The sequence below is a fragment of the Onychostoma macrolepis genome, chromosome 18, assembly GCF_012432095.1.
Source record: "Onychostoma macrolepis isolate SWU-2019 chromosome 18, ASM1243209v1, whole genome shotgun sequence".
Classification (NCBI taxonomy): Eukaryota; Metazoa; Chordata; class Actinopteri; order Cypriniformes; family Cyprinidae; genus Onychostoma; species Onychostoma macrolepis.
In genome coordinates, this window is record NC_081172.1 from 19,043,355 (window position 1) to 19,115,443 (window position 72,089).

A 72,089-nucleotide genomic window follows, 5' to 3' on the forward strand; every position below is an offset into this window, starting at 1 on the left:
AGCCAGTTGGCTGTGGCGATGCGACCGGGGGAGTGATGGATTCGTCTCCCGACGAGGAATTTTCACTGTTGGACATTGTGAACAACAACAGACGAGTGAACCAGATGCTGATTAGCCTTCAAATGAATGGAGGTATGTCAGCTGTATTTATACCCGTGTGTTGATTAGCTTGATGGCGTACCACTTGTGTCTAATTAAACTAAGTATCTGACGTGCTCCTCCCAAACTTTGTTAATGAAACATAATTTATTCAGTTATGGGCAGAGATGGGAAGTAACGAAGTACAAATACTTCGTTACTGTACTTAAGTAGATTTTTCTGATATCTGTACTTTACTTCACTATTTATTTTTCTGACTACTTTTTACTTTTACTCCTTACATTTTTACACAAATGTACTTTCTACTTCTTACATTTTCAAACCAGGCTCGTTACATTAGTTTTGGTGGATCACCATTCGATAACAAATCTATAATAAATCATGAATCGGTTAGTGACTGCAATGCGATTCGGCTCGCGCGCGCTCCGCGTCTCCACCAAAAGGTTTCTAACGGTTTCTATCAGAGTAATCAATGCAAGAGACTCGAGAATGGAGTGGATCAGAGAGGCAAAACTACTGACCTGTTCATGACTTCAAGTGCAGGTCAGTTTCATCTGTAAATAGGCTTTAGTTTTGTGTTTGTTTACTTAGTTAAGAATTAAACTGCTAGCAACTCTCAGTAGTAGCAGCCAGATGATTAATAGTCTACTGTAAACTAAACTAAACTAAATTACTATCATCACCCAAAATACTGTATGATAAAGAACATCATTATTATATACTGTAAAGTTACAGTAGTAATTTAGCAGACAAATGTTATAAAACATTGTTTTATTATAAAGCGTTTAGAGGGAGCTCGGACAGATAACAACACAACCCTTACAAAAATTCAAACCAAAAACCATGGTTATAGTTAAACCATGGTAACCACAAATTAACCATGGTTTTGCTACACTAACCATAGCCTAACCATGAAATGTGTAGTAAAACTATGGTTGTAAATTAAAACTGTAAATTACAGTACACTTTTACTGTAATAAACCATGGTTAATTTTGGTAAGAGAAAAATATGACTCATGATAATGCAATAACATGTAAAGTATTAGGATTTTTCTTTAAAGATATTGTCATGATGCAATTATTATTGTACAAATTTTGACATTTAGGCAATTTAGAAAGTATAGTTACGTTAAATCTATAGTATTTAAGTCATTTTAAGATATAACAACAACATATGGCCATAATGTGATACATTAAATTAAACTAAAATAAAGTTATGTTATTGCAAACAGAATACAATGAGGTGGTTGTTTTGCAACAAGGTGGAGACAGTTCTGTTCATAACAGTAGATGGCTGATGGGAAAAGTGACAGGTATAAGAAAATTTGTGAAAAAAGTAAAAACACAAAGTGAGATGTAGAGAGATATAATGGGAAATTAAGAGACTGAAAAGGACAATGGAAGTGAAGGTGCAGTTCAGTAGAGAACCTTTAATTATTTTGCATGGCACCAGCCTAAGGTTTTAAACCTTTTTTTTTTTTTTTATGTGATGGCTATACAAAAAAAAAAAAAAAAAAAATGGGATGACCTGGATGAGTGTGACATTTCCTTGCCTGAAATTTTGTTCCAGTCCTGCCCTGTTCTACATGGTGGTTGTTCAGTCATGATACATTTATTAGCTAACAATATTCAATTTGATATTAAATATGTCAATATGATGAGAGGTCCAGTTACCAGCATGACACTAAAACAGGTAATGGGTACTTTTTACTTAAGTACATGTCAGAGCCCATTCTTTTTTACTTTAACTTGAGCAAAGAAGTGTAGTCAGTACTTCTACTTTTACCAGAGTATTTTTAAATACGAGTATCTATACTTCTACTTGAGTAAATGATGTGTGTACTTTTGCCATCTCTGGTTATGGGGGAATTGTACAAACATAATCTCGAAGCATAATGTCTGACGACCACATGGAGCAAGTCCTTTGGTAGAAAAGAAGATTTTGCCCAAAGCTGTAGGTTTTTACAGAATTAACAATCTGAATACACATTTAGTCTTTCATTAGGTATGCCAAATGCTGTTAACAGACTAGGGTTGTGCCGATAGATGATAGTATCGTGTATCGACGATAGGCAGAGATATCGCCGAAAGCTGAGGCCTTTGGTGATTTCAAGACGATATTTGGCTTGTTTCCCATGAATGTATTAAATACATAATTTTTATTACTAAATAGAACATATTATCATCATCATTATTATTATTATTATTAATAATAATGAATTAATTACAATTAATGTGCCCAGCTATAGCTTAAATTGCTCACTTTAACAGCACCACATAGCCTAACCGACACTTGCAACACGCGCATTTGAGTTTTAAAATGAGAATTCGGCTAGTCCGTGAACATGATCATAAACATGCGAACAGGGATGTTGAACATGATACTAATAGAAAATAATAGGCTACAATAACAAATTGCTACTACTGTTATTATATAATTAAAATTATAAACTATAATAACAGTCTAATAGGTCCAAACACACAACAATCAGTCAACAATTAAAATTAAAAGCAGCTTTATTTCAAACAACTTAACTTCTTAAGAACAACACATTAACACGAAATATTTCGTTTAGATTTCTTGTTAAAGTGCAATTAAATGTTTTTATTTCAGTAGCCTATAGGCTAGTTATCGCATACTATCTTAGCCCCAGCCCGATGTAGGGCTACAAAAATAATGTCCATTATAGACAGGTTGTGATGCAGGTGGACGGTAACCTAAAAATAATAAATAACAAAATAGGCTTTAATAAATAAAAAAATGACAATGAAAGAACTCGAACTAAATGAATGATCAAAATAGTTACATTATCACCTCAAATGTTTGCCACCATTCCAGTGGTTTGTCATCTCCATCATTAACTTCCTCTTGCAAGTAGGATGTGATCGCCATTTTTGTTTGCTGGTCTGCGTGGGATTGTGGACATAGACTGCTTCACTCTGCCCAGAAGACGTCCCAGTGTTTTGGTCATCAGTGGCTTTGCGCATCAGTTTCTCTAAGTTCCCCTTTTTAATTTCTGATGTACTATGTGCTATGTCTCAATCATGCACGACCTCTGTCAACACCTCAGCCAGTACCTCTGCAGTGTGGTTCTCCAGGACGAATGTTGTTTCAAGACATTTAGCGTTCAGTTTCCAATCCTCTGAAATATAATGGACTGTAACAGACATGTAGGGGGTCATATTTATGCTTGACCACATGTCTGTGTTCAAAGCGACAAAGTCAACCGCTTTCAAATCTTTCGCAATGATCTCCATCGTTTTATTGTACAGATCAGGGATAGCAGTTTTGGTGAAGTACTTGCGCCCCGGCAGCTCGTACTGTTTGTCAAATGTCTGAAGTAGTTCTTTGAAACTTTCCTTTTCAATAGTATGATAGGAAACCATCTCCTTCGCAATATACTTAGAAACAGCTGCCGTGCACCGGGCCCACCTTTCACTGTGTTGTTTGTACTTGGTGCTTTTTGCAAAAGCTCCGACGATGGATGGCTGACTTGGATCTTTGTTGACTGTGACTGAAGCTTTTGGTGCTAGTCTAGCAGCCTCAGCAGGGTGGTGAGTACGCAAATGTATGAACAGGTTTGTCTCTTACAGACACAACTTTTGTGCAAATTTTGCAGATTGCTTGAGTTATGTCCTCGGGCTCGCCTTTCGCATCTGGTTTAAAACCAAAAAATTGCCAAATAGGTGACTTGACGTTTTTCTTGTTAACCAACTCCATCTTTATGATTATGGACAATGATTGAAATTTCTGCTGCGTCATTTCCAGAGATAATAAGTAGCCTAATATAAATTAAAGTAGATAAGTAAATAAGTAAAATACGTAGAAAAGTAAATAAGTTGATAAATTGTTAAATAAGTTTAGAAATGATTAAATATGAGCAAATTAGTGAACTATTACAGCCAATGAGAGAGCAAGATACAGGGCAGCGGGAAGTTCAGGGAGGAGTTATAGACCACAATATCAGAAAGCACGGCTTCGGTTCTGAGAAAGGCTCCTTCTCTGTCTATTTGAACCCAAGAAATGGAGGAAAGTCAAAAATTTGTGTCACAAACTTCTTGTGGGCTACCATTTTTATATAATGTTTAGTCTCGCAAGAGAATTCTGCTCTCACGCGTGATCTTGCGTTATTACCTTATCACTTCTCATGCGCGTTTGGTTGTGAAACATAGTTTGCGGACTATACAGTGGTGCCACCCTAAAATTGCCACCCTATTAGTGCTGTCCATGAATTGGCCAGACTCGTAGTAGAATGAGACACCAGGTTTGCTGGAATTCGTAAGCTCTGGGTAGAATATGCTTGTGCAATAGTGTTCACTATTCAGTGTGAGAGACACTGTTTCAAGACTGGTCATCCAATGATTTTTTTTAATCAAAACACAAACAACTGAGTGTGTGACTGTCACTACACCTGTATGCGCTCAATGTATGTGCAAAGTGCTCTTACTGGGCACACTTTAGAAAGATCAAGTCCTGTAGTTAAGGAATCTGGGTCAGGTTGAAAGGCTTGATAACCTTGGGAAGAAATCCAGATTCAGCCAAAGAGTGGCCCCTAAGTAATCTGCTTCCCATTACTTTCTATTGATCCACATTTGTAAAACTGCATTTTTCCATCTCAAAAATATTGCGACCTATGCTCTCAATGTCAAATGCAGAAATGTTAATTCATGCGTTCATGACCTCAAGGTTAGATTATTTTAATGCTTTATTGGGTGGTTGTCCTGCAAGCTTAAAAAACAAACTTCAGCTGGTCCAAAACGCAGCAGCTAGAGTTCTTACTAGAACCAAGAAGTATGACCATATTAGCCCGGCTCTTTCCACACTGCACTACCTCCCTATTAAACATTGAATAGATTTTAAAATCTTTGCTAATTACTTATAAAGCCCTGAATGGTTTAGCACTTCAGTACTTGAGCAAGCTCTTATTGCATTATAGTCCTTCACGTACATTGTGTTCTCAAACCTCTGGCAATTTCATAATACCTAGAATATAAAAAACAACTGCGGGCGGCAGATCCTTTTCATATATAGCACCCAAACTCTGGAATAATCTACCTAACATTGTTCGGGAGGCAGACACACTTTGTCATTTTAAATCTAGATTAAAGACCTATCTCTTTAACCTGACTTACACATAACATACTAACACACTCTATTATTCAAATTCGTTAAAGGATTGTTAGGCTGCATTAATTAGGTCAACCGGAACCGGGAACACTTCTCATAACACCTGATGTACTTGTTACATTATAAAAAGAATGGAATCTATGCTAATATTAGACTGTTTCTTTCTTATTCTGAGGTCACTGTAGCCACCAGATCCAGTCTGTATCCAGATCAGATGGTCACTGCAGTCACCCGGATCCAGTCCGTATCAAGCCCAGATGGTGGATCAGGACCTAGAGATGACCTCTACAGCCCTGAATGTCAGCAGAGATCAGCACAACTAGATGAGCCCCAGAGATAGATCCCCAGTGTTCAAAAAGTTTTAGATTTAAAAATCAACAAACAGCAAATAAAATGACTTTTTGTATGCGTAATCACTAAAACAATAACATTACCAATGATGTTCGGATTTTAAATTACAACTTTACTGACAACAATTTAATATCATGTTCAAATATCTAATGTAAATGTTCAAATAAAGCTTTGAAAAAGTTTCATATAAAGGTAAACCTCACATTTCAGCCTTTAAATTAAGAAAAGGGTTAAGTCAAAATGATAATTGATTAATAAATGATTATATGTATTTTATCTGCTCCATAAATAATTCTACATAACTTATCTGAATTGTTTAAATGTGTAGAATCCACATAAGCTTGTTTTTCCTCAACCGTTCAAAATTTACAGCAGAGCATACAAATTGGGTCCGTTTTTGGCCAGACAGAAACTGCACACAGGCTGAATGTAAATATAAGTCTCTGTAATTCCACTCACTGACAGAAGGTGGTGCTTATAGGAAAGCTGAATTACAGCTGTTTCCCGTAAACTCCGTGGACAAAGCAGAATTGCGATTAACACTTCCTTCAGGTATTACATGGAGCGAAGATGAAAACAAAATGCCATCGAATCGTTTCTGAAGACAGTCAGAACCTTCAGAGGTACATTCATAAAATTAATTAATTCATATATGCATTTGTATTATTCCCTCAGCACTTTTTTAAAACCTCCCAGCTTTTCCGCCGTGTTTTCACTCAAAACGAAACTAAGTTACTCTGCTGCTGTGCGCACGTGAGACTGTTACTGAAAACTGTGCTTTATGCTGGACAGTATTTATTTATCGTAAGATGTTCAAATCGCGGTAATCAAATATGGTTTTAATGATAATTAAAAAATGAAACGGTAATACTAACCGTGGGGAATTTTATCATGATTTATCGTCAAACCGGTAATCGTTACATCCCTTTTGGGGACACTTAATTTCCAGCGATATCGTCGACTTGATTGCACAGATACTATTTAAACTGAACTGAGCTGGATGATAACATCACTGAATTCAATGATGAACTGCCTTTAACTAAAAATGTAGTGTTTACTATTGGCACACTATTTTCCTATTTAATACTGCAAAGCTGTATTGTTTAGAGTACTATATAAATAAAGGTGACTTGACTTGACAAAGTCATCAGATTTTGAGGTTTTGGCTGTCTGAACTTACTGGAATTTTTTTTTTAAATAAAATAAATATTAAATATAACATAAAAATAAGCATATTTTAAATAAAATAGGGTACTTTTAGAGGTAAAAAAATTAAAATTAAAAATTAAATAAAAAAACACCCAAAATCACAAAAATGCATGAATTATCAATTATAGTGATATGCCCACGAAGGACCAATTAAAGGCTACTATATGAAGGGTGCTTGAGGGTTCAACATGCTTTTGAGGTTTGAGCAAACAAACTTGCAATAATGTGTTTACGGGTATTTTATTTAATTTTATTTAATTAATTAATTCTTTCATTTTCTCACAGTGCTGAAAGTCATAAGCTATTAAATTAGAGTAGACATCACTTGTATTCTTTTATGGCAAATTTGTTAATTTTTCACGTCAACGTGTATTTTGACCAAAAATTATGCATTGTCGCTTTAATTTTTGCCACTGCTGCTTCTGCGTCTAGTCTGAATGCTTTAATTTGCTGACATAGGTACCATAAAATATACGCGGTACTTAAGCTCTGCTTATCCAGTGTGAAACCGGTTTAAGAGAAATTGAAGCGTTCTGTTGTTATGAGTGAAGATGTCCACGCTGGAATTAATAGTTTTGTTTTAACTTCCTTTTATGTGGTTAGGCTACAGTGGCAGTGCTCTTTCTGCATCTCTCACCCACAGTTGTGATTTCACAGGAACAACAACAGTAATTATAAAAAGGTCTAGTTTGTTGTGATCATTATTTCTTCTCTCGTGATCACTACATAATTAAACATTGTAAAAATCATTTGTGAATGGAAAAACTACCAAGGAAGATAAATGGTACAAATAGTTTACATGACTTTGTAAAACATCACAAATATTAGACTATTATAAAGAAATGTTATATATAAAATCTTATTTTATTCGTATATCTAAAACTCGAAACATGCTAAATTAAAGATTATATATCTATAATTACATGTGTAATTATAAAACTATATTAATGCAAATTTATTTTGAATTTCTTTTTTAAGTTTTCTGTTTAAACTATTGTTGAAACAGTTTTACAATATACAGTATATGTTTATTAGCACATGTTAACACAAACATGTAAAACAGCTATATCAAGTGATGTAAAAGTTGACATTACAATAACAATGTCTTATCAATTAAACAGTTGGCACACACACAGCTGTGTGTGTGCACCTCAGAGGGCTTTTGATGGTAATTTACTCATTAAATGTTTTTTGGTATTCTGCTCTGGTCTAAAAACTATAATGAAACACTTAGGAGCGAAAATACAGAGAATCAGGCCAAAGCTTGAAGCTAAAATAGCAAATATCTCCACAGCTACTGTAAATTTCCCAGGAGAGCTGACATACGCTGGAACAAATGTGATCCATACAGCACAGAATATGAGCATACTGAATGTGATGAATTTAGCCTCATTGAAGTTATCAGGCAGCTTTCGGGCAAGAAAAGCTAAAACAAAGCAAAGGAAAGCTAAGAGGCCAATATAACCCAGTACAGCCCAGAAACCAGTAGCTGATCCTAGACCACATTCTAGAATAATCTTTTCTTTGTAGTGTTGCATATTGTTGTAAGGAAAAGGGGGGGATATTGTTAACCAAAGCACACATATAAGTACCTGTACAAGAGTGAAACCCAAAACACTGAGTCTCTGTTGAGGAGGCCCAAACCATTTCATGATATTACTTCCTGGAAGTGTAGCCCTGAAAGCCATTAACACCACTATTGTTTTGCCCAGAACACAGGAGATACAGAGGACAAAAGTGATCCCAAATGCTGTGTGACGCAACATACAGGACCACTCAGTGGGCCGACCAATAAAAGTAAGTGAACAGAGAAAGCACAGAGCCAGTGAGAAAAGCAGTAGGAAGCTCAGCTCTGAGTTGTTGGCTTTTACTATCGGAGAGGCCCTGTTTTTGTAGAACACTAAAGCCATGCTCAAAGCTACTAAAGCTCCAGCTACAGAGAAAACAGTAAGGATGATACCGAGGATCTCATCCCAGGAGAGAAACTCCACTGGTTTTGGAAGACATTTGTCCTTCTCTTTGTTGGGCCAGTACTCAGGATGGCATGGATAACAATCTACAGAATCTGAAAAATTGAATTAATAGTTAAATTGCACACAGACATTTTAGCCCTGTGATGGATTGTGAAAATGCAAAATTGATTGACGGATGGCTTGGTGGAGCAAGCTTGCTTTAAGCCTAAAAAAAAAAGAGAACAAAAAGAAAGAAAAAACAGTACCTGTCTCATTGCTGATCTCTCCTTCAGCACAGTTAATGCAGTCATAACAGCATATAGGTCTTCCTTTCTGTGCAGCCTTCCTAGTACCTGGAGGACAGCTCTCACTGCACACAGACACAGGCACCTGCAGGTGACAAGTACACACAGCACTCACAGACATTCACATTTACATAGACACATAACAAAACATTGTATACCGTTTCTTTGCCATCATTCCAAATGATAGCTCTACTCAGACGGAATTCATGGCCTTTAGGTTGGGATGCATCATAATGGCCCACTGTCACAAAATCAACTGAACCGTCTCCCTGAATCTGCCAATTCACAAGTTCATAGGTTGCCACAGGGTCTCCGTTGGTGTCAAACGAAATATGATAATTATTTTGAGTGAAGTTTACTTGCTTAAGCTTATCAAAAACCTGCAGGAGGGACAAACAAAATCCAGATGTATTTTGTGTGTATATAAACACAAACTCATACACATACATTTAAACACACACACACACACACACACATATATATATATATATAAAGGCACATGAAGACACGTTTAATTAGAATAAACTTTTATCTCTCTTTGTTGATCGTAATTTAAAAGTCAGTTTGCTGCACAACAGGAAAAAATAAATGAATCAATAAATAAAATACCTGCCGGGCTTCAACTTTCACGTTTTTGTCACAGTGTTTTTTGTTACAGACAATAGCATCGAGGGCATGAGCTATAGCATATGTGGCTTTGTACACCATGTTAGTGATCCGCAACTGGGACGTGTCTGTGTACGGGTTCTGTAAAGCGCGCAGATCCTCTGTGCCATCACATGCTGGCATACCAGTAGAAGAACCTGTCTGCCGTTTTAGACTACAGCTGAATGAACTTTCCCAGAATTCTGTCAGCAGGGGAAATTTTAGCGCTTGTTGTGGAGACAGGTCAAGTAGAAAGTTACGAAAACCCGGGATAACAGACCGCGGGATTCCGAAGCCTACAGCACCAATACACAAATTAAAACGCAGCATTTCGGGGTCTGTAACCCACGCCTCGCTGCCAATCCACTGCATCGGGGGAGGAGGCTGCTGGCTCAGCTCTTCTAAAAGGATTCTCATATCACCTGAGGCCAGGAAGGCAACAATTACACGAGCCATTGATCTGCGAATGACTTCAGCCACTCTTTTCAGTTTGCTGCGCGGCTGGGTCCTGTAATAGGCCTCAGAATATTCCACACAAATTCCCTCCTGCTCCGCAGCTTTCAGGAATGATGCCATGCCATTGTTCCCATAGTCTGAATCACTGCGCACAGCTCCGATCCACGTCCATCCGAAGTGCTTGACCATCCGTGCCAGTGCTGCCGCTTGATGGTGATCGCTGGGGATGGTCCTGAAGAAAGTAGGATACTGCCGCTTGTCACTGAGACACGCGCATGTTGCGTAATGGCTCACCTATTATGCACCGTGGAAGGAAAGGGGAAAAAACACCAAAGTTAATTGCATACGCTACATTCTAAGGGGCAATCCACATAGGATTATATGCATATTTAAGTTCCCTCTGCGTTATTCTTAAACGTTATTTGTACAGGTGCGCTAAACAAACTATTTCGGATCTGGCGCAGAGTTCAGAGCGCTCATTTGTGTACTGGCATGGTCGACAGCTGTTAATGCACAATCTACCTATCTATTTATCTATCTATCTATCTATCTAAAAAAAAAAACGCACCTGTGGAATTCCAAATGGACCGAGAAGTCTTGAAATGCTTATAGACGGTGTGGAGCCAGATTCTGCGACTACTGCTGTGACAGCTGCAGATTTTGCACAGGAATCAGTGTCGTTAAATATGAGATCTAGTCCGTTGGCAAGCTGAAAGGCTACTTTGACTGCCATTGGCACAGAGGCACAAGAGTCATATATATGATACCCTAAAGTGACGCCCGGTAAAAGATCGGAGCTGTTGTTGATCTCCTCGATGGCGAATTCAAAGGCACGAACAAAGCGCATCTCTCTGAAACCCACGCTGTTGAAACAGACGAAAAATAAATAAATAAAATATAGAATATATAAAACAAACAAACAAAAAAACATCAACATGAAAAAAAATAAAAAAATTGCACATCTCATTTTTCATAATAATTTCATAAGATTACAAATAACAGATCATTGTAAATTCTCACAAACTTTGAACAGGTTATATGTGCAATATCATGCTAAAAATATGATATCCCTTCCTACATGTATATGCTAACCTCCCACTGCACTCTAGTGGTTGTGGCTGTCTAGTGTAAGTGTGCTTCTCTGTCCTCAGATAGTCATGAATGGAGAAAACCCCCCCAATAACCAAGTCTCCACTCTTGAAAAGTGCAGGGGCCTGAGCATTGCCTTGCATTATGCAGGTGCCAAAATTAACTCCACACACAGCAGGACAAAGCCTGGCAATGCAAAGTACTGTAATGATTGAAACATGCATGTCTCCTGCTAGAACAGCGAGCTCCCCAAATATCAAGTGAGCATTACGCCATGCTTAAATAGCCACTATTGTTTTCTGTGACAATGAATTTGCAAGGGAAAAAAATGGAAGAGGGCATGGTTAATATATTTTAATACTCAGTTACAATTACAATATATCGTAAGGTTAATCATAAAAAAAAAAAAAAAAGATTTCATCAAAGTCACTCCACCCCCTGTCAATCCCAGGAGAAATGTGTTACTTTTAAAATGCATTAATATATTTCTTTCTGCCGCTGTACTACTTATTTTAAAAGTTTACAATCTTATTCAACTCTTATTCAAAATAGGTCATATTCTGCACTCTGCATTCTTTGTCCTCGTCATTATTATTATTATTATTACTTATAAAGAGCATGGATTTACTGTCCCAGTAGAGGCGTATAATTGAGTTTGGCCTGTGTTGTACCTTAGGGTCTCTCCAAAACATTCTGCAGGAAAAGAAGATCATAATTTTAGTGTCCAGTAAATTAATACACTAGCACACACTGCTGAACCATCGTGTGATAGCTACTTGTATAATGTCTCATTGTGTGTGAATGGTAACAATAAGAAATTAACCCTGCTATGGTGTTTGGGTTCCCTGTTTGATGTTTCCTTCATTGAAATGCATGGTTCCCTTAACTTAATTTCTTCTAATTTTAGTGATTAAAATATAAATATGATAAAGTTAATTTCGTAAAGTTAACCAATTAAATAATTTACATTTGGTTCATTGAAATAAATGATTTGTGAATACACTCTGACATTTTATTTATATTTTTTGCAAATTATGTGGAACTATTTCAAAAACAATGTCAAAGAACAAAATAAATAAATAAATCTTTGACAAAAATACTGATTTTAATGAATTTTATAATGTTTAATGTTAAATGTTTAATGTTAAATGTGTAACGCTTTTATCCAAAGCAACTTACAAATGAGGACAATGGAAGCAATCAAAATCAACAAAAGAGCAATGATACACAAGTGCTATAACAAGTCTCAGTTAGCTTATCGCAGTACACGTAGCAAGGTTTTTTTATTTTTATTTTTTTAAATAATATAATAAATAAAAAAGAAAACAGATAGAATAGAAACAATAGTAAAGCAAGCTAGTGTTAGGTTTTTTATTTATTATTATTATTATTATTTTGTTTTTAAGAAAACAAGCAGTTAGTAAATTAATAGAGTGCAAGTCTAAAAGGGGCAAGTTTTTTTTTTTTTAAGAATAGAATTAGAATAGAGAGTGCTAGAGTTAGAGGGTCAAATAAAGTTGGACGAGATGTGTTTTTAGCCAATTCTTGAAGATGGCTAAGGATTCAGCTGCTTGGATTGAGTAGGGCATGTCATTCCACCTATCATTATATATATATACAGTGGTGGCCTAAATTATTAGGACACTAGTATTTTCACCAGCTAAAAAAATGGTTTTAAATCAATAGGAAATATCAGTTTACATTTTCAAACATTAATTTTGCCATTAATTGTAATAATCCAGTGAGATCTTTGTTTGCACAAGGAGTCTGACAACAGCCAGTGCTCCACACAGAGATCTGATCTAATCATCATCCAGTCTGTCTGGAATGACATGAAGAAACAGAACAAACTGAGACAGACTAAATCCAGAAGAACTGTGGCAACGTCTCCAAGATGCTTCAACAGACCTATGTCATGAATATATATACAGTATATGTATATATATATATATATATATACTCTTTCAGAAATAAAGGTACAAAAGCTGTCGCTGGGGCGGTACCTTTACATGTTTGTACCTTAAGGGTCAATTTTGGTACCTTAAAGGTACATATTAGTACTTAAAGTATGCATATTTGAACCTAATAGGTACAAAAGAGTACCTTTTGAAAAGGTACCACCCCAGTGACAGCTTTTGTAGCTTTATTTCTGAGAGTGTATATATATGAAGAGTTCAGATGCAAAAGCCTCTAAGTGCCATCTGAATTTTCTTCTAAAATGAGCATTTTTGTCAGGCTCCTATATTTCTGTTCAGTTATTTCACTTTAATTGCATAGAAAAGGACCTATACCATTAGAATACATTTCCTGAACCTAAACATAGGAGCCTGATAAAATGCTAATTTTAGATGAAAATTTCAGATGGCACTTAGAGGCTTTTGCATCTGAACTCTTCATATATATATATATATATATATATATATATATATATATATATATATTTGTTGGGACTGAATCTAACTAATCTAACTCCAAACATCATAAATGTTAAATTAAAATGAGGAGATTATGGCATTTGACTCCTACTCATAATAATACCAATACTAATACTACTACTACTAATAATAATAATCTGTGTTTATTTAATGACTGTTTCTATTTTGGTAATTTAGATATATAGTTTATTTTGCATTTTAAGGATTATTTCTATTTCATTTCATTTGTACTGGGCTCACAATATGGTGAATTTTATTATTTGTCTTTTCCCATTAGATGCTGTTTGGTGTTTTTCTGCGGCTTTAGCAAAATTATATAAACCTTGGGGGTGAACAAGCAGAAGAGGAGACCAAAACTAGAAGCTAAAATGGCAAAAATTTCCACAGCAGTTGTAAATTTACCAGGTGAACTGACATATGCAGGTACAAATGCCAGCCACACTGCACAAAATATAAGCATGCTGAAGGTGATGTATTTGGCCTCATTAAAATTGCCTGGCAACTTCCGGGCCAGAAAAGCCAGAAAAAAGCAGACACAAGCCAAGAGGCCAATATATCCCAACACACACCAGAAGGCCAGATCAGAGCCCACACCGCAATCCAGTATGATCTTGGACTGTTGATATTTAGTGTTTCTATAGGGGAAAGGAGGGGATGCTACAAGCCAGGCGGTACATATGACCACCTGGACCAGAGTGCAGCAGAAGATGATTATTCTCTGTTGTGTGGGGCCCAACCATTTCATTATATTGTTTCCAGGTCGGGTAGCTGTGAAAGCCGCCAGCACCACTAAAGTCTTGCCAAGGATGCAGGAGATGCAGAGAGAGAAAGTAATGCTGAAGGCAGTGTGTCGCAGCATGCAGGACCAGGGTGTGGGTTCCCCAATAAACACCAAAGCACAGAGAAAGCATAGAGTCAGCGATAACAAAATGAAAAAACTGAGTTCTGAGTTATTTATGCGTACTACAGGAGTGTTTCTGTAATAGAGAAATACAGCAAACACAGCTAAAGTTAGGCACGCCCCAACTAAAGCTATTACTGTTAGGGTCAATCCCATTGCATCATGGGACAGAAATTCGACCACTTTTGGAATACACACTGTTCCATCAGCATTTGACCAGTAATCTTCAGAACAGGCCATACACTCTACTGAATCTAAAGAGAGAGAAAGACTATAAAAATGAGGATGAAGATCACTTTTCATAAGATTTATTGCTGAATTATTGAATTTGTTCTCAACCTGTCTTATTACTGATTTTGCCACTGTCACATGGTACACAGTCAAAGCAGCACAAAGGCTGGCCACGACGGACAGCTTTCCTGAATCCTGGAGCACAGCTGTTGCTGCACACAGACACCAGCACCTGCTTACCCAACATATCCACATAAATTAGAAGTGTATATTAGTGTATATTTCAGGTCAAAAGCAGAAATAATTATTGACAAGAAACAAACTAGATAGTATGAAACTAACCAAAATGAATTAATGAGCATGTGACATACTTTGGCATAGACTGAAAAAGGATTACAATCGCCTTTTGTGTTTCCTTTCCATAGATAGAACTGCTATCTTCAGATGAACAATTCTTTATTTAAGACACTTACCTCCATTTGACCCTACAGAACTTCAGAACATGGAATCTCATGTACTGAAATACACTGTGAGAACAGCTTGCCTCAGTCTGATGGCCGGGCCACATGATAGCCTTCTCCTGGATGACCAGTTCTTGGCCAGATTCTTGTGCACCGTCAAACATGCCCACATTAACAAACTCAATATTTCCAGCTGAGCCCCTCTGCCAGTTTATGAGGTCATAAGATGGAATAGAATCGCCTTTCATGTCAAACTTCACTGTCTCTCCTGAAATAGTGAATGACACCTCTTGGAGATACTGCTGTAACTGTGAAATATTGCGTTGAAGAGATAAAAACAAGATGGTTTGTTTACAATGGTTCAAGTCATAACCTTGTACACAGTTACTTTAACATTAAACATTTAAGCACTCCTTATTTTGAGTACCTGCCATGGGTAGACATTAAGCAAGTTTGCACATGTGGAGTTACTAAATGGCCCTTTTCCAGGTGTACAGTGAATAAGATTATGCAGGGAATAAGCTATGGCATACACTCCTTTATAAACATTGTAGGAAATGCGGGGGCTGGAAGTGTTAAAATAGGCAGAGTGCTGCACCCTTAGAGTCTCCTTCCCTGTGCAGGAGGGCAGATGACTATTCAAGCTGGAACTGGAGGGGGAGCAGCCATATAAAGCCCCCCATAGCTCATGAGCCAGAGGATTTGAGGGGTACCTTTCTGGGTTGACTGTTGTGAGATATTCTCTTAACCCAGGGATTTGGCCCTGTCGTATACCAAATCCTATGGTCCCTCCCAAGAAAGGGTAATATTCACTTCCTGTGAACACTGAGGCTGTAACCCATGCCTCACTAGCAATCCACTGTATCCCAGTCACATTCTGTTCCATGTAGTCTCTCAAGAAGGGTGTGAGCTCCCCTTCAGCTGAGAACACCACTACCACCCGAGCAGTGGAATGGTTCATGACACGAATGATTTCAAGTGCTCTTTGACGCTCGTATAAGAGAGGAATCATCTCCTGATAAGCAACACATATTCCTGTACCCTCCAGCTCCTTCAGTAAACCCTGAAGAGCAAAGCGACCATACTCGTGATCTCCTCGTATCACTCCTACCCAGGTCCACTTAAAATGCAGCAGGAGTTTTGCAATGGCCTTTACTTGATAGGCATCACTAGGGATGACTCTGAAGAATGTGGGGAATTCTCGCCTGTCACTCAAACAGGCACAGGATGAAAAATAACTGATCTGTCAAGAAAAAAGGAAAATAATTCAGTAACAAGAATATTATTTAATCTTAGGTTTTAGTGCACAGGTTTTACTGTCAGTCGATAAGGCTGTTAGACTGAGAAGACTGTCCATTACTGGAAAAATAAAAAATACACACACGCACACACACAGACACAGACACACACACACGTTTGTTTTGCTATCTTATTGAGGACTTTGCATAGACTTCCAATGATTTTCTATCAGGTTATTTTCTATCCCCTAACCCAACCCCTACCCCTAAATTTACACAGAAACATGTGCAGAACACTAGACCTACATAAAAAAATAAAATAAAAAATAATATATATATATATATATATATATATTAGCTGATTTATAAGACTTTTTAACTAATGAAGACCAGTCAAATATCCTCACTAGTGGGTTATCATGATCTTTCACTATATAAGTGAGGACATTTTGTCCTCAAAAGTATAGTTAAACCAGTACACAGCATAATGCACTTAAATTAAAAAAAAAAAAAGGTTTCACTTTAGACTCACCATTGGTATCCCGAAAGGCCTCAAAATTCTTGAAACTACAATAGACTGAGCTGACCCAGATTCTCCGATGATAGCAAGCAGTGGACCAGCACCTTCACACATAGGACCATTTTCCTCATTTGGCCCATTTAGAACAGCTACTGCTGATCTCTGCCCTGTCAGAGGGTATGCACATGAGTCAAATATTTTGTAACCCAGACTGTAGTTGGGCAGGAGATCGGCTCGCTTGTTTATTTCCTCTACAGCAAGTTTCATAGTAAGAGCCCAGCGGAAAGCTCTCGGATCAAATCTACAGATGAAGAAAACAGAGGTAAGGACATAAAGGGCATTCAAACTTAAACAAGTTGTACACAGGTTTACATATTTCTAGCAAGACTTTCAAGATGTTTATATTCAAGATGTTCTCTATGCAGCTGAAAAAATAAATAAGTAAATACAAAAAATAAATTCAATGAATTAATTAAACTGTGTTACTCACCCATTGCATTTGACTGGCCCCGGTTTGTAAGTACAGTTAAGGTCTGGCATTTCTTGATTGTAGTGCAATGGAAAAATACCACCTATTATATAATCTCCATTTGCCATGAGGCCTGGCTCAAAGTTATTTTGCAGGACGCATTTTGAAGCATGTCCAGGAGTGAGTGTACTGAGATGATGAATCAGAAGCCATGGGAGCAGGATAGTCATGCTCTCTAATACCTGCATCCCTTAGCATGACTACAGTGGGTAAGACACCCTGTTATATATACCAGACACAGGTCTCAATGCATCTCATTATGCGTCGCACCCATATGTCATCAGTCGGATTCAAAATACTCATATGTATAAACATGCTTTATTAATATGCTTCCTTTTTACAACATTAGCAAGACCCATGGCCATACATATTGTATTCATTAGAAAGACAAAAAATTGTTTTAGTGTAATGCAGTGTATGTTAGTTTTAGCATAAGAATTTATACAGGCTGATTGTTTGCTCTATATCTCTATATGAACATATCACATTAGAGTAAACATAGCATGTTATATTAGATGAGCTTTGTTAATTTAAACTATATTCTTGTATTTTTTTTTTTTTTTAATTCAATATCCCAAACACCTTATATATCATTTAATAACTTTTCCCATGAGATGTTGCTTGGTGTTCTTCTCAGGCTTCAGTAAAATAATGTAACATTTGGGGGCAAATAAGCAGAGAAGGAGGCCAAAACTTGAAGCTAAAATAGCAAAAATCTCCACAGCAGTTGTAAATTTACCAGGTTGGCTGACATATGCAGGTACAAATGCCAGCCACACTGCACAAAATATAAGCATGCTAAAGGTGATGTATTTGGCCTCATTAAAATTGCCTGGCAACTTCCGGGCCAGAAAAGCCAGAAAAAAGCAGACACAGGCCAAAAGTCCTATATATCCCAACACACACCAGAAGGCCAGATCAGAGCCCACGCTGCAATCCAGGATGATCTTGGACTGTTGATATTTAGTGTTTCTATAGGGGAAAGGAGGGGATATTGTAAGCCAAGCAGTACATATGACCACCTGGACCAGAGTGCAGCAGAAGATGATTATTCTCTGCTGCGTGGGGCCCAACCATTTCATTATATTGTTTCCAGGTCGGGTAGCTGTGAAAGCCGCCAACACCACTAAAGTCTTGCCCAGGATGCAGGAGATGCAGAGAGAGAAAGTGACGCTGAAGGCAGTGTGTCGCAGCATGCAGGACCAGGATGTGGGTTCCCCAATAAACACCAAAGCGCATAGAAAACACAGAGTCAAGGACAGCAGGATGAAGAAACTGAGTTCTGAGTTATTCACACGGACTATAGGGGTTCCTCTGTTGTACAAAAATATCAACAAAACTGTGATAGTCAGAAAGGCTCCGACAACAGCTATCACAGTCAGGGTGATACCCATTGCATCATGGGAGAGAAACTCAACAACTTTTGGGACACACGCTGTTCCGTTTGCATTGGACCAGTAGTCTTCAGGGCAAGGCATACAATCTATTGAATCTATGAAAACAAACAACAAAAAAACAAACAAATAATAATAATAATAATAATAATGACAACACATGTCAATGCATTTAAAGTTACATTAATGAGAGTATAAACAAACCTGTCTGATTACTGATCTTGCCACTCTCACATGGAACACAGTCAAAGCAGCACAGAGGTTGCCCACGACGGGCAGCAGTCCTGAATCCTGGGGCACAGCTATTACTGCACACAGAGACAGGTACCTATGAAAATAAAGTGTACAGCAAAAGATAGAAATAACTGACTTAAAACCATTTTTAGCTGGTGAAAATACTAGTGTTCTGATCATTTTGGACACGGTGTCCAAAATGATCAGAACACTAGTATTTTCACCAGCTAAAAATGGTTTTAAGTCAGTTATTTCTATCTTTTGCTGTAGTGTGTCAGTAGGAAATATCAGTTTACATTTCCAAACATTCATTTTGCCATTAATTGTAATAATCCAGTGAGATATTTGTTTGCACAAGGAGTCTGACGACAGCCAGTGCTCCACACAGAGATCTGATCTGATCATCATCCAGTCTGTCTGGAATGACATGAAGAAACAGAACAAACTGAGACAGACTGAATCCAGAAGAAACCTACCTGCAAAGCTACAGTACTATTAAAAGTTTTAGGCACTTGAGTAATAAAAATCTGTAAAATGAGGATGCTGTCAAAAATAATGTCATCCTTTGTCAACATTTCATCCTTTGCGTTTAAAGCAGCTTTTGCCCTAGGGGCTCTTGCGCATAGTTTTTCAGGTAGCTTTGGAAATGTAAACTGATATTTCCTACTGACACACTACAGCAAAAGCTAGAAATAACTGACTTAAAACCTTTTTTTTAGCTGGTGAAAATACTAGTGTTCTACAAATGTTGGCCACCACTGTGTGTCTGTATATATATATATATATATATATATATGTGTGTGTGTGTGTGTGTGTGTGTGTGTGTGTGTGTGTGTGTTTGTATTTATATTAACAGGGGCACAAGGACTATATACTATGGTGTCAGTTGTATTATTAGAACAACAGATGGCACTGCAGTGCACAGTCAACACCTTGCCTTGTTATGTTGGTTAGACCACATAATGGCCTGCTCCTCAATCACCAGTTCTCTCCCGGAATGCTGAGCACCATCATAGAGGCCTACTTTAACAAATTGAATATCTCCACTTGTGTGTCTTTGCCAGTTTATCAAATCATAATATGGAACTGAGTCACCATTATTATCAAATTTAACATTTTCTCCAGCTATTGAGAAGGAAACATCCTCAAGGTAATTTTGAAGCTTTGGAATATGTTTTAAAAAATAGAGAAACAGAGACACAGTTACATTTGCAATTAAAAAAGGTAACTTCATTTGAAAATTTTTCAAGACGAATATTTGAACATTTAATATAATTAGGCAGTTTCAATAAGACCATAAAACAATTTTACCTGCCATGGAAAGACATTGTTGAGGTTTGCACATGAGAAATTATCAAATGGTCCATTTTCAGGTTTACAGTGAATGAGATTATGTAGAGAATGAGCAAAGGCATACACTGCTTTATATACATTGTAGGCCACACGAGGGCTGGATGTGTTCATGTAGGCAGAGTGTTCTTGTCTGAGAGTTTCCTTTCCTGTGCAGGAGGGCAAATGACTGTTCAAGCTGGATGTGGAGGGGGAACAACCATAGAGAGCCTCCCACAACTCCTGAACTTGAGGGTTAGAAGGGTACCTTTCTGGGGTCACCGTTTTGAGGTAATTCTGAAGACCTGGGATGTGGCCTTGACGTATTGCAAACCCAATTGTGCCATCTAAGAATGGATATGTTTCTGCTAATATTGAAGCTGTAACCCAAGCCTCACTTGCAATCCATTGAATTCCTGTGATATTTTGAGTCACAAATTCTCTTAAGAAAGGATAAAATTCCCCTTCTACTGAAAAAACAACAACCACCTTAGCTGTGGATTCCTTCATTACTTTAAGAATCTTTAAGACACGTTCCTGAGTATAGTCTTTAGGGATCATTTCATGATAGGCCAAACAAATGTTAGTATTTTCAATTTCCCGCTTTAAGCCTTGTAAAGCAAACCTGCCATAGTCATGATCTTCAGTCACCACACCAATCCATGTCCAGTCAAACCGCTTTAAGAGTTGTGCAATAGCTTTGACCTGGTAATCATCATTGGGAACCACTCTGAAAAATGTTGGGAATTGCTTCCGATCACTTAAACAAGAGCAGGTTGAGAAGTAACTTATCTATAAAACAGAAAATAAAACTCCTCCATAAAATTGCATCAAAATAATGTATATACATTTTAATTTTCTATGTTTCTAAGATACAGAACAATAACATGCTATCAGAATGGTTAAGGTAAAGAAGAAGAAGAAGAAAAAGAGAATGAAAAACAGTCACCATGGGTATTTGGAAGGGTTGCACAGTTCTGGAGAGAACAATGGACTGTGAGGATCCAGATTCCCCAATTAATCCTAATAAGGGGCCAGCCCCAGAGCACATAGAACTTTGAACAACATCCTCTCCATTCAGTACTGCCAGGATTGCTTTCTGAGCAGTCACAGGAGTAGAGCAAGAGTCAAAAATTCTGTAAGACAGTGTATGATTTGACAGGATGTCTTTTCTGTTGTTTATCTCCTCCACTGCAAGTTTCATAGAGAGAGCCCAGCGGAAAGCTCTTGGATCAAACCTGCATTTAAATTCACAAAAATAGCTTTGTAAAATTGCTTAGAACATTGGTTGGACATCTTATAATATAGCAAATGGAACAACAATTAAAAAGTCTATAAAATATTAAACTGCACATAAATTATTTGAAAATAACAAATGTCCTTACCCTCGACACTGTGCTGCTAAAGGTCTCTTTATGTAGTCTGTTGGAGGAAGCTCTACTCTATAATGTAAAGGAAAAATTCCTCCTATTGTGAAGTCTCCACTAGTCATGAACACTGGCAGATCAAAGTCATCCTGTGGCGAGCAGTTAAAAGTAACAGCTGCACTGGAAAGGTGAAATAAAGAGACAAAAATATAAATCATTGTTCTGTCAAGCTCTACAAAAAAAGAGCTAAGAGGTGTTTCTATCTCCCAAGGTTTTATATAGTTACTCATCTTGCATATCATTATGTATGACTTCCTCTTGGGTCATGTGAAGTGTAATAGCACCCAAGATGCAGCAAAGAAATGAATATGTAAAATCTAATTTAAATACTATCCCTCATCAACCATTAAACCTACTCTATGTAACTTTTTTCTTCAAAATTAAACAAATTTAAATAATAAGCAAACACATGAAAATTTTGTGTAAATTTTCATTTGTTTAACCCCATATTACAGTGTCAAGCCTAAAATTATTTTTGTTTTTGTCGGGAGAAATTTCCCAGGAAATTGAGTACTTTCATGATTTTTTCTGTGAGTGTTTATGTCAAATCCGTAAATAAAAAAATATCAAGTCTTCTATATGCAGTTCAAGTATCCTACCCACAACAACTGAATCTGAAACCGAAAATAATTTGCAAGCATAAAGGGGCAAGCATCAGTACCTGTAATTAAACATGAATTCACATTTGCAAAGCGTCACATTTGCTGTGCATTGACTAGGTTAAGAACAAAAAGGGTTTATGTTGGTAACAATGCAAATGTCTAAACCAATTGTTGTGTTCTACACTATTTGCCTATAAATATCCTTGCCAAGTTTTAGTTTCCATCGTTATCTGATATGAATATCAATTGTTATGAATCTAATATAATTGCCATTTTTAATGCTATTTTAAAACACTGGATTTCAAAAATTCAAAAGAACAATGGCATTGCCATAAGTCCGGTCCCTGGTGTTCCTCCCACATGCCATTAGAAGGCTCCATCACCTTTTCCTCCTTTTTTTGATTGTTTTCTTCCTGCCCTGACATTCACCTGTTTTTTGGATTGCTCTTTTGCCTTACCTCTGCCATTTTGTTTTGCTGGTGTTTGACCCTGCTTGTTTTTGACTATGCTCTTTATTAAAGCTGCATTTGGATCCCATTTCTTTTGTCTCATTCACTGTTAATAAAATAAAAATAAATTTTTAGAAAGCGCTAGGTCAGAAATGTTTTATACCTGTTACTGTGACCAAGTTTACACCTGTGTGTGTATGTATGATTGGATGAGTCATCACTAAATACAGTGCAAATAGGGTCATTTTTTTTTTATCAGATCACTGACACCACAAAAGGTGATGCATGTAGAAATGCATGCAGAAATCCATGTTACCACTTTGCATGTGTAATGTAAATGCTTATGCATTCTAAATATGTCCCGGACCACAGTAAAGAAACATCTACTCACCATCCATTCACCTAACACATGATAGTACTATGATGCGTTATAAAAGAGTACCAAAACAAGCATTTCAAACTTTGTTGTGTTGTACAAAAAAATTAAAATAAAAAATACAAATATATAGTGGACATTGCGGCTGCCATCCATCATCCATTTTATTTGCTTTCTTTTCTGCTCAGTTATAATCTGCATATTTGGTTAGTTCATTTTATTTGTGAAAATCATCACTCCTCGAAAATGATGTTGGGTTTGATGAAATAAGTGGGTAGGGTCATGACAAAACAAAATCCAGTGACAGGAGCAGATTTGTAAAAAGTACTCAAAAATTTTACTCAAGTGAAAGTAAAGATACTCAGGGAAAATTTTATTCAATTAAAGTATCTGGGCAAAAACATACTTGAGTAAAAGTAAAAAAGTACAACTTTAAATTGTACTCAAATATTAAAAAAGAAGACATACAGAAGTTTGGTTAAAGGGAGAAAATTAAACAAAATTCAATGGCACAGGTCAAACACATATATCGAAACACACACACACACACACAAAATTGCAGGGAAAGGGATTAAAAGGAAACTCCATCCTTGCCACCCTCATGCCATCCCGTGTATATATATACAGGTTTTTCAATTCAAATTTATTTGTATAGCACTTTTCACGATACAAATCGTTGCAAAGGAGCTTTGCAGAAAATTTAAGTTTCTACATCATGCAGTTAGTTAAATTATATATATATATATATATATATGACTTTCATTTATCAGATGAACACAAACTAAGATATAAATTATCTAAACTAAATCATCTTTCTTCGTATAACAAGGGACGTCCAAAAATGACACTTCAAAAACTACACAAAGTGAATATGACAGTAAACTCATACAACCCCTGTTAATGAATCGGTGTCTTAAGTGAAACGATAGGCATATGTAAGGAAATTACAAATACTAATATTTTAAACTTGACCGTCGAGTTCACTTTGTGTGGTTTCTGAAGTGATTCTGTCCCCTTGCATTATACAGACTAAAAATATTTGCTTGTGTTCATCTTAAGAAAGAAAGTAATAACATCTGGGACGACATGAGAATCTTAATTTTTTTGGTGAACTATCACTTATAATAACAATGTGATGCATAGGTTAGAAACATATTCCAGACAGAATGCAAGAATGAGTCAGAGAATTAAAACATACAACATTAACGTTTTGAAAGGCCACTTTTTTTTGTTGTCTATGTCACTGTCTAAAAGGATAATTAATCTTGTAATTGTTTATTTGGGGCAGGAAATGGTGCTACATAATTATTTGCGACTAATTATATGAATTAATGACCAAATCATGTAATTATTAAGAAAAATATATATATTAATTGAGAGTCCAAATTCCTACTCAATGCGTCATATAATTACATATTATTAATACAACTTATCCACTACCTGGTAAGAACATCACTAAACATGAATTATAAATAAGTAAACTTAAAATGTTCATTTAAACACTTTTTTTGAGATTTGATTTTATCACTGATTTTATTTGCACTCAATCTTGTGCAGTCAGCCAATAAATTACATGACTAATGGCTCTATCAAAACAAAGAATAATGAATAAACTTTTTTGGGGGAAAACGCAACTTTGCTACCTCAACATGCTTCCTCAGATTTGCTGGTGAACTTTTGAACCCAGACATTGACCTGATGAAAGTCATAACTTAAGTATAACTGTGTGTGTGCTTGATGGGTGAAAACAATGATCATTGGTTCTCACGTCAAGCACGCACGTTTGAGCTTCCGTTTCCCATATAACCCACCGGCAACTATAGTTGCCGCAGGTTATAGTTGTCATTTTCCTTTTGTAAGTATTTTTCTAGATGTTATCCATATTTTATGTCTCAGTGACATGCAAGCAAATAACCAAATAAAGGTATTCACTTCCTTCCTGTCACATGAGGCTGTCAACTTCCTACCCCTACTTCAGGGAACCATGGCAAAGGCAAACCCTCCCAAAGAAAGATAATTTTCATGTTACTAATAAATATTTTTTGTTGACGTATATATCTACATAATCATGAAGGTCTCTAGAACCATCCAAACAAAACAAATCTTACAAGAAATCTATAGTTTTTTTGTATACTGCCGGTGGGCAAATGACTTGTAAGTACATATAACATATATCATGGGGAAATGGGGGTATACTGTTGCTAGCATCATGCTACTCATGTTACCTTCTTGTTAAAAACATGTTAGCATCATGCTAGCAACATGCTAACTTCATGTTAACAACATGTTAATCATATTAGTATGTTGTTAGCATCATGCTAATCACATTAACAGCTTGTTTAAAACATGTTAACATCATGCTAGCAACATGCTAATCATGCTAATTTTGTTTTAACATCTTACTTGTGTTAACATGTTGTTAGCATAATGCTAACATGATTGGGGTTACTATTAGTGCCTATATAGTTAGCATTATAGGTAGGGTAGAGTGGAGGGCCCTTAAGGACTGTATTTTTGTTCTGTGAAACAAAAGTTAAATGTGTTCAGAAAAGGTATCATAGTTTTAGTGACAATTACATATATTATAAACAATGTATGAAAAATGTCCAGAGTTTTTTATGTTATTAGAATTTTAACAAAAATTTAATTTGTACCAAAATGCCCCCCAATCTGACAAAGCAATTTGCTTTAAACATTTAGCCTACCGCAAAATCAGAGTACAGGCAGTTTTAGCTTAAAATGAAAAAGAATATAATCAATAATTATGAATTATAAAATTATAATAGCCTATTTGAAACATTTTGTTAGCTGATGCTAACTGGCTAGCTAACTAGTTACCCGATGTTAACTTGAGGTAATTTTTAAATATAAAATCAAAATATTTTTATTCAACCAACTTGTTAAAATACATTTGATGGAAAAACAAAGGATTTGATGTTCAGAACAGAATAACTACAGTAATTGCCCATTGCCCCCTGGGGGCGTTTTACCCCACTGACTATGTTTGAGAAAAAAAAATTATGTCATTCTGAAAATATAATTATATTTTTAATAAATAACATGTACTCCCTATCTACAGGCTCAGTTGTTCTCATATCATATATACATGTGATGTTCTATAAAACAACAAGCTTTAAAACACTTTTTTATTTCTTACTGCTGAAAATTAGATAATTTATTGTGAAATCAATTTTCTCTCAGGTACATCACCAGTGTAAGCTTCATAGTGAATAATTCTACTTAACTTTTGTCAGTGTAGTCCATAGTTACAATAGAAAATTATCTTGATTTTATCTTGTGGTTATTTTGGGAAAAACAGTAGGGGGGTGTTTTACCCCACTCTACCCTATGTTATGGCCACTGTAGTGACGAGGTTGGTCACGGCAAGCACCACTCACATTTTCTTCAAGAAGATGTGTACATTTCAATGTACGTATCTATTTATTTTTATTTATTTTTATTTAACTTTTTCGTTGATACACAATGCCCCGATGGGGCAGCTTAATGGCTGCACTTTGTTCTGCACTGTGTTCCACAACTTTAAGACAAATTTGTTGTTTGTTGGGTTGTCATATTCAAGAGATTATAAGCTAGATGCAGCTTTTTTGGGTTCGCATCAAATGTTCTTAGACTTTTATACATAATATATTTGTTTATGAATAAAGATTGGTCTTTTGAAAGCAGTTATTTTGAGTTAGATTCCAAATGTTCTCCTCCTATTCAAAGTTTACATTGAGGGGTAAATACAACATATTTGCCCACGGGCAACTAGTAGTTATAGTGTATAGTTCAAATACAATTTTCAAGAAAAAAAAACAAGAACCTGGGGAAAATAAATGCAGAACATGTTCACATAGGACACTATTAACATGACTATATGCATGAAACGATTCAGAAAAATTTGGGCATGAATGGGTTAATGTGCATAAGATAAAATACACTGAACAAAATTATAAACGCAACACTTTTGTTTTTGCCCCCATTTTTCATGAGCTAAACTCAAAGATCTAAGACTTTTTCTATGTACACAAAAGGCCTATTTCTTTCAAATATTGTTTACAAATCTGTCTAAATCTGTGTTAGTGAGCACTTCTCCTTTGCCGAGATAATCCATCCACCTCACAGGTGTGGCATATTAACATGCTGATTAGACAGCATGATTATTGCACAGGTGTGCCTTAGGCTGGCCACAATAAATGGCCACTCTAAAATGTGCAGTTTTACTGAATTGGGGGGGTCCGAAAACCAGTCAGTATCTGGTGTGACCACCATTTGCCTCATGCAATGCAACACATCTCCTTCTCATAGAGTTGATCAGGTTGTTGATTGTGGCCTGTGGAATGTTGGTCCACTCCTCTTCAATGGTTGTGCGAAGTTGCTGGATATTGGCAGGAACTGGAACACGCTGTCGTATACGCCAATCCAGAGCATCCCAAACATGCTCAATGGGTGACATGTCCGGTGAGTATGCTGGCCATGCAAGAACTGGGATGTTTTCAGCTTCCAGGAATTGTGTACAGATCCTTGCAACATGGGTCTGTGCATTATATTATGGTACTCAAAATAAAGTTTTAGACAGATTGCAGATGGTCCAAAATGCATCTGCAAGATTGCTCACTGGCACGCGTAAATTAGATCACATTACCCCGGTGTTAAAAGCATTGCATTGGTTGCCCATTTCTCTTAGGATTAACTATAAAATCTTATTATTTGTTTTTAAATCGCTACATGGTTTAGCTCCGTCTTATATTGCTGATCTAATCAAGGAACAAAGGACAACGAGATCGTTACGATCCCAATCACAGAAACTTCTTGTTGTTCCTCGGTCTAAGCTGAAATCTAGAGGGGATCGTGCGTTTGCGGTCGCCGCACCTAAATTATTGAACAGCTTGCCGCTTTATATTAGGGATGTACCGACACTTGGTCAGTTTAAGAGCCATTTAAAAACATACCTTTTTATGATAGCGTTCGATCTAAGATAAGTGCGAAGGTTGTTAGTGTTATATATGGTTTTTCTGATCTTATTTAAAATGTATTATGATTGTTTTAAGGTATCTGCTATAGTATTCATTTAGATGGATATGATCCCTTTTAAATGTTGTCTCCTGTTCATTGTGTTACTGTTTGTACAGCACTATGGTCAACCTTGTTGTTTTATTCAGTGCTTTAGAAATAAACTTGAATTTGAATTTGAATTTGAATTATCATGCTGCAACATGATGTGATGGTCGTGGATGAATGGCACAACAATGGGCCTCAGGATCTCGTCACGGTATCTCTGTGCATTCAAAATGCCATCAATAAAATGCACCTGTGTTCGTTGTCCATAACATAAGCCTGCCCATACCATAACCCCACCGCCACCATGGGCCACTCGATCCACAGCGTTTACATCAGCAAACCACTCCCACACGACGCCATACACACTGTCTGCCATCTGCCCTGTACAGTGAAAACCGGGATTCATCCGTGAAGAGAACACCTCTCCAAAGTGCCAGACGCCATCTAATGTGAGCATTTGCCCACTCAAGTCAGTTACGATGACGAACTGCAGTCAGGTCGAGACCCTGATGTGCTGTGTGATAAAACTGCAAATTTTAGAGTGGCCTTTTATTGTGGCCAGCCTAAGGCACACCTGTGCAATAATCATGCTGTCTAATCAGCATCTTGATATGCCACACCTGTGAGGTGGATGGATTATCTCGGCAAAGGAGAAGTGCTCACTAACACAGATTTAGACAGATTTGTGAACAATATTTGAGAGAAATAGGCCTTTTGTGTACATAGAAAAAGTCTTAGAACTCAAAAGTTCAGCTCATGAAAAATGGGGGCAAAAACAAAAGTGTTGCATTTATAATTTTGTTCAGTGTAAAAATGTAAATGTACTTTTTAAATTGAAATTAAATTTGAAGGGGTAAAAAGTACTGTTTTTTTCTTCAGAAATGTAATCAAGTAAAAGTACAAGTAGTCAGTTTAAATTGTACTTGAATAAAGTAAAAATCCCCCAAAATAATACTTAAGTACAGTAATCAAGTAAAATTACTCAAGTATTTTACACCTCTGAACAGGAGATGTATTTAAAGTGCACATTAAAATCAGGTGGAAATGACAATGTGGTTTGGCTGACCACCTGTGATTGGATCACTGAAAACACATCTTTATTCCAGGTGTAATAGACGAGAGAGACAGCAAAAATGTGCAGTCTTGAGAGTTCTCCAGGAACAAGATTGGAAACCACTGATCTAGCTCATTTAGGGCCTTCCAAGCCCAATCCTGCCATGGAGTCAATCCTTGAGGTTCCTCCATAGCTCCTGTGTGTACTTCCCTAGCCAATGTTACTGTGAGAGCCACAGTTTACAGCCAGTGAGTGCCAGCCTCAGACTAAAATCCAAAAAAATAAATAAAAAATCCAAAATATACCTCTAGGAAACTAGAAGTGGAACTTTCTTTGATATGTTGAACACAGGTCTCTATGTAGGTCTCTATGTAATATCCACATTCAAAATTTGAAATGAAAAATAAACAGGCTTTATTTAAATTAAAAAACATTTTGCAAGAAGGGAATACCAGTGTTATATGTATATATTCCATTGAACTATAACAAAAATACACAAAACAAGTGTCTTCTGTAAAAAAGAAATAAAAACAATAAATAAAAGTCAGTTTACCTCTTAATTCTCAAATATTTTGTCTAAATAAACATTTTTGAGACTTTTGCTTGTATTTATTTTTTTATTTTTATTATTATTATTATTTTTACATGTGGTTGAAGTGTCCAAATACTTTTGAATGCACCATAATATTAAGAACACACAAAGTTTTCTAAAGACCCAAATTGCAATTTGTAAACATGTACTTTATTATATATACATACGTATATTAAAGAACATTCTATATTTGTTATATGTTGACCTAGTTTCCTTAGTTCCCCCGATTAGTTCATTAGCTCCACACCTGTTTCTGTTTCCCCTTGATTGCGTTTAGTATTTAAAGTCTGTGTTCATCTTTGTTTCTTTGTCTGCTATTATTTATTTGATCTACTTGTTTGCTACCCCTCGCTCCTGGATTATTTCTGTTTCTTGTGTGAATTCTCATTAAAAGACTTTGTTTTGTTGATACTCCCTCGTCGTGCGCTTTATTAGTATTAACACGTAACTGAATAGCAGACCTTAAAGTGAGTTATTTTAGCTGCGTTTTTCTTTGTTTATTTTTACATTTTTTTGGTCCTCTCCCGGAATGGATCTGCCTGCCGTCCTGTGCCTGGAGCAGATGGACCGTTCGCTGGAGGACCATACCAGGGACTTTCTCGATCTGGCATGCCTTACCCACTTCCCCGACCCCTCGCTCTGCGTCTTCTACATCTCCAGCTTGAGCAGTCGGTGTAAGGCACGCCTGCCAGTGAACGGTCCCAAGGAGGATTTTGCCGCTTGTGTGGAGTGGGTGCTGGAGAATAATGGACTGTATTTCTCTGTCTGCCCCTCAGAGGAGGATATCTCCAGCCCCACTCCCGAACCAGAGACCAGCCAGCCGTCACCCCGCTACACGGAGCTACTGCCTGAGCCCACTGCAGACGGAGTGCCTGAGCCCGCTGCGACTGAGCCCATCATCGCCACAGAGCCTGAGCCTCAAACATCGTCTGACCAAGTGCGTGAGCCAGCAACATCGTCCATCCTCGAGGGAGTTTTGGTGGTGTTCGAGGGCTTGGAGAGAAGCCCCGCACACACTCCCGCGACTGAGGGTGAGCTGCATCTGGTTTCTGGGAGCTATATAGAGGAACTAATGGACATCTTCAAGATGGACCTTATAGACTGGTTTGGAGAAGTAATAACCTGTGCTCCTGAATCTCCTGCGTCTGCGCTGGTTCCGTCCAGCCCTGAACCTCCTGCGTCTCCGCTGGTTCAGTCCAACCTTGAATCTCCTGCGTCTCCGCTGGTTCCGTCCAGCTCATGTCCTCATGTGTTCCCTCCCAACCTCCCTCTACCGCCTCCTTTTAAACCAGCTAGTTCCTCACCTCCATTTCCGCTGATGCCTGTCAGTCCCTCAGCTCACCCTCAGTCAGCGCCTACCATGCGCTCTGTTCCGCCGCCTCGGGACTTCCAGTCTCCAGCTCCGCCCAGACATGCGGATCCCCTGTCTACACTTCCAGCCTCCAAGCCTTGGACCACACTTCGGTCCTCAGACCCATCGGCTCCGCCTCGGCTCCTAGCTCCCTCGTCTCCACCGTGGCCCGTCATCCCACTGGCTCCACCGGGCTCCCTCGTCCCTCCGGCTCCGCCTTGGTCAGTCGTTGACCATCCGCCACCTCGGGACTCCACTCCTCTGGCTTTGCCTCATCACTCCATCCCTCCGGCTCTGTCAGGCTCCCCCTTCCCTCCAGCTCCACCTTCAGCCTCAGTCGCACCGGCTCCACCGCGGTCTTCCGGATCCCCGCCTCTGCCTCAGTCGCCTGAGCCTTCAGCTCTGCCTTGGCCCTCCGGATCCTCAGTTTCGCCCCGGCACTCCGTCTGCTCAGTTCCACCTGGGTCTCCACCTCCAGCAGCTGAGTCTCCGTCAGTAGGTCCCCTGGTGTCGTCGGTCCCTTTTCCACCATGGCTCCTCCCGCCGTCAACTCCACTGCGGGCCGCCAACCTGGCTGGCCTCTGGATTACCACCTGCTCCACGCCCACCTCCAGAACCCCCACCCTCCTTCTTCTGTTGAACTGCTTTTGTCCCCGCGCCGTTACGGGAGGGGGCGAAATGTTATGTTGACCTTGTTTCCTTAGTTCCCCTGATTAGTTAATTAGCTCCACACCTGTTTCTGTTTCCCCTTGATTGCATTTAGTATTTAACGCCTGTGTTCATCTTTGTTTCTTTGTCTGCTATTATTTATTTGATCTACGTGTCTGCTACCACTCGCTCCTGGATTATTTCTGTTTCTTGTGTGAATTCTCATTAAAAGACTCTGTTTTGTGGATACTCCCTCGTTGTGCGCTTTATTAGTATTAACACGTAACAATATTCTCTAAGATTATATATTTAATATATTTGTTAATTATAATAATATCATATATATGATAGTATTATTAACAAATGTATTAAATATATAATCGTAGAGAATATAGAATGTTCTTTAATATTAATATTGAAGAATTTAGAATATTACAGATATAATTGCTTTATTTGGTTTCCACAGTTACTGTATGTATAACTTGAAATTGTACAGGTTTTTTTTTTTTTTCACATTCATTAAAGCTCAAATATTTTTAACAATGCAATTGCACAAAAGTATTTTATTTTATAATTTTCCCCATTAAATGTTGCTTTGTGTTCTTCTCAGGCTTTAATAAAATAATGTAACATTTGGGGGTGAACAAGCAGAAGAGTAGGCCAAAACTAGAAGCTAAAATAGCAAAAATTTCCACAGCAGTTGTAAATTTACCAGGTGAACTGACATATGCAGGTACAAATGCCAGCCACACTGCACAAAATATAAGCATGCTGAAGGTGATGTATTTGGCCTCATTAAAATTGCCTGGCAACTTCCGGGCCAGAAAAGCCAGAAAAAAGCAGACACAGGCCAAAAGGCCTATATATCCCAAAACACACCAGAAGGCCAGATCAGAGCCCACACTGCAATCCAGGATGATCTTGGACTGTTGATATTTAGTGTTTCTATAGGGGAAAGGAGGGGATATTGTAAGCCAAGCAGTACATATGACCACCTGGACCAGAGTGCAGCAGAAGATGATTATTCTCTGCTGCGTGGGGCCCAACCATTTCATTATATTGTTTCCAGGTCGGGTAGCTGTGAAAGCCGCCAACACCACTAAAGTCTTGCCCAGGATGCAGGAGATGCAGAGAGAGAAAGTAATGCTGAAGGCAGTGTGTCGCAGCATGCAGGACCAGGATGTGGGTTCCCCAATAAACACCAAAGCGCATAGAAAACACAGAGTCAGTGATAACAAGATGAAAAAACTGAGTTCTGAGTTATTTACTCGGACTATAGGGGTTCCTTTGTTGTAAAGAAATATCACCAGCACTGTGACAGTCAGAAATGCTCCCACTACAGCTATCACAGTCAGGGTGATTCCCATTGCATCATGGGAGAGAAACTCAACTACCTTCGGGACACATATTGTTCCATTCACATTGGACCAATAATCTTCGGGGCATGACAGACAATCTACTGAATCTATAAATAAAGATAAATGATCAAATCAGATCAATTAAGGCAAATGAGGAAAACAAGAAGACAAATTTAATAAGAACATGAAGAAATAATGGGAGTATTTATATTTTCTTGTCAAAAGGAAAACACACAGTAGGATGCTCTCACCTGTCTGATTACTGATCTTGCCAATATCACATGGAACACAATCAAAGCAGCACAAAGGTTGCCCACGACGTACAGCCTTCCTGAATCCTGGAGTGCAGCTGTTACTGCATACAGACACAGGTACCTAAAAATAAAATAAAATGCAATAAATAAATATATATATATATATATATATATATATATATATATATATATATATATACAGTCATGGCCAAAAATATCGTCACCTTTGGCAAATATGATCAAAGAAGGCTGTGAAAATTAATCTGAATTGTTAATCCTTTTGATCTTTTATTTTAAAAGAATCACAAAAATCTAACCTTTCATTGGATACTAAGAATTTTAAATGGGGGGAAATATCATTATGAAATAAATGTTTTTTCTCAAATACACATTGGACACAATTACTGGCACCCCTAGAAATTCTTACGAGTAAAATATCTCTGAAGTATATTCCCATTCATATTCACAATTTTGAGCACTCCAGGGTGATTATGAACATGAAATTATCCAGCCATGGCTTCACATTCATGTTTCATGTTTCACAGAAATATAAATAGGAGGGGAAACAAAGTCCAAATTCCCTTAATCATCCATCACAATGAGAAAAAAAAAACAAAGAATATATTTCTGATGTGCAGCAAAAGATAATTGAGCTTCACAAATTAGTGAAGTGGCTTTAAGAAAAGAGCTAGATCAGTGAAAATTCCCATTTCCACCATCAGGGCAATAATTAAGAATTTTCATTCAACATAAAATGTTATGAAACTGCCTGGAAGAGGATGTGTGTCTATTGTCCTAATGCACGGTGAGAAGGAGAGTTTGAGTGGCTAAAGACTCTCCAAGGACCACAGCTGGAGAATTGTAGAAAATTGTTGAGTCTCGGGGTCAGAAAACCTTTAAAAAAAAATTGTCAAACAGCACCTACATCACCACATGTTGTTTGGGAGGGTTTCAAGAAAAATTCTCCTAGCTCATCCAAAAACAAACTCCAGCATATTTAGTTATCAAACACAACTGGAATGTCAAATGGGACTGGCTTCTATGGTCAGATGAAACTAAAAAATTCGCTTTTTAGCAACTAACACTCAAGATGCGTTTGGGGAACACAGGGATAAAAAGTACCCCATGTGTACAATTAAATATACTGCTGTATTTTTGATGTTGTGGGCCAATAATTCTGCTGGAGGTCCTGGACAACTTGTTTAGACACATGGCATCATGGATTCTATCAAATACCAACAGATAAAAAAAATCAATAAGTGACAGACTCTGTTTGAAATCTTATAATGGGCCATGTCTGGATCTTCCAACCAGAAAATAATCCAAACACAAACCTTAAAAACAGCACAAAAATGGGTCACTGAACTCAAAACCAAGCTTCTGCTATGGCCATTCCAGTCCTCTGACCTGAACCCTATAGAAAATGAGTGGGGTGAACTGAAGAGAAGACGCACCAACATGGAGCTGGGAATCTAAAGGGTCTGTAGTGATTCTGGAAGAAGGAATGGTCTCTGATGTCTTGTCAGGTGTTCTCTAACCTCATCAGGCATTATAGGAGAAAATTTTGAGCTGTTAAACTGGCAAATGGAGGTTTCAAAATGTATTGAATAAAAGGGTGCCGTTAATTGTGGCCAATGTGTATTAGAGAAAAACATTTATTTCATAATGATATTTCCACCCATATTAAATTCTTATTATCCAATGAAAGGTTAGATTTTTGTGATTTTTTTAAATAAAAGATCAGAAGGATTAACAATGCAGATTAATTTTTACAGCCTTCTTTGATCATATTTACCAAGGGTGCTGATATTTTTTTGGCCATGACTGTATAACAACAGAATTAGGAGTATTTAAACATAAACAAGTCACCCTTTTTAATTATTCACAATGTTATTATGCGAATATTGGCTCAAAGATCACATAGCGACAGTGTTTTTAATAGAACAATAGATGGCAGTGCAGTGCATAGTCAACACCTTGCCTTGTTTTGTTGGTGAGACCACATAATGGCCTGCTCCACAATCAACAGTTCTCTCCCAGTTTGCTGAGCACCATCATAGAGGCCCACTTTAACAAACTGAATATCTCCACTTGCATGTCTTTGCCAGTTTATTAAATCATATGATGGGATAGAGTCTCCCTTAACATCAAAACTGACTTTTTCTCCAGAAACAGAGAACGATATTTCTTGTAAATAATGCTGAAGCTTTGGAGAAGAAAAAAAAAAAAAAAAAACAACAAGAAGGGGAAAAAAATGGAGGGAGGGGGAAGACATTTACAATTAAAAACTAATTTTAAGAAGAAAAAGATGATAGATATAATCAGTATTATGTGTGAAAATAAGTTTTCCTTAAACCCTTAGGGACTTTTACCTGCCATGGAAACAAATTGTTGAGGTTTGCACATGAGAAATTCTCAAATGGTCCATTTTCAGGTTTACAGTGAATGAGATTATGTAGAGAATAAGCAAAGGCATACACTGCTTTATATACATTGTAGGCCACACGAGGGCTGGATGTGTTCATGTAGGCAGAGTGTTCTTGTCTGAGAGTTTCCTTTCCTGTGCAGGAGGGCAAATGACTGTTCAAGCTGGATGTGGAGGTGGAACAACCATAGAGAGCCTCCCACAACTCCTGAACTTGAGGGTTAGAAGGGTACCTTTCTGGGGTCACCATTTTGAGGTAATCCTGAAGACCTGGAATGTGTCCTTGACGTATTGCAAACCCAATTGTGCCATCTAAGAATGGATATGTTTCTGCTAATATTGAAGCTGTAACCCAAGCCTCACTTGCAATCCATTGAATTCCTGTGATATTTTGGGTCATGAACTCTCTTAAGAAAGGGTAAAATTCACCCTCCCCTGAAAAAACAACCACCACCTTAGCTGTTGATTCCTTCATTACTTTAAGAATCTTCAGGACCTGTTCCTTGGTATAGTCTTTAGGGATCATTTCATGATACGCCAAACAAATGTTAGTATTTTCAATTTCTCGCTTTAAGCCTTGTAAAGCAAACCTGCCATAGTCATGATCTTCAGTCACCACACCAATCCATGTCCAGTCAAACCGCTTTAAGAGTTGTGCAATAGCTTTGACCTGGTAATCATCATTGGGAACCACTCTGAAAAATGTTGGGAATTGCTTCCGATCACTTAAACAAGAGCAGGTTGAGAAGTAACTTATCTGTAAATTAATTAATAATTAAAAAAAGAAACAGAAGAAAAGCAACAAATGTTAGCCAACTTATATATATATAACAGGAAAAATCATATTCATTTATTTTTTTTTATTTTTTTTTACCATGGGTACTCTGAAAGGCTCCAGAGTTCTGGAGACAACGATGGACTGTGAGGATCCAGATTCCCCTATTATTCCTAATAAAGTGCTAGCTCCAGAACATATAAAACTTTGAACAACATCCTGTCCATTCAGCACGGCCAGGACTGCTTTCTGAGCAGTCACAGGAGTGGCACAAGAGTCAAATATACTATAAGCCAGAGTATGGTTTGGTAAGAGATCTTTTCTGTTGTTTATTTCCTCCACAGCAAGTGTCATAGTGAGAGCCCAGCGGAAAGCCCTTGGATCAAACCTGCATAAAATTATGTTATGAAAATACCTTCTTGTAAAACAATAGATGGGTTTCTCATAATTATTCTTCAGAAAATGAATAAAACATAAACAACAGATTTAAAATCACAGCTTGGGAAAGACGTAAAGAACATATAAGACATGTCCTTACCCTCGACACTGTGCTGCTAAAGGTCTCTTTATGTAGTCTGTTGGAGGAAGCTCTACTCTATAATGCAAAGGAAAAATTCCTCCTATTGTAAAGTCTCCACTAGTCATGAACACTGGCAAAATAAAGTCACCCTGTGGGTTGCAGCTTGAAGTTACAGCTGCACTGGAAAGATGAAATACAGAGACAAAAATATGAATCATTATCCTGTTAACCTCCACAAGAAAAAAAGGCAAGAGATGCTTGTCTTACCTTTGGTTTTATATGTTAATCATGCATATTATTATGCATGACGTCATCCTGAGTTATATATCGAATCAGGTGCACTATTTTCTTACCCATGATGCCTCAATCTGAAACTATTATTAGTGTCTGTGTCATATTACACATTACAAAATTAACAATTACAATATCAACAATATTTTACTTAGTAGATAATGGTGATTAATATCGTGATTAACCTATGATGATTAATTAAACAAATTAACCATAATCAGTTGCATTGAAAAAAAGCCCCCAAATTAAGAAAGAAAGTAAGAGAAATTGGTTTCCAGTAAACGTACAAACTAATAAAAAGCATCTTCCAAATGCTTAGGTTTATTTAAATTTAATAGAATAAAAATTCACTTTCCTACACTCCTCAAGTAAGCAATTATTTCTGATTGAATAATTTATTGATTGATTGATTGAGTCAGTCAGTCAGTCAGTCAGTCAGTCAGTCCATCAGTCAGTCAGTATATCTGAGATAGGTTTAGGGGGATGTTTGCGTCATCACTATTTTATGATGGTCTATAATTACTGAATGTAAATATACAATTGTAAAATGAATAGACAACACTGGCAATGCTACAGGTCTAACCCACACAAAATGTTTTACGCATACAGTTTTTACAGCCCACAGTACAATGCACCATTAGACATTTCAAAGGGTTTTTACACTGTTGCCAGTAAGTTACTGTAATTAAGATTTACAGTAGCAAACTGTATTTGATTTACAGTTGCAAATTGTACTGTTTTACAGTAAATTACAGAAAAAAATCCAATTCATCAGTATACTACTGTAATTCATTGTTTTACTATAGATTTCATTAGATTTGATTATTTTTTTTTTATATATAATTCATTTTATTTTTACTCTACATGGGTACTACTGGCATTCAATTAAAAAACAGACAATGTTTTAAATAAAGCATTTTATATTTTGTAATTATTGTGTATGTATAACACTTAAAAATACAGTCTTCCAATGCTGGAAAAGTGCAACTTCACCATTTCTCCTGTCTTAGGACGTTTTGCAGTGCATTATGTTGTGTCCTCTGGATTCATCCTCACAAAGAATCTTTAGGCAACAGAAATATAATGGGGAAAAAGACAAACAGCCAAAGAATACATAGCGATCTGCAAAACCCAGGTGCTGCTCCAAAACGTGGCCACCACCTTTGCTCACCCTCCACTTTGTTAGTGACAGAAATGTCTTCTCTGAAAAACAAGAAGTAGAAATGACACACTTTTAAAAGGCAAACCCCATATAGAATACACAAATCTCTCAAAACCATTGTTCTCTTACCATGAATTGTCAGTCTCAGGTTGGCTGGCCTGCTCATGTCTTTCTTGATGTTTCATTGCAGTTGCCTTTAAAACACAAATACAAAAAATATGCAGTAAATCTTAAATTCCATTAAAAACTATAACAAACTAATTCTAAAAATAGAAAAAGGCAGCTACATAAGATTTTATTTTCTTAGGCTACTGGCCAACATTGACTACTAACACCTGAATAAAATTTCACATTAGTTAACCTAATGTTTTAATTTGGTAACTTAATTCAATAAGCTGACAAAAGTCGTTTGAAATGACAGCGCAGTTTACGGCGCGACTCGATAAAAAACAATAGAACCCATTATATATACTGTCTACAGTGGATGCAGACAGTAAACTGATGCCCCGGTATATTTCTGACGCACAGATGTACTCCAAGCGCTTGCGCTGTTTCTAACACAAAGTACAAACGGATTTTCCAATCATTACAAGCCATGTAACACATCCTGTAGTCAGTCCCAAGCTGTTGCGGCGTTATAGACACGGTGCAGGGCAAATCGTGTCAATTCAAATGTAAGAAATGACGAAAATAAAACAACCTCAATAGAATGGCGCTAAAGAGGCCGTTACAGCAAATACAGTAGTATACAGCAATTAAAAAAAATACAGTAAGTCTCTATATGTCGGGTATAATGTCACAGAAAATTCCCATGATGCAAAAGGTATTACAGTTATTTACTGTAAAGGGGATTTGCAGTATTATACTGGGTGATATACAGTAAATAACTGCAGAAATTACAGAAATGTCTAACAGTGTGTGCACCAGAATAAATAATAAATTAACTAACACAAAAATATAATAATAATAATGTGACCATTTATTTATTGACTGATTGATTGATTGTGCCAGAATTGCATTAAAGATTACAAACATTGTAATCCTTTAAATTAAATGTTTAAACGTTGTCACATGGTTGAATGTCAATCAGGTGTGCATTATCATTGGCTCAAAGAAATAATTACATTCACAAGGGCTTGCTACAGTGACAGCAGGAGGGGCATATGTTTTTTTTTATTTATTTATGTTTTGTTTTTTTTCTCCAGGTGATAAGGCCATCCCTCAATCACAGATTATCTATATATATGCTGTACCCATTAGATTAATTTGTCTCTTTCAGTTATGACACAGTTTAATGCAATTTTGCTTTTACATTTTACATTTTGGCCTCTGCTGTGTATTGGTTTGCAGAGTCAGAATAAAAGCAAGATTAAGTGTGTCTTTCAGGGAGATGAAGATACCTACAGCTTTTACCAGGGGGGAGATGTCGTTTTGGGAGGAATTTTTCCTTTGCATTCCAGCCCCATATCATCTTTTTCTTCTTTCAAGACCAAACCTGAGCCAACCAAGTATCAATTGTGTGTCATGCTTTCATAATCTGATTGATGTTTTGTAATGTTTATTATTATTATTTATTTATTTATTTTTAATTTTTTTGCATTGCATTGCAATAATGTAGTTAATAACAATATTAAATGTGTGCATTGAATACAATAATGACCACATTTAATACAAGTGTGTGTGTGAAATCTGATGCAGCTTTACCCCTCGAGCCCTGAGGTGGATGCAGACAATGATCTTTGCTGTGAGAGAAATAAACCAGCGGCAAGACCTTTTGCCAAACCTATCTCTGGGCTACCACATCAGGGACAGTGGTGATGACATACCTGTATCTGTGAAGAGGTCTCTTCTCCTGGTCAATGGACAGCCAGAGAAGGGCAGTGGACAAAGCTGTGAAGATATACAAAAGCAGCCAAGCCCTGTAATCGTGGGAGATGCTGCATCAGGAGTCTCCATGGCTGTTCTGAGAACTCTAGGATCCTTTAAGATACCCATGGTAAAAGAAAATATTTAAAATTATTTTGATTTAATCTCTTGCAATTCCATTCTTTTTGTCTTGGTAATGAAAGCTGTAATGTTGTATTGATTGGTGTTATGTTGATTTTCTTAATGTGAAATATAAACAAAAGTTAAGAAAAAGTAAACAATCTGTGTGTGTGTGTGTGTATACATGCATACACAAATTGTCAATTAACAGTGTTAGCATTCAGTTGGTTGTATTTTATTAGTTTACCTATTAGTTACTTTTAATCTTACTGAAATTTTGTGTTTTCATATTTTAGGTGAGCTACTTTGCATCCTGTTCATGTCTCAGTAACAAGAGAGAGTTTCCAGCATTCATGAGGACAATGCCAAGTGATCTATTTCAGATTAAAGCTTTGGTAAAACTTGTTCATTATTTTCAATGGACATGGGTTGGGGTGATCGGTGTGGAATCAGATTACGCTCGCTTTGCTATCCAGCTGTTCTTAAAGGAATCCGAAAGATTTTATATTTGTCCCGCTTATGTTCACTTCTATCCTGTTGTACTGATGCAAGATGCAGCTGAGGAACTTGTGAACATTTTAAAATCTTCTTCTGCCACAGTCATAGTAAACTTCTCTGGGGAATCAGAACTACATAGTATACTAAAAGAGTGCAGACGGCAAAATGTCACTCATCTTCAGTGGATTGCCAGTGAGGCTTGGGCCACATCAAAAGCCCTCTGGTATGATTTTGGTGATTTGTTAATGGGAACATTAGGGTTTGCCATACGGAGAGCTGATATCTCACATCTTGGTAATTACCTCAGAAGAGTAAATGTTTCTGTTGCTCAGAAGTCACATTTTCTCTCTGAGTTTTGGGAAGAGACTTTCCTTTGCCGGCTGAATGGGTCCTTAAATACTCATGTACACGGAGAAGCAGAACAGAACTGGCCACCCTGCGATGGCAGTGAGAGTTTGGATGATGTATACACTCCTTATTCAGATGTCTCACAGCTCAGAGTCTCCTACAATGTTTACAAGGCCGTGTATCTCATAGCACATGCACTACATGACATGAGCACATGTGAACCAGGAAAAGGCCCCTTTCAGAATGGGACATGTGGGAGTCTATCTCAAATTCTGCCATGGCAGGTGTGTGTTACTCACCATTTTACATTCTCCGCCTATATTGTGATAATAAGAAATTATCAAACACTGTACACATTTTAAAACAAAGGTTAAATATAATATCTATGCATCTATATATTGACATCCATGCATTTTAATGATTTGTTTTGCATCATCCTATCTCCCAACATTCACCTAAGCTCCTGTACTATATGAAAAGAACACATTTCACATCACTAGGGGAAGAGGTCAGATTTGATGATAACGGTGATCCCATTGCATCCTATGACCTGATGAATTGGCAAAGAGAGTCAGATGGCTCCCTTCAGCTAGTGAGGGTGGGATTCTATGATGCCTCCCTTGAAGATGACAAGGACCTAGTAATAGATGAGCCAGTAATTATGTGGCACAGAGGAGAGAAGGTGTGTGCCATCCCACTCATCACCCGATATTGCTTGCTTTGCCTGTTTTTCCTTCAACTCTACCCAGTAGTTATGGCAGAACTAAATAAAATCCAGTTTTTTAATTTGAAATGGAAATGCACTATTGATTTTAATTTGTACTAAGCATTTTAGATTTTTAAGTCGCATATTTCTTTATGAAATGAAAATATGTCATTTAGTATGTAGTGTTATGTAGTGACATGCACTCTCATTGAGACTATGTAGTGTTTTTCTACTGCTTGCTCTGCTGTGGTCATTAGGCACCAGAATCACTGTGCAGTCAAAGCTGTCTGCCAGGCTCCAGGAAGGCCAGACAGAAAGGAAAGCCAGTCTGCTGCTTTGACTGTATACCATGTGCTGAAGGAGAGATCAGTAATCAAACAGGTGTGAATTTCCTCAAAGCTCCTCAATTTTTAGTATTTTGAGGGGGCGGGGGGTTTGGAATGTAAATGATAAAAATATAAATATAAATACATTTTATGCACCCCATTTTCAACAATTTTTCCACAGATTCAAATGATTGCCTGACATGTTCAAAAGAAACATGGCCAAACCAAGCCCAAGACCAGTGCATTCCCAAAACTTTAGAGTTTTTGTCCTTTCAGGAGCCCTTGGGAATAATTCTATGGGCATTTTCAGCATTCGGAGCCTGTGCATCATTAGCAGTGATTGTTGTGTTTATAATGTATAGAAAGACTCCAGTCATACGAGGAAACAACATAGAGTTAAGTTTCTTTCTCCTCCTGTTCCTCTGCGCTTGCTTTCTGATTGGCCTAACATTTATAGGGAAGCCCACTGACTGGTTATGTCAGATTCGGTATCCAGCCTTTGGAATAAGCTTTACTCTCTGTATTTCATGCATCTTGGCAAAAACTGTTGTAGTTTTAATGGCTTTCAGAGCCACTCTTCCTGGCAGTAATGTCATGAAGTGGTTTGACCCTGCCAAACAAAGATCAAGCGTAATCTTGTGCACTTTGGTGCAAGCACTTATTTGTATCATATGGTTAACAACTACGCCTCCTTTTGCATCATATAACACCAAGTTTATGAGTGCAACTATAATTGTTGAATGTGCTGTTGGATCTGAAGCTGGATTTTGGTGTGTCTTGGGTTATATTGGACTCCTAGCTTGTTTGTGTTTCTTAATGGCATTTTTGGCCAGAAAATTACCAGACAACTTTAATGAGGCTAAATTTATCACATTCAGCATGCTTATATTTTTTGCTGTGTGGCTAACCTTCATTCCAGTTTATGTGAGCTCACGTGGAAAGTATATGGTTGCTGTCCATGTCTTTGCTATTCTAGCATCTGCCTTTGGTCTCTTGCTGTGTATATTTGCTCCTAAATGTTATATTGTACTTCTGAAACCTGAGAAAAATGACAAAAAGCACATGATGAAAAAATAACAACAACAAAAAGTTTTAAACATTTGGAATAATACACTACAGTTAAAATACAGTAGTAGTCCACTTTTTTTTATTTTGTTTTCAACTGAATAAAGACAAGTTGCCTATTATTGGTATTATTATTGAATTCCCAGATCACTGTAATCAATTAATTAATTTTCAGTTGAAGGATATATTTGCCTTTATCTACACAGCAAAGACACAGAGCACAACAATGTAAAATAAATAAATAAATACATTTAAAAAATTGATACATGGGGCTTTATTTTTACTGTGCACATTATAGACACTTAAGTACTTGAGTATGAAATGTGAACATGTGGGTATTTTATAATAAAATAATACAAATGCCTCTGTATGTTGCAGTATATCTTTGACTTTGCAAATATATATATTAGGGGTGTCAACGTTAATGCATTAACGCATGCAATTAATTCAAACTTTTTAACGCGTTAATATTTTTTTAATGCAAATTAATCGTTTGATAAGGTTTGACCCCAACTTCTTCCCGTCATCATAGCGCAGAAGGTTATCTATCATTGTGTGATGAGGGTACAGCGAACCAGTGTTGCCAGGGCAGCGGCACAAGTGGGCTATTTTGAAAATACATTCGCGGGAAAAAATTACAGAGCCGTGGGTTGCGTTTTTTTGGGATACTTTTATAATGTACCACGGCCGCCCAAGGTTTAATATAGACAATTAAAAATTAAAATAGATCCTTTTACTAATGTGTATTATACTTTGAATGTATCCCTGGCAACTTAAGAACAGAGAGGCGGTTGTAACATCACAAACAACGCGAGTTTCACCCAGAGCATACAAGTTAAGGCTTTTACACAGCAGAAATAAACTTGACAACAGCCACTAACAGTTAACTAGAGTTAACAAACACAATTTGTGATTTTAATAATGCATTAGTAAATACCGAAATTGACATTAACTAAGATTAATAAATGCTGTAGAAGTATTGTTCATTCTTAGTTCATGTTTACTAATGTTGTTAACTAATATTAACTAATGAACCTTATTGTAAAGTGTTACCCTTTATTTCAACACATTTACAGGTAAATCCTAGTATTTTAAATTTGTGATTAATCATGATTAATCACAGTCCATGACTGTGATTAACGCAATTAAATTTTTTAATCGATTGACAGCACTAATATATATATATATATATTTTTTATTAAAATAAAATAAAATAAATACAATTTTGTCAGTTGAGCCAAATGAGATATTTCATCAGTTGAGCCCAATTAAATTTTTCACATTTAGATAAATATGTAATGCAGAAGGTCATGTGAGTGAGAAAAGAGTATGGGGTGTATGGGGGTTGAAGACTGGACTATTTTTATATTTTATTTAAGATAAGTATCTACTAAACAATGTACATTATCAAACACCCTAATCATTAGCAGAAATAAAAGTTAATTAATAAGTTTAAAGTTTAAGTTGTCTTTCCTTGCCATCTACAAATAATTTTCCCATTTATAATTATGCTCTTACGTTAGTTTGATTGCCTCATTTCTATTTTCCTCATTTGTAAGTTGCTCTGGATAAAAGCATCTGCTAAATGATTAAATATAAATGTAATGTAAATGTCTTAATTTGCTGATTCATAATGTCATACCCATAAAATACACTTTTTTTTTTTTTTGCCTAAATTTGACATACTAAATTTCAAATGTTTACCCTGCACATATACAATGGAGGAAATTAAAAAATACAAATAAATTAAAAAATATAAAAAAAATGTTGTCATTGTATAGAAAACCCTTTGCACTACAAAATATTATTGTAATTCTTATTACAATATTATTACAATACAACATTTGATGATGGTGAGTAACATGATGGTGATGTAATTAATGACATAATTTTAATTTTGGGGTGAACTATCCCTTTAAGGATGCTTACTTCAGAGTATTTTCAAGGCTGCAATCATGACTCAAAAATCTTATAGTGCAACTTACAACCCAAATTCCGGAAATGTTGGGACATTTTTTAAATTTGAATAAAACGAAAACTAAAAGACTTTCAAATCACATGAGCAAATATTTTATTCACAATAGAACATAGAGAAAATAACAAATGTTTAAACTGATAAATTTTACACTTTTATCCACTAAATTAACTCATTTCAAATTTGATGTCTGCTACAGGTCTCAAAAAAGTTGGCACAGGGGCAACAAAGGGCTGAAAAAGCAAGACATTTTGAAAAGATTCAGCTGGGAGAACATCTAGCAACTAATTAAGTTAATTGACATCAGGTCTATAACATGATTAGCTATAAAATGGATGTCTTAGAAGTAAAGATGGGCAGAGGCTTTGCAAATTTCATCATCTACACTGCATAACATCATCAAAAGATTCAGAGAAACTGGAGAAATCTCTGTGCGTAAGGGACAAGGCCGAAGACCTTTGTTGGATTCCTGTGGTCTTCGGGCCCTCAGACGACATGATCGTCGGCATGATTCTGTCATTGACATTACTAAATGGGCCCAGGAATACTTTCAGAAACCACTGTCTGTAAACACAATCCGCCGTGCCATCTGCAGATGCCAACTAAAGCTCTATCATGTAAAAAGGAAGTCATATGTGAACATGGTCCAGAAGCGCCATCGTGTCCTGTGGGCCAAGGCTCATTTAGAATGGACTGTTTCAAAGTGGAAAAGTGTTCTATGGTCAGACAAGTCCAAAATTGACATTCTTATTGGAAATCATGGACGCCGTGTCCTCCGGGCTAAAGAGGAGTGAGACTTTCCAGCGTGTTATCAACGTTCAGTTCAAAAGCCAGCTTCTCTGGTAGTATGGGGGCGCATAAGTGCATACGGTATGGGCAGCTTGCATGTTTTGGGAGGCACTGTGAATGCTGAAAGGTATATGTAGCACTCTCTTAACAATAAATGAGAGAGACAGAGACAAGAGTTAGTGGTTGCCCAAGCAGTCCTCTTTGTTGTCTGAGGATGCGCTGCAGTTGTCACGGTAACTCTACTCTCTCTCTCAACTGCCACCAGGAATTCGCAAAATGCAGCTGGACTGTCCAGTGCAAACTCATTATAACACATTAAAGTAATTTAAATTAAACTTATATACACATGCAAATAGAAATAGACATACATAAATACATAAAATATATACAAATAATTTAATATTTTTATGACACAAACTCTACACAGCAGGGTGGTCACATATATAAAGGTTTTAGAGTAACATATGCTCCCCTCCAGACAACGTCTATTTCAGGGGAGGCTTTGTGTATTTCAGCAGGACAATGCAAAACCACATACTGCAACTATTACAACAACATGGCTTCGTAGTAGAAGAGTCCAGGTGCTGAATTGGCCTGCCTGCAGTCCAGATCTTTCACCTATAGAGAACATTTGGCGCATCATTAAACAAAAAACATGTCAAAGACAACCACAAACTCTTCAGCAGCTGGAAACCTATATCAGGCAAGAATAGGACCAAATTCCAACACCAAAACTCCAGAAACTCATAAGCTCGATGCCCAGACGTCTTCAAACTGTTTTGAAAAGAAGAGGAGATGCTACACATGCCCCCGTCCCAACTATGTTGAGACATTTAGAAGGCATAAAATTGAAATGAGCTCATTTTGTGCATAAAATTGTAAAAATGTATCAGTTTAAACATTTTTTATGTTATCTATGTTCTATTGTGAATACAATATTGGCTCATGTGATTTGAAATTATTCAAATTTAAATTTTATCCAAATTTAAAAAACGTTCCAACATTTCCAGAATTCGGGTTGTACTTTCACTGAACAGGAGATCACGGGGCAGTAAATAGTCAGGACTCCTTTGAGAGGCATAAACAGAACTCTCTATAGGGGTAGGGGCAGAAGTATAGAAAAATTGTAAACTAAATTAATCAGTAATTTAAAATAGTAAATAGTAGCTTGACCAACATAATATCTGCTAATTCACTATTTATTTATTTTTTTTGGTTCTTTCTATAAATGTTATATTTAGTTAACACAAGAACTGTTGCAGCTGGATGAAGTCAATTTTAACCGAGAAATGCTGGCATCATTGATCTATTGAAAAAAAAACAAAAAAAAAAACATTTGAATGTGCTGAAAGGGTGCTTTCATACAAGAGCTTTTGGTGCATTCCTTAGTCTGTTTGCATTCAGAGTCAGGTATCAAACAGACAATACTATTCTTGTTCACAGGGGTTAAAACACCAATTTCTGCATCAAGAATGGAGTGGAGATAGGGGAAAGTTAAATAATAATAATAATAATAATAATAATAAATAAATAGAGTTGGCAAACCAAATGAACGAATCCAACCAGACCAAAAATCTATCCCCTCTAGAGCCATGCATTTCAGCCTTAGCCTGAAAGGACCTGACTTATAAGCTGCTTTTCCACTGTTGGTCCAGTGTGAACCAAGATTAACAACTTGCATTGTGCGGCAAGCCTCGCACCTCAAGCCGCAAGCCCAAAGCCAAGCTGCGTTGCCTCTGTCGCACCAGCACTACTCTAAAACCCGCCCTTAAAACACCTCCCTGAAGCAAACATCACACAACCACAATTTTACTAGCGAGGGGAGAATGAATAAAAACTATACCGCAAAACAAACTTGACAGAAGCGGGTGTTTGGTCCTTACATAAAGAATTAAGAAAGATTCCAGTACTGAAATTTTACATGATTTATGATAAAAAAAAAGTAATTAATTAATTTGTGTCAGCAGTGCACATCAGTGATGCTAAATCAAATTGATATTTATCATTATTTCACGTAAAAAGAAAATGCTCTGCTTACTGATGTAACCTCGGTTCCCTCAGATAAGGGAATGAGCCTTCCGTAGAATGGATATGGGAAAAACTCCTGTTTTACTCTGTACTGAAGCCTGATTTGTTCACGTTTGTGAAGCTTCACAAACCAATGTCACTTTAGCCCACCAGAAAGGGTGGAGCCGACCACTATATAAGTTGGCTTGGAGCGCCATTCATCAGATCATTCGACAGTAGCGACAGTCATCGATTCGCATGCAGCTTATAGCGCGGCAAGTAATGCAACGCTGGTTCCCTTATCTCATGGAGCCGAGGTTACGTCAGTAACCGGAGCATTCCCTTACGAACGGTCTCTCCTGTTGCATAGAACACATATGGGGAACGCATCCAATCATGCTGCGCTATGAGCAAATACAGAACAGTCTGCTCTGCGAGCCCAGTCTCGGAGCGCTAAAATAAGGGCCCCTAAATTCGTGAGCACATTGTGCCCCAAGCTAGTAGCTGAGAAGCACGAATATAACCAGCTTCACCCAAGGGGGGAAGAATGGCAATATAAACAGAAAGAACCCAGGCCTGCAGAAGAGGGATGTCTAAGAGGTAAAATCTGGCAAACGTAGATGGCGACGACCAGCCGGCAGCCGCACAAATCTCACCAATAGAAATTCTGCTGGTGGAATGGGCTCTCACACCTATAGGGCATTGTAAGCCTTCTGAGGCATAAGCCAAGGCTACTGCATCTACAATCCAGTGAGAAAGTCGCTGCTTTGGGGCCGGCAGTCCCTTTTGGTGTCCTCCCAAGCAAACAAAGAGCTGCTTTGACTGTCTAAACAGGCTAGAGCACTCTATATATACTCTTAGTGCCCTCACTGGAAGCAGACTCAGAAACCTAGCTTAGTAGCTTAGCTTAGTAGACTCAAGAGTCCAGCACTACTCGAGGGTGTTTCACGTTTCACCGTCCGGGGGCGCTGCTGCAACCCAGGCTCGGTTTTTCGCTGAGGCTGCACCGGCTTTGCAGGCTGAGTGGTGGGGGTCTACTGGCGCACTTGGGGAGGAAGTGACACAGTGCCTGCAACGTCTTTTGTGCCTGAAAATCATTCCGCAAACCCATCCACAGCAGGGCCAAACAGGCCCTTCGGCGAGACTGGTGAGTCAAAGAAAGCCATCTTCTCTGTGTCCCTGATCTCAGTGAGGTTCAGCCAGAGGTGTTGCTCCATCACTATCAAGCTGGCCATAGTCTTGCCGATTGCCTGCGCCGTTGCTTTCAGAGCTTGCAGAGTCAGATCTGTTGCTATGCGCTGCACTTTGAAAGCCTCCTGGTGTCGTTGGCCAGACTTGTCCATACTACGGAGAAGTTTAGCTTAAAACACTTGGAATACCACCATTGTATGCAGCACTGATCTGGCCTGACTGGCTGCTGCATAAGTCCTGTTGGCCAGCACCCTCTGGATGCGCTGCATGCACCTTCAAACCCAGGGCAGATGGTGGGCACAGATGAGCAGCAACCGCTTCCTCCAGAGGGGAGAGCTTGCTGTATCCCTTGTCATCAGCATCGTCGATGGTGGTGAGAGCCGCTGCTGAAGAGGGATTAACCCTTGCTGAGTAAGGGGCACGCCACATCTTGGTTAGTTCGTCATGAACTGCAGGCAAGAATGGGGTGGGACATTGGCGAGAGGACTGTTGACTGCTTCCCGGCAGGTACCACTTCTCCAATAGGCCGTGGGCGGGCTCTTCTGGAGCCGACCACTTGAGGCCCAGATCCTCTACCGCCTTTGACAGGACACGGATGAGTTCAGTGTCTGGTCTCGGCCTCACAGGTTGAGAAAGGGGAATGGCTTCGGGCTCCCCGCTGGAACCTCCCCACTGGAACCTCCCCACTCTTCTGCATCAGATGCCACCAAGGACATGGAGTCGTTGGCGGTGACGTCCTTGATGATGATGTCCTCCTCAGATGCGCCAAATGAGACCAAGCCGCTCACAGCCAAAGAGGGGCGCTGGTCTTCTTGTGTGAAAAACACAGGTGAGATGGAAGGATGGGAATGATGTCCCGGGTCGCTTAAGAACCAAGGAATGCATTTAAGGGTTAAATGCGAATGAGCTGATACGGGAGTATCACTCCCTTTCAGAAAAGGGCGGAGCTTTTACATCTCGTGCTTCAGATACTCCAGTAGTCTCGCATAGCCAGATCTTAAGACTGACAGCAGAAGGTCTGGGAATCTTGGCTGCTTTTAATGGCCAAGGACCGTCCAAGAGGTCATTTGTGCTGCGTCATGTTTAGGGGCGTGGAAATGTCCCCACAATAACAGACTGGTTTGTAAAACTCTTGGACGTATTTTAAAGAGTCTATGCCAAGAACTTAACATATTTCACATACTTTTGAAAATCCAGCATTTAGTTGATCCTGATAAACTTTCATTGTCACAGTTGTAAACACAATGGCTTTGTTCTTTCATGAGGAGCTTTGGCACCACGGCATCTTTGTTTCCAGGTGGAATGTTAAAGAATGCTACACACACGTCTCCAAGAAATTCTGTAGAATTCAACTAATCAGATGACGACAATCAGAAACTCCTGAAGTGTTTCCAATTGTGTGTGTCATATGTGTAATGTTGTTACACTAGATTATTGTAATTACTTTCAATTAATGGTACTAAAATACAGGACTTTTATTTTGAAATTGTAATTAGGAGAGATTGCATGAGTGATGCACGGTCATGTGGTTACAAGCACAACATTAAGTATTATTTTCATTTTTTTTATATAGGTATATTTGTATTTCTTGCATATTGTTTTTGGTTTTCCCTTTTTATAAATTTGTTAATTTAGTCAAAATGTTCAGGAAGTGCTGCCACGCATAAGTTATGTCGTGAGTAAGCGCGAGGATAGAGCTGATGTAATTTCCGGTAACACTCTCTCTTTCGCGGGATGTCATGGCGATGAGAGGTGTGTTTTTATCAGCTCTTCAGAAAAGTGCTTAACTATTATTAATTACTCGTTGTTTATGGAATTTCTGTGTGAAATATGTTTGTTTGTTACCCTTTCTTTATTGAAAGATCAGTAATTCAAGTTATGAACGTTGTAAAAGTATGTTTATTCAGAGTATGAGCTTGTGTAACGGCCGCCATTACACGTGCGTTATGCTACTGAGTTTCGTTATTTAATGATGCATTTTTTTGGTAAAATAGTTTAACAGTTTCATCTGTGTTATGAGTTATAAATTTAAGATCGATTGAAGTTATATCTGTTTACTTTTAATGATCCATGAGAAGTTTGAATGCATTTCCTGTTAAATGAGTATACTTTGAAAAACTATTGTAATGATTGACAGGCACGGCTAGACCTGAGATTCTCCTTTTTCTGTCTGATGGTGTCTGTTATGTTTTAATGCAGGTATGTAAATGGATCATTGTAGTATTGTATTGTTTTTCTGTATTTCCCTTTTTCTTAATATTATGTCATCGTAGTTTTTGTCAAAGTATGTAGTAATTCACTTGCTCTCTCTTTCGCGGGATGTCATGGCGATGAGAGGCACGGCTAGACCTGAGATTCTCCTTTTTCTGTCTGATGGTGTCTGTTATGTTTTAATGCAGAAACTGAGAAGCCGAAAGTAAATCACATGACACCTGCATCATTGTATGGAGTCTCTTTTATCAACAACACACAACGCAGAAACAAACCCACTACATATTGGTGCCGTGACCCGTCGTTTGGTTTGCTGATTGCTGACCGCCTGGGATGCTGCGAGGGTGAACATCTCCTGGGACTCTGTCGACGTCTTCATTGGTGATCTGCGGGACTGGAGTAGTTTGGCTTGCGGGTTGCTGACCGCCTGGGACGCTGCAAGAGTGACTGTCTTTCCTGGGACTGTGTTGATGTCATCGTTGATCTGCATGATTGGAGCGGTTCATCAGTGACTGGTTTGAACTCTAACTTCTTTCTTTCAAAGGGACGATTCTTTCTGTAAAGGAACTATGGACATTTTACTTTAAAGTCATTTTGATTTCGGATCAAATTTATTTGTGTGTGCATTACGAATTGAGGGATTCATTATGACCGATAACAAAGAGGAAAAGTTAGCATTCGAACACCGCATAATGATGGCTGGTAGAGGAAGGGGTGCACTACTAGCCACACCTGACAGAGGTTTTCAGTTTATGGGTCCTGAGTATGCAAGCACTGGGAGGGGTGGATTGCTGAGATTGTCAGTTGATGCTAGGCCTGACGTGGGCTGTAGCCCAATAACGAAATCGGGCAACCCAGAGTATACCAAACATGATTCAGGACTTCCAAGTGACATGAGTAACCTTGTCAGACAAATTGGATCTGAAATTGGCGAAGCTATCAGAGACAGTCTGTTGCAGACTAGACATTCAAGTCTGTCACCTAGTGGTTGTCTTGGAGAAAGCAGTAATGTTTCTGACACCAAGATGTCGAATGCAACCATTATCGATGCCTCCAAGTTAAATTTGATACTGAAGTCTGAGATAACTGCACCACCGTATTATCGGGGAGACGGTACAGATAAGTGCTCCATGATGGAGTGGGAAGAACTGATGCGAGTATACCTTAACAAAAAAGAAGTGGTAAACTCTGAAAGGGTTGAAGAAGTCACAAATAGACTAATGGGAGGGCTAGAGATATCATAAAAGTCTGGTTGAGTAACAGAATGGTTACTCCAACTGTAGATGCTGTTTTCACAGTATTGAGACACCATTTCAGTGATTCCAGTAGCTCAGGAATGCCTTTAGCCGATTTCTACTCTGTGAGACCTTACTCCAATGAAAGTCCCCTGGATTATTGGATAAGGTTGAACAAAGCGGCTGAGGTGGCTGAGCAGGGCCTTAGGGAGGAGGGCAGAACTTTAGAAAATCGAAGTAGAGAACTGGCTGTTATGTTTATTCGACACTGCCCTGATAAGGAACTGTCTCTAGTGTTCAAAAGCAAACCTACACAGTCGTGGACAGCTTCTGAGGTCCAAGAGAGATTGGATGAGATGCTTAGGGAACAGAAAGCGACAAAGCGAGTTGTATGTCAACAAACAGCGAAGTTCTTGAGCCTATTGATGATTCAACTCCTCTGTCTCATAGGTCAGAAACAGCCACTCCAGCAACAGATAATGGCGCTCTAGACAAAGTCTTGACCATGTTGGAGAAAGCTCTTGTTTGTAATGCACAGTCTATGCGGTGGCTGGTCTAAGAATCCTAACAGACAGAGCCGGAATGTAGAGTTTGTACTAGCAAAGATCACAGTACTACTGCTCATTGCAAGATGTACAATCTCTGCTTTAAGTGTTTTTCTTCTGGGCATATGAGCTTTAATTGTGAGAAAACTGTGCCCAGGAAACCACTGGCAGACGAGGAGATGACGAGCCTCAGGAAACTAGAGAGCCTCCATTGTGGGGAGGGCAATGTGGGGCAAAATGAAAGTTCCTCCTTGGATATTGATGCCGAGTCGATTTATTCATTTCATTGTGAGAGTGTAAGCAAAGACAAAACTGTGATTTTTCAAAATACTATTCAGTCAATGCAGAATGACAGTCTGTTCTATACAAGTGTTTTGGTACAGGACAAAGTTCGTCTGAGGGGATGCTGGACAGTGGCTCCATGGCAACTACTTTGAGTGCTGATGTGGTACCTCAACTGAGAGAGCTGGAGTCCTGGATCAGGAGTTGTTTCCTCCGTCGAACATTGTCCTGGTTGGGTGTGGTGGGAAACAGACAAGTCCTGAAGGTTTGTGTGATCTGACACTTGAGGTATATGGGGTCCGTTTAGTGTCCCAGTCCTTATTGTGGGTGGACAAGTGGACCAACTTATCATTGGTACCAACGTGCTGAAACCTTTGATCAGAGAGATGAAATCTAATGACAGATTCTGGAGAGTACTAGATAAACCAGACCAATCAAATCAGAGTGAAGATTGTCAGTTTCACGTATGCTTTCGAGCATTGAGAGGTGGAGGGTAGCACTATCCCTGACAAGGTTGGTACTTTAAAGTCCAAATCGGCTGTGGTTTTGCAGCCGATGAGTGAGCACCTTGTCTGGGGTCGGCTGCCACCAGGATTGAAACTTTCAGTGGGTAGCACGGTTGTGATTGAGCCTAGTACTTCTCGTTGTGTCCATCGTAACGTCCTCGTCGGTAGAGTGATCTCGCCTTTATGGGGTGATGGTTGGCTCGGTGAAAATGATAAACCCCACAAACTCTGAAATTGTGCTGCGCAGAAATGCGAAACTGGCTGATGTCTACCCATGCATCGCTTTGGAAGATTTTGATCAGGTGCCAGAGCAGAGAGTTTTCCAGAATGTGGCCATGAGTAGCGGCAGTTCTTGTGGTAGCTTGTCAGCAAATAACTCTGTGTCTGGTGCCAGGCACCTTAGTGACAGTCAGTTGGATGAGCTGGGCCTCAAAGACTTAAATGTGACTGATTGTGAGGTGATACCTTTCTGGAGAAGCAAGCTCATTGATCTGATAAAGAAATATGAGTGTGTTTTTCTAGACATTCGCTGGATTGTGGTGAGGCAAAGGGTTTCTGTCATCGCATTCGCTTGACGGATGACAGACCTTTTCGCCACCTTACCGCAGACTCTCACCGCACACTACCACAAGCTAAAGGAGACTCTAGATGAAATGGAGCAGAAAGAGATCATCAGAAAATCATCCAGTGAATTTGCATCACCGTTAGTGTTAGTTTGGAAAAAGAATGGGGACTTGCGACTGTGCACTGACTTTCGGTGGCTGAACGCTCGTACGGTGAAGGACGCGCATCCCCTTCCTCACCAGGCGGATGTACTGGCAGCACTGGGGGGGAATGCTTTGTTCAGTACCATGGATTTAACGTCTGGGTACTATAACATCCCTTTACATGAAGAGGATAAAAAATTTACAGCCTTCAGCTCTCCCCTTGGGTTGCATGAGTACAACCGCTTACCGCAAGGTCTTTGTAACAGTCCCGCGACGTTCATGAGAATGATGCTAACTATTTTCGGTGATCAGAATTTCCTGAGCTTGCTATGCTACCTGGATGACCTGTTGGTTTTTGGTAAGAATGAGGAAGAAAGCTTGCAGAGGCTAGAAATGGTGTTTCAGCGTCTCAAGGATCATAATTTGAAGCTGTCGCCTTCAAGTGTAGGTTTTACAGAGGTCAGTGAAATTTTTAGGTCACATTGTTTCACAGGAGGGAGTGGCTAGTGATCCAATGAAAGTAGAGGCTATTACGAATGTGACAGAAAGGGATGTAATGGAGGCTGATGGTGTCACCCTTCAGTGGGCAAAATAAGGTCCTTCTTGGGGATGGTTATATACTATCAACATTTCATTGAGAATTGTTCCATGATCGCAAAGCCTCTCTTTCAGTTGATGACCGGTCAGAAGAGACCTAGAAAAGGGAGGGGTGTTGGAAAGAGGTCAGCAGCTGTCCGGAAACTCACTCCTGACGACTGGACAGATGAATGCAAAGGGGCATTTGAGAATCTTAAGACTGCACTGGTAAATCAGGTCTTACTTGCTCACCCTGACTTTTGAGACCGTTTATACTGTCGGTGGATGCTTCAACGAGTGGACTTGGGGCCGTGCTCTCCCAAGTTCAGGAGGGTTGTGCGGTCGCAAGGCCAATCGCCTTTGCTTCAAAGTCACTTAATCATGCTCAGTCTAAGTATCCAGCTCATAGGCTTGAATTTTTGGCTATGAAATGGGCCATTTGCGATAAATTTAGTCATTGGCTTCGTGGGCACAAATTTACGGTTTGGACAGATAACAACCCGCTCAAGTATATTCTGACCAAACCGAGGCTTGATGCTTGCAAGCAGAGATGGGTCAAGCTGGCTCCTTTGAGTTTGACATACAGTACATACCTGGACCGAAAACGTTGTAGCCGATGCGTTGAGTCGAGAGCCTTTTGCTGCTTCCAGGATTCTACACAGACTGACCAGAATGCCATATGACATTTTGAAGCAAGAGGCGGAGACGCTTGGGGTTGAGCAGGTGCAGGGTATGTTTCATTTGTCCTGTGATCATACAAAAGGGGAGGTTGTTGAGGAGATGTCTGGGTCACAGAAGTGTAATGAAGTGACTAACCTGGTTCAGAGTTTTGTTGAAGGGAAAGTTTCCTGTGAGGAGATGTCAGCTGTGATCCGTTCTCATCGTCACTGGGAGCAGGGTGCTGCAGCAAGAGCAGTCGCATATGTTCAGCATTTGAGAGTTTTGGAGGATGACGTGCAGTACCCACTTGATAAGCTTACCCATGCTGAGTTACTTGACAAGCAGTGTCAGGATCCAGTCATAAGTAGGGTGAGGTTCTTTGTTGAGCGAGGTAGACGGCCTTCTAGGAGAGAAAGAGGTAATGAGTCGAAAGAAACTGTACGAACACTTCGACAATGGGGCAAATTCACGATAAAGTTAGGCATACTTTACCGTGTGTCTAAGAATCCGACAACCAAGAAAAAGAATTTTCAGTATGTTGTGCCAGCAGCTTTAAGAGGTTTGGTTTTGAAAGGGGTGCATGATGACGCAGGTCATCAGGGCCAGCACCGCACTCTTTGGCTTGCGAGGCAGAGATTTTACTGGACTTCTATGGAGAACGACACAAAATTGTACGTGTCGCAATGCAAGAGATGTGTATTAAGTAAGACTCCTGAGCCAGAGGCCAGAGCACCACTCGTGTCGATAACTACAACCGCACCACTTGAGTTGGTTTGTATCGATTTCTGGACTGCTGAGGATGTCAATAATAAGTCAGTTGATGTGTTGGTAATAACCGACCATTTCACTAAACTTGCATGTGCGTACGTTTGTCCAAATCAAACTGCAAAGTCTGTTGCCCGTGTTCTGTGGAACAATTTCTTTTGTATATATGGTTTCCCGGCACGAATCCATTCAGATAAGGGTGCAAACTTTGAAAGTTCTCTGATTGCGGAAATGCTAAAATTGTCTGGTGTGTCTAAATCTCGTACTACACCGTATCACCCTATGGGTAACGGTCAAACTGAAAGGTTTAATCGTACTCTTGGCGACATGATAAGGTCCTTGCCCCCGAGGTCTAAAGTTAATTGGCCTCAGATGCTGAACACACTGACTTTCTCATACAATTGCACTAGGCATGAAACTACTGGTTACCCACCTTTCTTTTTGATGTTTGGCCGTACCCCGAGATTGCCAGTGGATGTTTTGTTTGAGAGTGTAATTTTGGATGGGGGGACGGTCGATGTAAGTAAATATGTTCAGTCCCTGGGAAAGGATTTAAGGGAGGCAATGCAACTTGCACAACAAAATGCGCGCCAACAACAGAACAAACAGGCTGAACACTATAATCGCAAGTGCAAGGGTCATGCTTTGGAGTTGGGTGACAGAGTCCTTCTAGCCAACAAAGGGGAGAAAGGAAAAAGGAAGTTGGCTGACCGTTGGGAAAGCACAGTGTATATTGTAGTGAGGAAGAACTGTTCGTTGAATACGTACCAAATTCGTCACCCTGTTACAGGACGTGTCAAAACTGTCCATCGGAATTTGTTAATGCCTGTGAACTTTTTACCATTGCCTGCTTGGGATGATTCAGTTAATTCAGAGTGTGACCTAAGTTTAAACTGTGATTCATCAGACATTGACTGTCAGAAAAGTGACACTGCAGACAGAACTTCTCAGTGGATTGTTGATTTGGATGAGGGTGCGGGAATTGGTAATGATGAATTGGAGGATTTGACTGCCAGTGGTGAACATGAGATTTGTGATCATGAGGTGGGGCAACACACTGAACAAGATGGTGGGATGGAGTGTCAGGACAATTCTGATAGTATATCTAATGTTTCAGTGTCTTTGTGCCATACATCACATGATGAGGTTTCACCTGTACCAGATGTTCAGAATGAAGACTCTGTAACTCCAGTTGTAGTTCCTGTTGCTGATCATGATTGTGACGTTTCAGGAGAGAAACCTGTTGATTCATCTCAACATAAAGAAGATTCTTGTCATGTTGCAACAGAATTTCATGAACAGCACAAAACACGTACAAGGTTTGGTAGGGTTATTAAACCTGTGAGCAGATTGATACAAATAATGTCGACTAAAAGGGTTAGTCCTGTGATTGAAGTGTAATTTTGTTTTTTTCTTAATTGTCTTTTCCATCAGATTTTTGTTTTTGTATTACTTTTTTTTTTTTTTCGTGACTGATTGTGCACCTGTTAACTTATAGGTGGAAAGATGATCTTTTGTTTTTTTGGTCTTTGATATACGAGTTTGCTTGGTAAAATAAGCATAGAGAGTGATTGTTTGTGTATGTCATACTTAAGACTATGTATATGGCATGGTTTTTCACATGGTAGATTGGGGATTAGCTACCCTTGATTTATCTGAATCTTTAATGAGATGGCTTTACAGCTGTATAACCTAAGGTGGTTTATGCGAAATGACAACACTGACAAGTCCAGACGTTGATCTGTCCAATAATCAAGTGTAAAACAGTAGGGGTGGATGTGGCAAGTGTAATGTTGTTACACTAGATTATTGTAATTACTTTTAATTAATGGTACTAATATACAGGACTTTTATTTTGAAATTGTAATTAGGAGAGATTGCATGAGTGATGCACGGTCATGTGGTTACAAGCACAACATTAAGTATTATTTTCATTTTTTATATAGGTATATTTGTATTTCTTGCATATTGTTTTTGGTTTTCCTTTTATAAATTTGTTAATTTAGTCAAAATGTTCAGGAAGTGCTGCCACGCAAGTTATGTCGTGAGTAAGCGAGGATAGAGCTGATGTAATTTCGGTAACACTCTCTCTTCGCGGGATGTCATGGCGATGAGAGGTGTGTTTTATCAGCTCTTCAGAAAAGTGCTTAACTATTATTAATTACTCGTTGTTTATGGAATTTCTGTGTGAAATATGTTTGTTTGTTACCCTTTCTTTATTGAAAGATCAGTAATTCAAGTTATGAACGTTGTAAAAGTATGTTTATTCAGAGTATGAGCTTGTGTAACGGCCGCCATTACACGTGCGTTATGCTACTGAGTTTCGTTATTTAATGATGCATTTTTTTGGTAAAATAGTTTAACAGTTTCATCTGTGTTATGAGTTATAAATTTAAGATCGATTGAAGTTATATCTGTTTACTTTTAATGATCCATGAGAAGTTTGAATGCATTTCCTGTTAAATGAATATACTTTGAAAAACTATTGTAATGATTGACAGGCACGGCTAGACCTGAGATTCTCCTTTTTCTGTCTGATGGTGTCTGTTATGTTTTAATGCAGGTATGTAAATGGATCATTGTAGTATTGTATTGTTTTTCTGTATTTCCCTTTTTCTTAATATTATGTCATCGTAGTTTTTGTCAAAGTATGTAGTAATTCACTTGCTCTCTCTTTCGCGGGATGTCATGGCGATGAGAGGCACGGCTAGACCTGAGATTCTCCTTTTTCTGTCTGATGGTGTCTGTTATGTTTTAATGCAGAAACTGAGAAGCCGAAAGTAAATCACATGACACCTGCATCATTGTATGGAGTCTCTTTTATCAACAACACACAACGCAGAAACAAACCCACTACATATGCATCAAATGTTCAGCCAATGGTCCATGGGCGTGACATCTGAGACTAAGACGTAAGGTGCGTTCGACTTGAAGCAGTGCTGCACAGAATGATCACTGTGTGACATCAAAGTACCGCGAGAGTGATAAGACAGCAGATGGATTCTTATGCTTTCGAATCGCTCTCGCTGTACTTTGATGTCATACACTGACCATTCTGCGCAGCGCCACCTCAAGTCGAACGCGTCTTAATACTCCAGTAACAAAACTGGAGAATGTCAGTCACACAAACAATATAATTCTCAAATATGGATCAATATCAACTGTTCGTGTTCCAACTTCATATCCAGAACATGTAAGTACTTCATATTTTGTGAGAGTTTACAAATCACCTTTCTAAATGTGTTTGTCAGCATTCAGCATGGCTATTGTTCCTAAAGTTACCATTGTCTCTGACTGTATTCTCAGAGACCAGAGCTATGTCGTCATATTTTTAAGAAGCAATAAAGGTGTGTTTATGAATTATACAGATTGTGAGCATTTTCAGGTTAAAAATAAAAACAACATCATAGCTCTGGTCTCTGTGAATACAGTACGATACAACATGCTAACAAGCATATTCGGAAAGGTGATTTGCAAGTATTCACAAAATATAAAGTGATGTACTTGCATGTCCCAAATATGAAGTTAGATCAGGAACAGTTTGTGACAATCCATCTTCAAGAATCAACTTTTGTGTAAGTCCTGAATTTCAATGACCCTTTGTTTGCAAAGCAGTCTTGTGATAATTTGCACAAACATACAAATTTAGCTATTTTCTTGGACTCATTCCATGAATAAAATAAATTGTCTCGGTTACGTATGTAACCCTCGTTCCCTATTGGAGGGAATGGAGATGTTATGTCAATGACAACATTAGGGGATTCACTTGGGAGCCCCAATCATCTATGACTTTAACCCTTTAACGCGTACGATCACACCAGTGTGATTAGAACGTTCAGTGCGTCACGTCATCAACTGCTGAATTCAAATCTGCTTTCTGGCATGGAGCCAGATCAGACACGCGAGCGCTTGTCATATCACTTATTCAGTGTTTTCAACCATATAATGCTTATTTTAGATTTCAGACATTTAAATACACATAAGTACTAGCAAAACCACACATTTATAGTTTGTAAAATATGCGCTGATGTCTATGGAAGCAGCAATAATGATCCTTACAAATATAACCTGACGACATGTTTTATTGATATCATATACACATAGTGTAGGTAACAATAAAGTTTACTCTGTTCTTCTCCCAGTTTACTGGAGACCTACTTTAATGTGTTTCAGGAGGAGAGGATGCATTTACGTGGTGTAAATCCCACAGCTCGGATTCAGCGTGAACAAACATGGCGGCGCCCATCTCCCGGTATAAATCAACTAACACGGTCATTATAAAAGTGTTTAAACAACCAAATACATTTACTTGCACATATTTCAGAATCAGAATATCAGATATTTCATAATATAGTGAGTATGTTTGTGAATATTAATAATAAAAAATGAAAAACGAAGTAAAAGCAATCCATGTATCATACAGTTCTATTGTGGCTGCGGTGTGTCACATGACAAGCATGACGCGTCGCCATGGAAACAATAAGGCTATAATTCTAAAATAACGGTCGCCTAAAAAAACTCATGCCGGGCTCAGTTAGAATATTTTAAACTCACGTGTGAAAGGGTTAAGAGAAAACGCCAATGAATATTGGCTAGTGAATTTTGCATACCTGAGCCACTCCACTCTTCAGGTTTTACGCTGAGGAGCCGAGAACTTGTCCTTGGCCTTCAGCGATGGTTCGAGGTTGTGCCATGGGGACATCACGTCTCAATTCCTTCCATCAGGGAACGAGGGTTACGTACGTAACCGAGACGTTCCCTATCTGTCGGTCACTTCGAGTTATGTCGATGACGACATTAGGGGTCTATGGAAAGTGCCACAACCTGAACCCTGTCACAACCCTACGGCATTGCAAATGTTAACAAGCAGCCGCGTGACAGACAAATGCCATGCAAAGGTCGTAACCTTCCCACCGCCCCAGCGCAATTTGTTGCCCTTGGTACCTTCAGGGACCAGAGGGGAGTATAACGCTGCTGGTAATAGCCAAGCCGCTGTTCCTTTCACCACAGAAATTTCTAAACAGAAGGGCTTTCGACTTTCAATGAAATATTTGCTTCAAGTCTTTCCTATTTGTTGTTACAACTTGACAGCAATGATGGGGAAGCAAGCCTTCCAGAGAAGGGCGCTATGGAGGCCACATCCTACCCGTAGGGAGGTATCATGTGGAGACACTGATATGGACTGAACCAGGCCTGGTGCAGAACTACATATGGAATGGCTCTCTGAGGCAGCTCCTTCCTGAGCGTAGGGATGGAACGACTGCCAGCAGAGACTGACAGAATGATCTGTCAAAGGGAAGACACGGGTTCACAGAGAGAGGAACCTTACCGTAGAAAAATACACATATGGGATTGTCTGCAGGGAATCAAGTCATATGGACACCTAGCCCAGTACAGGAGCTGACCAGAGACCCAGGAAAATTAACGCCAATACTGGGCCTGGTAGACTGCTCCACCCAATCTGACTGCCGGGGATGCTAGAGGATACTCCACCAAGGTTTACTGGAGAAGAAAAAAGGCGCTTACATCCCCGCGTGAGGGGGAATGGCGCAGCAAGCGTGACACCAGCCAGTTCTTCCCGCCAATTACCTGTTACCCAATACATGGGAAGAAACTGGTTCAATGCAGAGACTGTAAAACCTCGTGAAGTTGTTCTGTGTCGCCCAGCCCTATTCTTCACCATAGTCTTCCTCAGTGCCACAGAGCGCCTATTGTGACCCTTAAACACCTAAACTTCACCATAGTCTTCCTCATCTTCCACAGAGTGCCTATTTTGACCACTACCCACCTAAACTTCACCATAGTCTTCCTCATGACCGCTGAGTGCCTACTCTGACCCCTAACCACCTAAACTTCACCATAGTCTTCCTCATGCCCGCGTAATTCCTATTTTGACCACTACCCACCTAAACTTCACCATAGTCTTCCTCATGACCGCTGAGTGCCTACTCTGACCCCTAACCACCTAAACTTCACCATAGTCTTCCTCATGCCCGCGTAATTCCTATTTTGACCACTACCCACCTAAACTTCACCATAGTCTTCCTCATGACCGCTGAGTGCCTACTGTGGCTCCTACCCACCTGTACTCCATCGTACTCTTCATCACATACACCAAGTGTCTATCGTGGCCAGTCGACAGTGTGGGCACGACCACGAGGTGCCTTTCATGCCCCCTAAACACCTGTTTTTTTTGTCAGAGCGAGAGGTATCTCTAAATCAGTTTCAAAAGGTCGCAGGACCTCGGAATTCTATATGAGGGTAGCCGAGGGGGCCCCAGGTTGCGACCCAGAGTTTCAAAGTTCTACGTCGTTCCTAAGTGTGCGTGTCAGCGGTTTGGCATGATCCATACATGATTCTCTTCTGGACATGATATCAAGCTGAAACATGTGTTTCTGTGCTAGCCTGGACATGTCCTACTCCTGTGGTGAATTTCAGGAAGATTGGAGAAACTTGAAAATTTTACCCTAAAGAACTCAAGCCGAATTTTCAAGTTTCTCCAGTGTTCTTGAAATTCACACCATGAGTACGGCATGTCCAGACTAGCACAAAAAGGCAGGTTTTAGCTTGATATCTCTTCTAGAAGCCGAGATCTGGACATCCCACGTACAATCTATCCCATTATAAAAAAATAGGCTGTTCGTAGTCAGTGGAATTCTGAGGATTTAACACCTCTAGGTGCTTCAAGAGGAGGTGAGAAGCCACCTAAAAGGGTTTATTATTGGATTATTTGATGTTTGACCACAAAAGTGGACTGATCAAGTAGGACTGTCCCACCTGCAACTTATTTGATGGGACCTACACAGGCTTTCCATGGACAGACCTTTTTGAGCTAATTATGAATATTGATGAGTTGTACATTAACCTGTCAGGCCATGTTTTCTGTGTACTGTACTGCGTGTTTTGCATTACAAAATCATTATAATCATAAATTATGACTTAGAGATGGTCACATAGGTGATCAGGGGGACAAATAGGCTGTTTGTGGTCATATAGATGTTCAGGGGGACAAATAGGCTGTTCGTGATCACATAAGTGGTCAGGGGGACAAATAGGCTGTCCGTGGTCGGAGGACGCAATATACGAAGGGGTTTTGCTTGAGGCACTGCAGTAGCACTCTTGCATCGACTTGGTAAACAAGTACTGTCTTTCTTCTTCTTCTTTGACGTTTAATGGTGGTTGGCAAACCAACTTTGGTGCATTTTCCACCACCTACTGGGATGGAGTGTGAGGCATTGATATCAGAAGTAAAAAAAACAAAAAAAAAACACTATCCTACCTGTAATGAGGAGTCAAAGGCGAGCGGATCCATTTGCAGTTTTTATTAGTTCAAGGTCACCAAAACAATGATCAATCACCAGCGTCAGGGATAACACAGATAATCCAGAGACATAGACGTATTCCAGTCAGAGGTCGGGTCAGGCAGCAATCAGCATAAACAAGGTCGAGAAACAAGAGCAATGGTCAAAGGGGCAGGCGGCAGGGAATCACAAGGAGTACAAACAGTCCAAGATAATACACGGCAGGAACAAACACAAGGAAAACGCTCTGAAATGTCAGACTGGGCTAAACAAGACTTCGCGCCGAACTGAAGGTGTGAGTGGCTTATATGCAAGTCTGTAAATGAGGTGCAGGTGTGATTGCTGATGGGAAGCAGCTGTGACTGTGAGATCAGGTGATCGTGTAATGCAGTCACTGATGGGAAATGTAGTCTGTGTGATGCAACAGTCTGTGTAGTGCTCGTGTCCAAATGATGATCTAGTGGTCGATGGGTGAATGATCCTGGACCGGATCATGACACTACCTTTCTATATTTTTTTTTATATAAGTTTATTACTTTCAAAAAAGAAACAAGAGTTTTATTTCCTTTGTATGAACTGTTAAGTATGTTCTGCAAAGTTAAAGATTCTATGCCAACAGAAATTAAATTATTTTTCAATTGAATTATGTCACTTTCATATGCCAAGCAATTGATTATTATGTGCTCTACAGTTTCTGGAAGTCCACATTTATTGCACTGACCAGAATCATGTTTCCCTATCATTTGAAGTGATTTGTTGAGAGTAGAATGACTAATTCTCAGACGAGAAATTACTATATCTTCCTTTCTATTACCATAACTATTTCTAACTAAACCAACTTGTTTTTGTATATTGTACAGATGATGACCTTTATTTCCTTTATCCCACCTCTCCTGCCACATATTTTTAATAGCTGTTAAAATGTCCTTTTAAAATACCTTTCATTTCAGATTTACCCAAAGGTATATCTAAATCAATAACATTATGTTTAAGGGCCTGTTTAGCTATCTTGTCCACATCTTTGTTACCCTCCACACCAACATGAGCCAGCACCCATACAAAAACTGCTGAAAGTCTTAATTGGCAAATTCTATACATATTTTGAAAAAATTATATTAATATATCTTGTCTGGAATCCGATTTCCCACTTATTAAACTATTAAGAACTGAAAACGAATCTGAGCAAATTACTACAGCAGACGGTTTGACTTCTTCTACTCACTGTAATGCTATCAAAACATCCACCATCTCTGCAGTATATGCAAATATATCATTAGTAATTCTTTTTCCATCTCTATACTTATAAAGAGGGATAAACATAGCTGCAGCTGTTCGTCCAGTTACTGGGTCTTTAGAACCATCTGTAAATATTTGTAAATAATGGAAATATTCACTTTCAAGATATTCACTTCTATTGCTTTAGGGACTTGATTTTGTTTATCCTTTATAGTTTTAAATATCTGGAGATCCACTGAAGGCATTGAAAAAAATCAAGGTGGAGATATTGGCAATGATACTGTAGGACTAATATTTACAGTGAGGAAAATAAGTATTTGAACACCCTGCTATTTTGCAAGTTCTCCCACTTAGAAATCATGGAGGGGTCTGAAATTGTCATCGTAGGTGCATGTCCACTGTGAGAGACATAATCTAAAAAAAAAAATCCAGAAATCACAATGTATGATTTTTTAACTATTTATTTGTATGATACAGCTGCAAAAAAGTATTTGAACACCTGTCTATCAGCTAGAATTCTGACCCTCAAAGACCTGTTAGTCTGCCTTTAAAATGTCCACCTCCACTCCATTTATTATCCTAAATTAGATGCACCTGTTTGAGGTCGTTAGCTGCATAAAGACACCTGTCCACCCCATACAATCAGTAAGAATCCAACTACTAACATGGCCAAGACCAAAGAGCTGTCCAAAGACACTAGAGACAAAATTGTACACCTCCACAAGGCTGGAAAGGGCTACGGGAAATTGCCAAGCAGCTTGGTGAAAAAGGTCCACTGTTGGAGCAATCATTAGAAAATGGAAGAAGCTAAACATGACTGTCAATCTCCCTCGGACTGGGGCTCCATGCAAGATCTCACCTCGTGTGGTCTCAATGATCCTAAGAAAGGTGAGAAATCAGCCCAGAACTACACGGGAGGAGCTGGTCAATGACCTGAAAAGAGCTGGGACCACCGTTTCCAAGGTTACTGTTGGTAATACACTAAGACGTCATGGTTTGAAATCATGCATGGCACGGAAGGTTCCCCTGCTTAAACCAGCACATGTCCAGGCCCGACTTAAGTTTGCCAATGACCATTTGGATGATCCAGAGGAGTCATGGGAGAAAGTCATGTGGTCAGATGAGACCAAAATAAAACTTTTTGGTCATAATTCCACTAAACGTGTTTGGAGGAAGAAGAATGATGAGTACCATCCCTACTGTGAAGCATGGGGGTGGTAGCATCATGCTTTGGGGTGTTTTTCTGCACATGGGACAGGGCGACTGCACTGTATTAAGGAGAGGATGACCGGGGCCATGTATTGCGAGATTTTGGGGAACAACCTCCTTCCCTCAGTTAGAGCATTGAAGATGGGTCGAGGCTGGGTCTTCCAACATGACAATGACCCGAAGCACACAGCCAGGATAACCAAGGAGTGGCTCTGTAAGAAGCATATCAAGGTTCTGGCGTGGCCTAGCCAGTCTCCAGACCTAAACCCAATAGAGAATCTTTGGAGGGAGCTCAAACTCCGTGTTTCTCAGCGACAGGCCAGAAACCTGACTGATCTAGAGAAGATCTGTGTGGAGGAGGGCCAAAATCCCTCCTGCAGTGTGTGCAAACCTGGTGAAAAACTACAGGAAACGTTTGACCTCTGTAATTGCAAACAAAGGCTACTGTACCAAATATTAACATTGATTTTCTCAGGTGTTCAAATACTTATTTGCAGCTGTATCATACAAATAAATAGTTAAAAAATCATACATCGTGATTTCTGGATTTTTTCTTTTAGATTATGTCTCTCACAGTGGACATGCACCTACGATGACAATTTCAGACCCCTCCATGATTTCTAAGTGGGAGAACTTGCAAAATAGCAGGGTGTTCAAATACTTATTTTCCTCACTGTATATTATTAACACCTATTTGCTGAGTTTGTTGTTCTACTATCCATCCAAAAGTTTTCACCTGTGATTGTCCATATTCCCAGCAATTTCCCAAAACAATTTTAACTGGATGATTTGAAAAATTACCTTTAATATTTGCCCAGTATACCAGTCTTAACTGGAGCTCACGTAAATCTAAAGGCATTTCTCCCATCTCTACCTGCAGTGATGTTACAGGAGAAGTCTAACACCTCCACAGCAAATCCTAAGAGCTTGACTTTGAATTGTGTCAATTTTTATTAGCAAAGCGTTTGACGCTGATCCATAGATTATCCTACCATAATCAATCGATGATCTAATTAGTGCGCAATATACTCTCTTTAGTGAATGTCTTGTCGCACCCCAATCCAATCCTGCCAAACATCTCAGTATATTAACTCCTTTCTTACATTTATTTATTACCTTTTGAATATGTGTTCCAAATGTTAACTTTGAGTCCATCCATACTCCCAAATATCTAATAATAGATACTTGCTCCACAATTTGCTCATACAACTTTAATTTTACTTCAGGAATTTTCTTCTTTTTTGAGAAACAAATTACCTGAGTCTTTGCTACTGAAAGACGAAATATATATATATATATATTAATAAACACATAATACATTTAACCATATAATTTCCACACTTAAATACACACAGAAACACCTATTCATACTAGACAATGGTTTCGCCAACATCCGGTTGCGCTGTGCAGCGCGACCACGCCCGTGATGTCATAATCGGCCGCCGTAGTGACTGACTACGCCCACAGAGACAAACATCACAGGGACGAAACGACACAACAAGTGCAGTGTAAGTGTATGAAATTACCGGGAAATGGATATGGACAGAGGAGAGTGCTGCAATGGGAAAATGTCCATGTACTATGAGGACTGCGTGTGCACCAGCTACTCTGATAGCGGCAACGGCAGGGAGGACATGTATGTATGTATGCATACATACATGCATGCATGTACAAGTGCATCTCAATAAACTAGAATGTCGTGGAAAAGTTCATTTATTTCAGTAATTCAACTCAAATTGTGAAACTTAACCCAGCTAACAAAAATACGTAACCTCAATGCAATCTGGTGACCAAAGTTACGTCGTGGCAAACGAAAAAGTGAAAGGTGCATATACGTCGCCACGACGTAACTTTGTGACGTTGCCAGTTCGTAACTGCGACGTCGTGGCAACGTCGCGGATCAATAGTTGTGTGCTGGTAATCAGCTGGTAATTTGTTTATAATTATTTATTTTATATGGGCGGACATGCAGTAGTTTAACCTAATTTATGTCCTCATATGCCCAAACTAATGTAAAGGCTTTTTCAACAGCTGTATATGATGAATAAACTCGAAATTAATTTAGTTCATTTATTTTGAAAAACACACAAATATGAACAGTAAAATACACCCAAATTATTAATAAAAGCATAGGATATACAGCGAAATATGAATGAAAGCATTCAGGACGTTCCATGCTCAGCATCATTATAAACAGATATACTAGCATAATATTTGCTAGCAGACATTTCAGATAATTAAGGAAAGATACCATAATCACAGAGGTATTGATATTAACAAAAGGGTAACACTTTACAACAAGGTTCATTAGTTAACATTAGTTAACAACATTAGTAAACATCAACTAAGAATGAACATTACTTCTGCAGCATTTATTAATCTTAGTTAATGTTAATTTCAGCATTTACTAATGCATTATTAAAATCACAAGTTGTGTTTGTTAACATTAATGCACTGTGAACTAACATGAACAAACAATGAACAATGCATTTATTACACTATGTATTAATCTTTGTTGAAGCACTATTCGACACAGTAAATAAACTTACCAAACTCCCACCTAATGATACTGCAGGTTCAGCTGAATTATGCTACTCCTTTCTAAATCATCTTCTAGACAAGACGGCTGCCGTCCACCAGGGCTTTTCGAACAGCACTATCAACTTTAACTTTGAGCCTAATCCCTCTGGTCATTCCCTATCCTACTTCTCTCTTACTAATCCTTCCTCTGTCTCTGAGCTTATTTCGAAATCCAACTCCTCTACCTGTCGACTAGACCCAGCTCCTACTTCTCTCTTAAAACAGTGTCATTCGGTAATTTCTGCACCTATCTCTCATTTCATAAATGCTTCGCTTGTCACTACTACTTTTCCTCAGTCACTTAAAATCGCTGCAGTTACCCCGGTTCTCAAAAAACCCAATCTCGATCCGTCAGTTTTATCCAATTATCGTCCCATTTCAAACTTGCCATTTGTTGCTAAATTACTGGAAAGTACTGTAGCAGCCCAGCTTCGGTCCTTCCTAGTGGCAAATAATTTCTTTGATCCATTTCAGTCAGGCTTCCGTCCAAAACATAGTACAGAAACTGCCCTTGTAAAGGTAGTTAATGATTTATTACTCTCTTGCGATACCGGCTCTCTATCGTTACTTCTGTTACTAGACCTCAGTTCTGCCTTTGACACTATCTCTCATGATTTACTCATCTCTCGACTTTCGGCTGTGGGTATATCTGGTACTGCTCTTTCCTGGTTCTCTTCATATCTATATGATAGACACTTTTACATTTCTGCTCGGGATTTCAGATCCCCTACTGCCCCCCTGAAACAAGGCGTCCCCCAGGGTTCCGTTCTGGGGCCTTTGCTGTTTATTATTTACATTTTACCACTGGGTCAGATACTACAGCGTCACGGCTTTAGCTATCATTTTTATGCTGATGACATCCAAATCTACACGTCATGCAGGCCTTCCCTATCCACCCAAATCGACAAAATTTCTGTTTGCGTGCAGGATATTAAAACTTGGCTTAACTCTAATTTTCTGAAACTAAATATGGAAAAAACCGAGATCATCATCATTGGTACTCCTGCACTTACCACCAAAGTTCCCGCTGACTTTACTTGTGATATTACTGGCACTCTAATCACTCCATCTAGTATCGTCAGAAATCTCGGTGTTATGTTTGACCCATCTCTTTCATTTCAGTATCATATTAACTCTCTCTAAATTGGCATTTTTTCACTTACGACGAATTGTCCAGCTCCGTCCTTTCATAAGTACCAAAGATGCAGAAACTCTCATTCACGCTTTTGTCTCATCTCGCCTCGATTACTGTAATGCCCTCTTCATTGGCTTGCCAGCTACCACTATTGCTAGATTACAGTATATTCAAAACTCAGCCGCTCAGATTCTCACTCGCACCAAGCCGCTCAGCCCACATCACCCCTATTCTAGCTGATCTGCACTGGCTACCAGTGGCCTATCGCATCAAGTTTAAAATTATCCTGCTTACTTTTAAAGCCTTGAATGGTCTGGCTCCTTACTATCTCTGCAATCTGCTCCACCCCTATTCTCCACCACGTTCATTGCGGTCCTCTGATTCTCGCCTTCTCACCATCCCTCGATATCGCCTCTTCCATGGGGGCAGATCGTTCAGTGTTGTTGCCCCTAAATTATGGAACTCTCTACCCAGATCACTCTGTCTTGCCAATAGCCTGTCTGAATTTAAATCGCTGCTCAAAACTCACTTGTTTTCAGAATGTTATCTTTCTTAGTTAACCTCTGTTTACTTTGTTTTATGTTGTATATTACTCTTTGGATTTCTGATGTTGTTTTCTTTCTGTTTATTGTTCGATGTTTTCCTCCCATTTCTGATGTTTATTGTAAAGTGTCCTTGAGCTCTGGAAAGGCGCTATATAAATAAAACTTATTATTATTATTATTATTATTTAATGTTAGTTAATGAAAATACAGTTGTTCATTGTTTATTCATGTTAGTTCACACATTAATGTTAACAAATGACACCTTATTGTAAAGTGTTACCAACAAAAGTACTTAAAGTAGACTATATAAACATCATTTTTCAAAACAATAAATATTTAAAATATTGAAAATGTTTATAAAACAGAATAATTGTCAGGAACGAGACTGGGATCCAATGGCAGGTGAATAATACGAATTTATTGAAACAAAGAAAAACAACAAAAAGCTCAGTCCCAAAAAATAAGCCGAATGGCTTAACCCACCAGTGAATAGTCCAATTGAACAGCGCGAAGATCAGACCAGGGCAGAGCGGCGGCGAGAAGGTAACAGATGGCAGCCGCTGAAATCCAGAGGAGGCGCCGAGCGCGAGCAAAGGAGAATCGGAAGGGATGATTGTGAAGGGATGGGCGCACGGGCAGCAAAAAGCCACGGCGGAGAGACAAACAGGAGCAAAACAGGAGCACAAGACCGACAGGACTAGAAAAATAAACAAAACGAGACAGGGTCAGAAAACACAACCGGCAGAAAGATAAACTGAACATCAGTATAATGCATAACGGACTGACACCAGACAGCAAACATGAGGGGTTTATAAAGGGGAGATAATGAGGACAAAAGTGAGTGCAGGTGAGGA

The 72,089-nt window shown here is 38.7% G+C and overlaps 5 protein-coding genes across 5 annotated transcripts; 1 reads left to right on the forward strand and 4 right to left on the reverse strand.

The window, feature by feature from the left end:
- Positions 1–7,938: 7,938 nt before the first annotated feature.
- On the reverse strand, positions 7,939–11,726 carry LOC131524035 (extracellular calcium-sensing receptor-like). Its single transcript, XM_058750760.1, has 6 exons — positions 11,238–11,726; positions 10,714–11,008; positions 9,654–10,439; positions 9,203–9,424; positions 9,006–9,129; positions 7,939–8,852 (listed from the first exon to the last, which is right to left on the reverse strand). The coding sequence occupies exons 1-6, from the start codon at positions 11,456–11,458 to the stop codon at positions 7,939–7,941; spliced, it is 2,562 nt and encodes an 853-aa protein (XP_058606743.1). The 5' UTR covers positions 11,459–11,726.
- A 2,199-nt stretch (positions 11,727–13,925) lies between these two features.
- Positions 13,926–17,856, reverse strand: LOC131524032 (extracellular calcium-sensing receptor). Its single transcript, XM_058750756.1, has 6 exons — positions 17,511–17,856; positions 17,033–17,321; positions 15,690–16,505; positions 15,346–15,570; positions 14,910–15,033; positions 13,926–14,824 (listed from the first exon to the last, which is right to left on the reverse strand). Exons 1-6 carry the CDS (start codon positions 17,735–17,737, stop codon positions 13,926–13,928), a joined length of 2,580 nt encoding a protein of 859 aa, XP_058606739.1. The 5' UTR covers positions 17,738–17,856.
- Positions 17,857–18,119: 263 nt separating this feature from the next.
- Positions 18,120–22,091, reverse strand: LOC131524033 (extracellular calcium-sensing receptor-like). The gene is made up of 6 exons (XM_058750757.1): positions 21,892–22,091; positions 21,456–21,744; positions 20,489–21,298; positions 20,115–20,339; positions 19,148–19,271; positions 18,120–19,041 (listed from the first exon to the last, which is right to left on the reverse strand). Exons 1-6 carry the CDS (start codon positions 22,089–22,091, stop codon positions 18,140–18,142), a joined length of 2,550 nt encoding a protein of 849 aa, XP_058606740.1. The 3' UTR covers positions 18,120–18,139.
- Positions 22,092–32,629: 10,538 nt separating this feature from the next.
- Positions 32,630–37,616, reverse strand: LOC131524034 (extracellular calcium-sensing receptor-like). The gene is made up of 6 exons (XM_058750759.1): positions 37,417–37,616; positions 36,978–37,266; positions 36,051–36,860; positions 35,660–35,884; positions 33,676–33,799; positions 32,630–33,531 (listed from the first exon to the last, which is right to left on the reverse strand). Exons 1-6 carry the CDS (start codon positions 37,614–37,616, stop codon positions 32,630–32,632), a joined length of 2,550 nt encoding a protein of 849 aa, XP_058606742.1.
- Positions 37,617–40,559: 2,943 nt separating this feature from the next.
- On the forward strand, positions 40,560–43,792 carry LOC131524042 (extracellular calcium-sensing receptor-like). Its single transcript, XM_058750768.1, has 5 exons — positions 40,560–40,847; positions 41,134–41,967; positions 42,144–42,365; positions 42,647–42,770; positions 42,897–43,792. Exons 1-5 carry the CDS (start codon positions 40,575–40,577, stop codon positions 43,790–43,792), a joined length of 2,349 nt encoding a protein of 782 aa, XP_058606751.1. The 5' UTR covers positions 40,560–40,574.
- Positions 43,793–72,089: the final 28,297 nt, after the last annotated feature.

Excerpts from the sequence above, each read along its gene's own strand:
- LOC131524042 (XM_058750768.1), top strand. The coding sequence starts at position 40,575 with ATGCAGACAATGATCTTTGCTGTGAGAGAAATAAACCAGCGGCAAGAC. Across the intron at positions 41,968-42,143 it reads CTCAAATTCTGCCATGGCAG|CTCCTGTACTATATGAAAAG; the intron begins GTGTGTGTTACT and ends CATTCACCTAAG. Across the intron at positions 42,771-42,896 it reads AGAGATCAGTAATCAAACAG|ATTCAAATGATTGCCTGACA; the intron begins GTGTGAATTTCC and ends ATTTTTCCACAG.
- LOC131524032 (XM_058750756.1), bottom strand. The coding sequence starts at position 17,737 with ATGCAGGTATTAGAGAGCATGACTATCCTGCTCCCATGGCTTCTGATT. Across the intron at positions 16,506-17,032 it reads GGCCTTTCGGGATACCAATG|ATCAGTTATTTTTCATCCTG; the intron begins GTGAGTCTAAAG and ends TTTTCTTGACAG. Across the intron at positions 14,825-14,909 it reads CAAAATCAGTAATAAGACAG|ATTCAGTAGAGTGTATGGCC; the intron begins GTTGAGAACAAA and ends CTCTCTCTTTAG.
- LOC131524033 (XM_058750757.1), bottom strand. The coding sequence starts at position 22,091 with ATGATTTATATTTTTGTCTCTTTATTTCACCTTTCCAGTGCAGCTGTT. Across the intron at positions 20,340-20,488 it reads ACAATGTCTTTCCATGGCAG|CTTCAAAATTACCTTGAGGA; the intron begins GTAAAATTGTTT and ends CATATTCCAAAG. Across the intron at positions 19,272-20,114 it reads GGTCTAACCAACATAACAAG|GTACCTGTCTCTGTGTGCAG; the intron begins GCAAGGTGTTGA and ends TTATTTTCATAG.
- LOC131524034 (XM_058750759.1), bottom strand. The coding sequence starts at position 37,616 with ATGATTCATATTTTTGTCTCTGTATTTCATCTTTCCAGTGCAGCTGTA. Across the intron at positions 33,800-35,659 it reads GGTCTCACCAACAAAACAAG|GTACCTGTGTCTGTATGCAG; the intron begins GCAAGGTGTTGA and ends TTTTATTTTTAG. Across the intron at positions 33,532-33,675 it reads CAAGATCAGTAATCAGACAG|ATTCAGTAGATTGTCTGTCA; the intron begins GTGAGAGCATCC and ends CTTTATTTATAG.
- LOC131524035 (XM_058750760.1), bottom strand. The coding sequence starts at position 11,458 with ATGCATGTTTCAATCATTACAGTACTTTGCATTGCCAGGCTTTGTCCT. Across the intron at positions 11,009-11,237 it reads CCACTAGAGTGCAGTGGGAG|CGTGGGTTTCAGAGAGATGC; the intron begins GTTAGCATATAC and ends CTGTTTCAACAG. Across the intron at positions 10,440-10,713 it reads GTCCATTTGGAATTCCACAG|GTGAGCCATTACGCAACATG; the intron begins GTGCGTTTTTTT and ends GGTGCATAATAG.